General features: G+C 38.1%; 2 protein-coding genes and 1 pseudogene across 3 annotated transcripts; all 3 read left to right on the forward strand.

Annotated features, from left to right (window-relative positions):
• The first annotated feature begins 14,285 nt into the window (after positions 1–14,285).
• On the forward strand, positions 14,286–26,131 carry LOC147873374 (uncharacterized). The gene is made up of 2 exons (XM_087351541.1): positions 14,286–14,640; positions 19,084–26,131. Exons 1-2 carry the CDS (start codon positions 14,443–14,445, stop codon positions 26,113–26,115), a joined length of 7,230 nt encoding a protein of 2,409 aa, XP_087207667.1. The 5' UTR covers positions 14,286–14,442; the 3' UTR covers positions 26,116–26,131.
• LOC147873375 (uncharacterized) lies at positions 26,131–27,279 on the forward strand (the record flags this gene model as incomplete). The annotated part of the gene is made up of 1 exon (XM_087351585.1): positions 26,131–27,279. A coding segment is annotated over one exon (1,149 nt), but the record flags the coding sequence as incomplete, so codon positions are not given.
• Positions 27,280–42,839: 15,560 nt separating this feature from the next.
• Positions 42,840–59,621, forward strand: LOC147873376 (uncharacterized; annotated as a pseudogene). The gene is made up of 2 exons (XR_015535869.1): positions 42,840–43,892; positions 49,974–59,621. The product of XR_015535869.1 is annotated as an uncharacterized LOC147873376 (transcript).
• The last annotated feature ends 7,337 nt before the right edge of the window (positions 59,622–66,958 follow it).

Here is a 66,958-nt window from a genome sequence, read left to right on the forward strand (position 1 = left end):
TTATAAAAATTTGTGATTCCTCGTTGTCGTCAATAAATTACGTCATCAACAATGCTGAGTATAAACAAACTCGGCATTGTTGTGGAACACGACAATGCCGAGTACAACACAACAATGCCGAAAAAACTAATAACGCTTAGTACCAAGCCAGTCGCATTATCACTGCTCTACAAGCAGCACGTCTCATTCTTGAATATTGATTGACAGTTGGCATAAAACATCAGGAAAATGAAAGAAGACGTTATCAACTATATGAAGTATCAACTCTAACAACTCCAAGAAGGTAAACTGATACTCATTCGATATATTACGATTAAGAAAGTATTATGAAAACTGACTTTATGATTACGAAAGTATTATGAAAACTGACTTTTGATCGATATTAAAACGAAGATTTGCTAGGGTGGGGCTGGACGTAAAAAGTTGACTGAACAAGAACTGTTGGCCTCTAAACAGCGACGTAAAGAACTACTACATCAGACCTATTAATGCGAAAGAAGACTTACATTGATAAACGAGACCATATTAAGAACACATGTAGAAAACTTATTCAACAAATCAGAAGAGCAAAAAACAAACAAACTAAGATTTTCAAGAGTAGGGTTATATGCAGAAAGGTGACTGATCAAAAATTGTTGGCCTCTTATCAGCGAGGTAAAGAACTAAAACATCAGACCTATTTAATAAATAAATAAAAGCGAAGAGAGACTTACATTTATAAACGCAGAAAAACTTATTCAACAAAACAGAAGAGCAAAAAACAAACAAACGAAGTTTTGCAAGTGTGGGGTTGTACGTAGAAAGTTGACTGATCAAGAACAGTTGGCCTCTGATTAGCGACGTAAAGAACTAAAACATCAGAGCTATTTAACAAATAAAGAAAAGCGAATGGAGACTTACATTGATAAACGCAGAAAATCTTATTCAACAAGAACAGAAGTGCAAAAAACAAATAACGAAGATTTGCAAGTGTGGGGTTGGACGTAAAAAGTTGACTGATCAAGAACAGTTGTCCTCTGATTAGCGACGTAAAGAACTAAAACATCAGACCTATTTAACAAATAAAGAAAAGCGAAGGGAGACTTATATTGATAAACGAAAAAGAACGTATTCAACAAGAACAGAAGAGCAGAAGAAAACAAACGAAAACTTGCAAGGGTGGGTTTGGAAGTAGTTAGTTGACTAACCAAGAACAGTTGGCCTCTGAACAGCGACGTAAAGAACTAAAACATAAGACCTACTTAACAAATAAAGAAAAGCGAAGGGGGAATTACTTGCAAGGTTAAGGTTGGGGTTGGACGTAGTTAGTTGACTAACCAAGAACAGTTGGCCTCTGAACAGCGACGTAAAGAACTAAAACATAAGACCTACTTAACAAATAAAGAAAAGCGAAGGGGGAATTACTTGCAAGGTTAAGGTTGGGGTTGGACGTAGATAGTTGACTAACGAAGAACAGTTGGACTCTGAACAGCGACGTAAAGAACTAAAACATAAGACCTACTTAACAAATAAAGAAAAGCGAAGGGGGAATTACTTGCAAGGTTAAGGTTGGGGTTGGACGTAGATAGTTGACTAACCAAGAACAGTTGGCCTCTGAACAGCGACGTAAAGAACTAAAACATAAGACCTACTTAACAAATAAAGAAAAGCGAAAGGGGAATTACTTGCAAGGTTAAGGTTGGGGTTGGACGTAGATAGTTGACTAACCAAGAACAGTTGGCCTCTGAACAGCGACGTAAAGAACTAAAACATAAGACCTACTTAACAAATAAAGAAAAGCGAAGGGGGAATTACTTGCAAGGTTACGGTTGGGGTTGGACGTAGTTAGTTGACTAACCAAGAACAGTTGGCCTCTGAACAGCGACGTAAAGAACTAAAACATAAGACCTACTTAACAAATAAAGAAAAGCGAAGGGGGAATTACTTGCAAGGTTAAGGTTGGGGTTGGACGTAGTTAGTTGACTAACCAAGAACAGTTGGCCTCTGAACAGCGACGTAAAGAACTAAAACATAAGACCTACTTAACAAATAAAGAAAAGCGAAGGGGGAATTACTTGCAAGGTTAAGGTTGGGGTTGGACGTAGATAGTTGACTAACCAAGAACAGTTGGCCTCTGAACAGCGACGTAAAGAACTAAAACATAAGACCTACTTAACAAATAAAGAAAAGCGAAAGGGGAATTACTTGCAAGGTTAAGGTTGGGGTTGGACGTAGATAGTTGACTAACCAAGAACAGTTGGCCTCTGAACAGCGACGTAAAGAACTAAAACATCAGACCTACTTAACAAATAAAGAAAAGCGAAGGGGGAATTACTTGCAAGGTTAAGGTTCTGGTTGGACGTAGATATTTGACTAACCAAGAACTGTTGGCCTCTGTTCAGCGACGTAAAGAAGTAAAATATCAGATTACAAGAAGCGCTCCGAAAGGATTAGTCGTCGTTTTCGTCAAAAAATGACGTCATCAACATAATCACCTTATATTTGTTTATACACGGAATTGTTGTGGAACAACAATGCAGAATAAACAAATAACGCTTAGTACCAAGCCAGTCGCATTATCACTGCTCTATATCGTCTCCGAACAGCGACATTAGACTATTTAAGAAATGAAGAAAAGTGAAAGAAGACGTTACCAACACCAAAAAGGTAATCTGATAATAATAATAATATTCATCCAAGTCATACTATTCTTCAAGGGTTAAAACACTTGAATAAGACACTAAATTAACACCCCGAAGGGGGTTAGTTTAGTGTCTTATTCAAGATTTTAAAACGCAACCAATGGGGAGTTAGTCAATTGTTTAAAACCCCCATTCGCGGGTGAGGGTTAGTTTAGTTTCTTAATCAAGGGTTGAAACACTTGAATGAGACATAAACTAACCCTTCCGAAGGGGGGATATTTTAGTGTCTTACTCAAGAATTTAAAACGAAACCAACCCCCAGGAGGGAGGTTCGTCAAGTATTTTAATCAAAATTCGGGGGAGGGGTTAGTTTAGTTTCTTACTCAAGTGATAAAACACTTGAATGAGGCACTTAAATAACCCCCCGAAGGCCAGTTAATTTAGCATGTTACTTAAGATTTCATTACGCAACGTAACCCCTAATGTTTTAATCGTCAATTCGAGGCGGTTAGTTTAGTTTCTTACACAAGGTTGGTTGCGTTTTACAAACATGACCAAACCCCCCGTAGGAGCTCCGAAAGGAGCGCCCTGCCCTAGTATAACAAATTCTTTGTTTCAGAAATTCCCATGCATAAATATCTGGAAGGGTAAGGTATGACCACGTCCAGTTCCAACAATGTGCTCAAAGATTTTTTTACAATAAACAAGTTGTTTACGCTGTTTGAGCCATGGCTCCATTATGTTGAAACCAGCAGTTCTTTTCATTTTGTTACAACAGAGAAATGAAATGAAGAAAATGATTCTGCTATCGTTAATTGTCTCTCTAAACCCACGAGAATCTCCCGAAGCATTGTTATCAGTAGGTGCATTGTTGTTTTATTTCCTTGTGAGTATAAGCATTGTAAAATATTTCACGAAGATGAGAAAAAGAGAAAGGGCACACTTTCTCCTCGTGAATACGCCATGTTTGCACCTGCACAACTTTCGCGCAACTGGTGTGAGCAGCGTCCTAGTAACCAGTAACCACTGGAGACACTGGAAATTTCTCTTATACTTGGTTAGATCATATTTTGGTATAATTTCTTATTCCGGAGCACGGCAATTTTGTTGGGTTACATTTAATTTGGTACACAATATAATTCACTATTTCATGCTAATGTGAACGGTATCATTATTATTATTATAATTTCCGACATTTTATTTTCACACAATTTCTCCATTAAATGAAAGTTATTCACCTTGACAAGAAACCGCTTACATCCCCACAAGAAACTATAATATCGACAGCTGAATCTCCAGTTAGTCTACTTTGTGTTAATTTTAACGTCGCAAAGTCACTTACTATGTAAATGGCTTATATTGCTTGAATCCCCATTACATTCAATTTGTAACGTTCCCTATGAAACTTAAACATGAGCATAAATGAGAGTTTAAAGAATTGATGATCTTACCTCTACTCCGTTTGGGCCCGGATTCAGTTCAACACAGCCGATAACAAGGAGCGAAGCCAATAGAAAACAGCTGAACCACCTGAAACTGTCATTGTCGCGTTTTCTACCAGCGAAACTTTCCATAATCACGCACTTCCCTGGTCTTCCGCCACTCCACCGGCCAATTGCGGCCCTCCATTGTTCGGTAGTTTCCCCCATGGCGCAGGCGGTTAATTAGTTTTACTCAGACACCATCTTTGATGTTTAAAACAAATTTCGATTTACTACAGTTTGTATCGTCGCCTGTTTCGTAGTGTTTTATTTTATTTTGATGGAAACTTAAGGCATCTCGCAAAAATATAATTCAATTATGCAAATGAATTGTAATTATACTAATAATTGCCACGTCTTTTAGAAATATGTACAATTAAGAAGTTTGTCTAAATAACATTGAACTATTTTTGGGGGTGTAAATTATACTTGAGTGTATGAAGATTCAGTTGATGACTGCAAATGTAACAATGACGTATTTGATTTTAAAATAATTTCAGACATGTAATAAAGACTGTAAAGAATTTGTGTTCAGTAACGGTAAACGCCATTTTAATGAAAAAAAACTATCGATTTTCAAGTCTTGGCTGTGTAACTTCCAGAACGCGTACATTTTCCCTTCTAGCGCAGTAATAAGGGCACGAACAAGAAACATATGGAATGATGATAATGAAATTGTTAATATTCACAAACACAATTATCCTCTTTTCTGTATCGATAGGCTAATTTCATTCCCTTTTTACCCCCAAAGAGCTGTTATATGTTTACACCACAACACCACCAGTCGTTCAGATCAATATTTTAAATAACGACGTTAATAACATTCGACAAGAGGAATTGTCTCTTTAAGTGAAACAAACGCAGTCCCTTCATCTAAATCTGGTAAAGTGATCGGTTCTGGTATTTGCGACTGGGGCGCAGTTACAAATAACCTTATCCTCATCTTCATAGAGATATGATAAAGCTGTCATTTTATATTGAGCGTCTTACGATATGAAGTTGTTTGTTACAGATAACTTCAGTATCTCTTACCACTTACCTAGTCGAGTGGGATACCCGGGTACAAATAAACTTATGATTTGGTATTCCACTTTGAATGTGAAATAGACGTTAAAATTCCCGTAATGATCTTATCAAAGTGGTTTATATTCCTACGTCTAACGTTTATTTCTAATGAAAATGGACACCACTTATCGACATTCTGTATTCATATGGGCACGTTTTGTACAGAGTTTTAGATTCTATGCGTATCATCTGCATGCCATTCCTTGATACGCATGAAGGACGGAGATAAAAATATTTGAAATTTGGCCGCGTATAGGATCTTGATGCTCGTCATGATACTGAAATAAACACGCGGATAGGGAAAGAGCGTATAACGAGAGTCACCTCTACTCGTCGTCCCGTTCGCCTTCTTTCTTATAATAACTGTTCACACAAAAATCAAAGGCAGAGACAAAACAGCAGGGTAACATAGGCCTATTTTTTTAGAAATTTAAATAAAGAAATAGATTTCCTGCATCCATCAGCATGACCTCTGAAACGTTGGTGGACATCTACCAGACTACACGGCGCAACAACCCAGAAGACGGAAATCTTCAGACTCACGGCTGTAAAAACCTCAAATTTTACAACTGCAATTATTTTATGAACCATGTCCAACGCACGACGTGGCTAAATGTCGAAAGCGAATGTTATAAACAACAAAGTAACAATATTATCATTGTAAGTTCTTTGTGCATTTAAATTTTCGAAAAATAATCGTAATTATGAAATAAGAGTGGAATCAGATTTGAACAATATTTACATATTTAATGCTATTTAAGAAAGTATAGGAAAGTAGGTGTATGACCAACCGACTAACAAATTAAGTACTTTAGTACAAAGTTACATACACAGTTTCCGATTTGTGATCTTTTATTCTTTGCTCAATGTACTTTAAATTTTCTTCGGCCGTTGTAGCCTATGGCGCCAACCATGTGAGGTTCACAGACCAGCAACTGCTGTTTAACAATTGCTGTCGACTATAGATCTTTTAGCAACGACTTTTGGCTTAGCAAAAACATCTCTCCACTGCAGAACTCAAAAATATAAAATTCGGCTATTTGGCAGTCGTACATTTCGTGACCTGTTTGCCAGAATATGGATGAGAGTCCTTGACATCCTATAGGACTTAAGCCCCTCAAAAGCAGCTCATTTATAAATTGAATAATGTGACTGAAGAAGACAGCGATAAGACTAGTCAGACCATGAGTTTTACGTCGGATTCCTTGAGAAAACAAGCCATGAACTTTGTCCTATAAATTAATTACGAGGAATAAAAGTGTTGCTTCTGGGGGATAGAAACATCTCTGCACTTTAAAGTTGGCCACTGAAAGGTAAATGCATTTACAGGAATCACACAGATGACGACAAAGTATTCAACCAGAAATAAGTATCCGAAACATCAAGCAAAATAATCAATTTACTTATAGTAAGAAGAAAAAGAAAGATTTTATTTCACGGCTAACTGAATCCTATAGAGATTTAGAAACACGGAATATTACTTACTTCTATCCGCACAACAGTAAAGGAGCTGACTCTGTCTATAATTTGTCCGTTCCTGCGTAAAAAAGAAATTTATTTTTTCCATCAATACTTAAGATGGCGGTCGTTTTTAAACACTCTGAATAGGTAGTACAGGTTTTAAAACTAGTCTTTTCAGGCGCACAATATTTGGTATTTGAAAACTCAAGAAAAGAGAGGCAACAGATATTTCCCAACACATTCTTTGGTTAATAGCAGATAAATGTTGCAACAATTAACTCTGACTTTTAAACAAAACGTTCTGTGTATGTTGCAGAGCTGCTAATTTATTGCAAATATCCGAGACTTTCCATGCTTCACAAAATTAGATGTTTATATCGTCAGTAATTTTATACTTTTATATTACCTAAATTATACTTTATACATCCTTAATATATACTTAAAGCCACTTATATTCTCTCTCAATGTTATATTCTCGATATTTAGGTACGACAATATGTTAATTAATATGAATTTTTGAAGGGAATATTTGTTATTATTGTTAGGTAAATTTGTCTCACACTTTGTGACGAAACATGAACGGAAGAATTCATTCGTATTTTTAGAATTAAAGTTGGCTCTATAAAAAAGAATTATACATGTCTGTGTTATGCTGTCATCCTAATGAGAATATTCTGTGATGATGACTGCTATGATTCGCACATTATCCTCAGTTTAAAAATAATTTAAAACAAAATACGCGCACACGAACACCAACTGCGTAATTCCTTTTCAGAAATTAGTAAAGAATGAACAACAAATGTCCTGAGACGCTTAGTTTTCCAGATACAAGTCATCGTCAAATGGGGCAACACACTTCTCAGTAGCGTTATTTATCGAGACAACACATAAAGCGCGTTGCTTGGTCTACTTATGTCACATAGTGCAGAGCAGGGCTTGGTTGTGACTCACTGACCATGGAATACGCACGACGAATACTGTGACATGCCCATGACCATCGGTGCCTGCGAGAGTCGAACTGGTACTGATGCACGGGGATACGTGTCATCCAGACGCCATTTTGTTTCGATGACTGGAGCAGCGTCCGCGTGAGTCAGGACGTGTGTAACGACTACGGGACATGTGGAAGCAGGTAACCCACAGACTGTGAAAGCAACGCCAATGAAGACGCCATATTTGCAGTTGTGGAGAATCTCAGGAAACATCGCACGAGAACTGAAAGCAACCGAACCCAGGGCCCTCTATGTATTTCCCAGATTTTAAATAGAATAATAGACAATCAGAATTACGGAAAATAAATCATATAAGAAATAAAAAGTAACGAGAATTTGAACTGGGGATAAAGAATCATCGCAGTAAGAAAAATTGGCCTTGATTTCATTCATTTTATGCAGAGAGTATTTCAGAGGTAATCTGATTATTTTATACTGAGGCATTCTGTTGTGTAATGTAAAATAATGGAATACATTTATCGTCCATGCAACCAGATTTTAAGTGAATTCAGATGATTTATTTAAGTGTTTGCTAACAGTAACAAGCCAATCACAACCAAAGACTTGTAATTCAATTCAATTCTTTTATTAAAGTGCTTGACAACAGCCAAAAAGTCCAATAACAGCCAAGCACTAATGCATACAATGATAATGAAGTAATAACAAAACATATTACACAAACTAATTAAGTAAACATATACAAGTACAGTATTTAATATCACAGTATAATATAGGAAAACCCAAAATGGAACAATATTATACACAAAGAAGAATAAATGAAGAAATATTAATATAAGCAAATAATCCACCTAGGGAACACTAATATAAATGTAAAACGTTAAAGAAATACAAAAAACAGATAATCAAGCTACTTGTTTCCGTACTTTGAATTGCCATCATCAAGAGGAACATAGTGCTTGATTATTCTTTTTAGTGTTCTGTCTGACGACAGGTCCATATGAACAGGATCCTTCCATCCTTTTCTCGGACTGGGACCTGTTCATATATGTTATTGGCAGATGATCCAGAAGTTGTTTGCCTTTGCCTTCTTGTGTGTGTGAATGGAGTAATTGTTGGGATGCCACGGAGGAAAACTCCGTGTTGCCTAGACCACGGCCTTGCCCAACACAAGTTATAAATCTGAGCAATTATAAAATTGAACAGTGTGTCGTTTAGAAGAATCTATCTATCTATCTATTATCTATTATAAAAATTCGTGATTTGTCGTCGTCGCCATCCAATCTGTCGTCAAAAAATTACGTCATCAAACAATGTTACGTCATATTTGTTTACTCGGCATTGTTATACCAACACAATAATGCCGAGTAAACAAATGACGTTTCCTAGGTAACCATTGTTGTCGATTTGATGATATTGATCTTACACATCTTTGTGACCCGTCTTCGTTACACTTTTTCGCCGAATGACCTTGATAGACGAAAGGAGCGTTTTGCTCTAGTACTTTAATATTAAGGCTATCCGATATTCCTAGGACTTTCAAGAAACGGAATTCGTCTTTCGGAATCGTTTTAGACTAAGTGGGTTAAATCTTTCTATTACGAACATCAATGTTGTACACGCCAATTGATCGATTGTCATGAACCTTGGTTTGTCTTTGAAGATCCCCTGCCGTGCACTCGTAGAACTAAAGTTAAAACAAATAGGTCTAATAAGATACGCTTATACCCCATCTTTTAGCAGTATTTCAAACATGACAGCTGAAAATGATGGGATATAGGCCTACCTTTATAACGACGTTCAAAACCTCTAGATTTAACATTCTATGACGGATATACATGCTGAGTCTACTGAGACCTCTTCGAATGCTGTATGATTCGTATGCAAGCAACAAAAATACATTTTTCTTTCCTTGTCGACCATTTTGTAGGCAAGTAAAACAGTAATCCAGCAGATACGAAGAACTAAATTTTGCATTAATCTTTCCTTAAGACTGTAGTCATCCAAAGAACGTACGTAGCGCTGTTCTCGCTAACATACGACCTAGACTTATCCGACACGTGAGCGATATTTTAAATTTGGGAAGAGTAAATTTGTACCATTATTCAGGCCTATTGGGTTTCTATTGCTTCGATAAAATGCTGGGGATGAACCGCTTTCCCCTTCTGCATCATCCGAATCCTCGCTTCACAAATGTCGTCAGTAGAAAGATTTCTTGGATATTGTCTCAGAGACCTCAAAGGAATTATCCACTGATGTTTCCCTCTGTATCGCTCTCCTTAAGACGCAGAAACGCCTCTGTCCAAACGTTTCTCATTACATGAATAGTTACAGACATGAAAATGATTTAGTATTTACGTTGTTGGAAGGTATCATAGGCCTATAAAACGCAGTAAACAATATGCTCCATAGTCTGCGAGGCCCTGTCATAAATTTGAAAGATTGGAAATCTAAACATCGCTGCCACGCAACAGCAGTCAGAGAGCATAAAGTGTCATTTATTCTTTATAAATTGATGCCGAAAACGCATTACAGAGAATCTGACCTCCCGTGTTTGTAAGTTGAAAATCAATTTCGGAAGCAACAGTATTTTTATTTAGGTGAGTCTTTGTTTTGAAAACCTTCACAAAAAAACATTATCTCATTCGCATTTATGCAATTTGATATTGGGGAAAATACCGTGTTTGCCCCTTGTGTCAAATCAGCTTCTCTTTATAACTTGTGTTCAAATCTGTGGTGCAAATACCTATCATATTTGGTTATGTAGCAAGTTCTTTATTCAAGATTTCTGTCTTCTGGGTTGTTGCGCTGTGTAGTCTAGTAGATGTTAACGTTTCAGAGGTCATACTGCCTCCGTCATTAGGACGATTCATCGGAAACTTTGGTTAGCATCGACCAGACTACACGGCGCAACAACCTAGAAGAGAGAAATCTTCAGACTCACCGCTGTCAAAAACCTAAAATCATACAAGTTCTTTATTACAGTTGTTTTTTGAGTAACTTGTAGGTTTGTCTTGAACTTCGTGTACCGTAGGATTACGCGTGTATCCGAACAACACAGACCAAGATCGAACTCGCTCGAGACTTCTTGAAATCAGGCACTAAAACAAAACATCACTACGTAGGCACGCGCTTCTCGATGAAACATTTAGAATGAACTCCGTATTGTGCGTTCACTTTAGGCACGTCGTGTGCCCTATGTTGGAGGATTTCATATGTCGATGACCGGAAGCGGGTATATTAGGTCTGCACGTCTTGACTACGACTATTAGAACGCAAATCAAGAAACATATTCAGCGATTATTCCTACTTAAATTATATTTGTGTAGTGACCAGACCATGATTTCAGTCGAAACGAATATTAACTAAGTCCATGGGCAGAGCCCTTCTTGAAAGGATAATGGTAGCAGCTCAGCTAGTCAAAAATTCTCCACCTTTATTACGGCGAAGATGGCTGCCTCATTGAATATCGTACATTGTGGTCCAATAACTGCTGCCTTCAAATGAACCATACATTGCCATCTACCGGTGAAGAGATAAACTACTTGAACAAGCTCCGAGAGTTCGATCAACTTCTACCTTCTGGGTCTTTGAGGTTGTATTGGAGCTGCTGTGTTTGTCCCGGATTGCCCGAAATAATTGAATGGCTTCTCACGGCAAGTTGGCACGACAGATCGGTAAAAGGAGCACGTAATGATCATATCAGGACCAGCCAATGAGAGAACACGGTGGAGATTGCAGGAAAATGTTTTTGTGTGCAGCAGAGGGGGAAACAAGCAGGCATTCATCCGAGCTCATTAGTGCGAGCCATTACTTAGGCGGATTTCCTACTGGACTGGACCACACACATTGAAATCGCCTCAGGAGAAGTCACAGCTGAACGGCATTAGCCCTGCTCACCTTTCATGTACACTTTTCGGGGTTTCTTATTTCTTCTTCTCCTTCTTACCATAAGTAAATTGATTCTTTTGCTTGATGTTTCATATATTTATTTCTGGTTGAATTCTTTGTCGTCATCTGTGTGATTCCTATAAATGCATTTGCCTTTCAGTGGCCCACGTTAAAGTGCAGAGATCTTTCTATCCCCCAGAAGCAACACTTTTATTCCTCATGATTAGTTCATAGGAGAACGTTCAGGGCTTGTTTTCTCAAGGAATCCGACGTAAAACTCATGGTCTGAATCGTCTCATCGCTGTCTTTTTCAGTCACATTATTCGATTATAAATGAGCTGCTTTGGCGGGGCTTAAGTCCTATAGGAAGTCAAGGACTCACATCCATATTCTGGCAGACAGGTCTCGAAAGGACCGCCTGCGAAATAGACGAATTTTATATTTGTCAGGTCTGCAGTGGTGAGAGGTATTTGCTAAGCCAAAGGTCGTTGCTACGCGATCTATAGTCGACAGCAATTGTTAAACAGCAGTTACTAGTCTGTGAACTTCGCATGGATGGAGCCATAGGCTACAACGGCCGAAGAAAATCTAAAGTACATTGAGCAAAGAATAAAAGATCACAAATCGGAAACTGTGCATGTAACTTTGTACTAAAGTACTTAATTTGTTAGTCGGTTAGTCATACATCTACTTTCCTATACTTTCTTAAATAACATTAAATATGTAAATTTTGATCAAATTTGACTCCACTGTTATTTCATAATTAATATTATTTCTCTAATATTTAAATGTACGTATTTACTTAAAATGATAATATTCTTACTTTGTAGTTTATAACATTCGCTTTCGACATTTAGCCACGTCGTGCGATGGACATGGTTCATAAAATTATTTCAGTTGTAAAATTTGAGGTTTTTACAGCCGTGAGTCTGAAGATTTCCGTCTTCTGGGCTGTTGAACTGTGTAGTCTGTTAGATGTTTACCAACATTTCAGAGGTCATGCAGCCTCTGTAATCAGGGCGATGAATAATTGATGGACATCTACCAGACTACACTACGCAACAACCCAGAAAACAGAAATCTTCATAATTGCAGTTGCCACTTTACCTGTTGTCTAGCTTGAGTGTGGCTTGGCCTCTCACACGCAGGAGGGAACATTTTCTTTTAGTGTGTTGGAGACAATAAAGCTGAGGAGAATATTTACACTTACGAGAGAAGAAAATAGCAGGAAGATGGAGAAAATTGCTTAGGTCTATCGAGGAGTTTTATAATTTGTATTATTAACCAAGCGTTTGCTGTTATCGCCGTCAAATCGAAAAAACATTGATGGAAAGTTTCACGTAGCTCTTCCTAACGTGGCACTAAATTATCAGGTTCCACAAATGACGTGGAATTTCATAACCATCAAAGAAGCCTGAAAATTAATTTTCCAAGGATTTTAAAGCACGAATTAAAATGAAGTTTTGCTTTCATTTCCATCGTTTGTGTTTTTCATTTATAAGAATTAATATCGCACTTCGCAAGTCTTTTATTTGTTTCATAGATTCTTTCAATTTCGAGGTTTGTAAGTTCTATGGTGAATCGAAAGGAACTGGGAAGAATTTGTTGTTTTATTTAGTATTTGTGGAGAGTCTAAGGAAACGCACGGATGATGCAAACAGGAAAGTTATTTTTTTATTTATATTTCTAAAAAAGGCAAGTATTCATATATCATCCAGCTGTTTTGTCTCTGCCTATGATTATGGTGTGAAAAGTTATTCTAAGTAAGAAGGTGAATGAGACGACGAGTACGGAAGACTCTCATTATACGCGCTTTCGCTATCCACGTTATCGTATATCCGCGGGTTTATTTCAGTATCATGACAAGCATCAATATCCCAAATTTAAATCCTTTTATCTGCGTCGAACTTCCTTCATGCATATCAAGGAATGTAATTCAGAAGATATGCTTAGAATGTGTAACACTTTATGAAACGTGCCCATGTGAACACAGAATGTCGATAAGTGATGTCCATTTTCATTAGGAACAAACGTTACAAAGAATATGAACCACTTCGAAAAGATCATTACGGGAATTTTAACGTCTATTTCACATTCAAAGTGCAATACCAAATCTTAAGTTAACTTGTACCTGGGAGCCAACTCGACTAGATAAGTGTGAAGAGATACTGAGTTTATCTGTAACAAACAACTTCATATCGCACGAAGTTCAATATAAAATGACAGCTTTATCATATCTCTATGAAGATAAGTGTAAGCCTATTTGTAACTGCGCCCCAGTCGCAAATACCATAACCGATCACTCCAGAAGATTTAGGTGAAGGGACTGCGTTTGTTTTACTTAAAGAGACAATTCCTCTTTCCGATTGTTATTAACGTCGTTATTTAAAATACTGAACTGAACGACTGGTGGTGAGATCATTTAACAGCTCTTTGGAAAAAGGGAATGAAATTAGCCTATCGCTACAGACAAGAAAACAATTGTGTTTGTGAATATTAAAAATTTCATTATTATCATTCCACAAGGTTGCTGTTCGTGCCCTTATTACTGCGCTGGAAGTTACATAGACAAGACATCAAAATTGATAGTTTTTTATTAAAATGGCGGTTACCGTTACTGAACACAAATTCCTTACAGCCTTTATTATAATTCTGAAATGATTTTGAAATCAAATACGTCTTTGTTACTTATGTCAGAAATCAAATGAATTTTCATGCACTTAAGTAATTTGCACCCTCATAAATATTTCAATGTTACTTAGACAAAATTGTTAATTGTACATATTTCTAAGAGACAAGGCAATTATTTGTTTAATTACAATTCATTTGCATAATTGAATTTTATTTTTGTGAGTTGACTGTTGTTTCCATCAAAATAAAATAAAACACTACAAGGCACTCGATTGTAGTGAACGAAATTTGTATTGAACATCAAAGTTGGTGTCTGAGTAAAACTAAGTAACCGCTTGCGCCATGGGGGAAACTACCGAACAATGGAGGGCCGCAATTGGCCGGTGGAGTGGCGGAAGACCAGGGAAGTGCGTGATTATGGAAAGTTTCGCTGGTAGAAAACGCGACAATGACAGTTTCAGGTGGTTCAGCTGTTTTCTATTGGCTTCGCTCCTTGTTATCGGCTGTGTTGAACTGAATCCGGGCCCAAACGGAGTAGAGGTAAGATCAGCAATTCTTCAAACTCTCATTTATGCTCATGTTTAAGTTTCATAGGGAACGTTACAAATTGAATATAATGGGATACAAGAAATATAAGCCATTTTCATAGGAAGTGACTTGGCGACGTTAAAATTGACACAAAGCAGATTAACAGGAGATTCAGCTGCTGATTTTATAGTTTCTTGTGGGGATGTAAGCGGTTTCTTGTCAAGGTGAATAACTTTCATTTAATGGAGAAATTGTGTGAAAATAGAATGTCGGAAGGAATAATGACGAAAATAATAATGAAACCTATCATATTAGCATGAAATAGTGAATTATATTGTGCACCAAATTAAATGTAATCCAACAAAATTTCCGTGCTCCGGAATAAGAAATTATACCAAAATATGATCTAACCAAGTATAACAGAAATTTCCAGTGTCTCCAGTGGTTACTGGTTACTAGGACGCTGCTCACACCAGTTGCGCGAAAGTTGTGCAGATGCAAACATGGCTTATTCACGAGAACAACGTGTGTCCTTTCTCTTTTTCTCAACTTCGTGAAATATTTTGCAATGCTTATACTCACAAACAAATAAGACATCAATGCACCGACTTGTAACAATGCTTCGGAAGTTTTTCGAGGGTTTAGAGAGACAATTAACGGTACCAGAAACATTTTCTTCATTTCATTTCTCTGTTGGAACAAAATGAAAAGTACTGCTCCGTAATGGGGCCTTAGCCCAAACTGCGAAATCAACTGTTTTATTGCAAAAATTATTCTGCAGGCACATTGTTAGAACTGGACGTGGCCTTCCAGTTATTTATGCATAGGAATTTCTGAAACAAAGAATTTGTTATAATAACTCGGGAAGTTTGGAGGAACTGAGAAAAAAGACTTGCCAACATTGACCAGGAAACACTTCGAAAAGTCCCGTAAAACCCTATACATATTTGAATGTCCATTTTCTAGAAGGCTCTGGATGTTCTCAGCATTTGCTATAAAGCTGTTCTACAAATTCTCGCTAACAATCAAGATATAAGTGAAAAAGTTGACAGTGGAACCACGGATCACGAGAATTTGACGTAAATACGTCTCTGCATTTAATTATATTTATGTCTCTGTTGCTTGCGTTTTAAAATCTTGTGTAAGACATTAAACTAACCCCCTCTTAACTGACCCCTCTTACTCAAGTGCTTTAACCCCTTCTATTCATTGTATTAATTGCCTAAATATAATTTAAATACAGAGACGTCAATTTTCGTAATAGTTCTCGTAATCGTAATATATTGATTGAGTAGTATGACTTGAATGTTTAGTATTATCAGTATCAGTTTACTTTGTCGGTGCTGGTACTTCAAATAGTTGATGACGTCTCCTTTCACATTTCTTCATTTCTTAAGTAGGTCTGATGTTTTAGTTCTTTACGTCGCTGTTCGGAGGCCAACTGTCAGTCAAATTTTCCTTTTCAGGAATGCGATGTGCTGCTTCTGGAGCACTGATTACGCGACCGTCTTGGTAGTTGGTGATCTTGTCGTTGTGAAGCGTCATTTGTTTGATGACGTCATTTTTTAATAGAGACGACAAATCACAAATTTTTAACAAGAACTAAAAAAAGGAAACGCGTCTGTCTTGTTGTTATACATGCCACCAATTCATGCAAATACTTTGTTAATTCGTATTGCGTCCTAAGCGTACTTTCCTATATATATATATATATATATATATATATATATATATATATATATGAAATTTGTAATATTTGCGAACTGGCAAGTCACTACCCAGCTGTATCTACGTATCTCGAATATTTGTAACATAAATGGCATCATTTCATCTTACGTAACAACTAAAGGCCTACCAGTGTAAGACATTTATTTCATTGCAATTCCGAGATTGGCAAACACTTCTTTCTAGATTATTCTACATGCAGAACGTGATCACTGGACACTTTGGCTGTGCCAGTCATAGATCATGATTCACCCAAAGATTCCTTGCGTCACAACTCCTCGATTCCAAAAAGGATATCTTGTGACAAGTTCATAAATTTCTCACACAAATTTATTGTTTACTTATCTGGATGTGAAGTGTTAAACAATTGGATTGATAATAAGCTTTACCTATAATCTTTTATGATAATAAATATTATCTTACATTCGTAGAGACAGTTTAAATAGGTTTCTTTAATATATCGTGTATCTTGATACAGTTTTAGTAATTTAGTAATTCAGAATAATTTTACGTCCGTCTACTTCAGTTATATTTTATGTTAATAAAGTAATGAGTAACCGCACATAATAATTCCTTCGTATTGCAAGATTGAAATGAGTGCTGTTTGGAGTACACTGAAATTCCAAAGGTGTTCCTTATGCTACATCAGCGCGATGATATCAGCTAGGCAACTAAGGGAATACCTACAATAATGGTATAGAAAAGTAAAGTTTGTCCCACTATACGCCATATAGGCGCTTGGGGGAGTGGGGTATAGCTCCTCTTTTCCTTGACCTCGGCACTAGATGGGGGTGATTGGGCAGCATCACGCCCCGGCCGGCTTTACCCCTGGGAAAGGACCCCGGTACCCATTTTAGAGGAGGCTGGGTGGGCCCCAGAGCCGGTCTGGACGCAGAGGCTTGAGGAAAAATCCTCAGACCTCGCATGGGATCGAACCCCAGTCGCCTAGCTCGTAGCCAGTCACTACACTGACAGCTACGCCGGCTCATACAATAATGATATATATGTAGCAAAAAGATTTGTGATTTGTCGTCTATCAAAAAATAACGTCATCAAACAAATGACGCTTCACAACGACAAGATCACCAACTACCAATACAGTCGCATAATCACTGCTGCAGAAGCAGCACATCGCATTCCTGAAAATTAAGATTTGACTGACAGTTGGCCTCCGAACAGCGACGTAAAGAACTAAAACATCAGAAATATTTAAGAAATGAAGAAAATTGAAAGAAGACGTTATCAACTATTTAAAATATTAAACACATGAGCAAACCCCTTACTCTTACTGAAGATTTTAAAACGCAACCAAGTGTTCTAACCCCCTTCCTTTCATTATATGCCGAGTAAACAGATGGCATTTCCTAGGTAACCATTGTTGTCGATTTGTTGGTATTGATCTTACATATTTTTGTGATCCGTCTTCGTTACACTTTTTTGTCGAATGACCTTGATAGACGAAATGAGCTCCGAAAGGAGCACTTTGCCCTAGTATGGGGCAAAATTCTACCCAGGGTTCTTGTTGATACAATGATGTTCATGTAATTACTGCAACAATGTAAATTCAGTTATTTTTCATGACAGTGGCTCAACAATGATAAAGAAACATGACACGACAAATAAATATGGACAAGCCTATATGTTGTTTCTATCAAACCAAAGGGTTAAGAACTCGTACAAACTACCATTTCATTGGTCACTTTATGTAGAATAAGTTTTTTCCTTCGTCACCAGCCATGGAGATGAAGGCAGTATGTTCCTCCTTAATGTTGGTTTCTTCCCAGAAGTTCACACGTCGTCATAACGGAGAACACTAACATCGATATGTGGATTATCTATTCCGAATCCACGATTAATTCTTTCGTAAGATAACATTGGCCTCTCACTTATCACATATCTTATATAAGGACGGTCCTTTCCGTCCGTTTCCATGGTTTATTTTCGCTAAGACTGAACGGGTTTTTATGATACGAAACTTTGTACTTATGTCTGGTCGGAAACTACTTCGGAAACTGATCTCTAAATTTTTAGTTTATACGTCGTGCCTGCCTCATTTGGAGGAGAGTACGCGTCATTAAACAATGTTAGTGTATTAGGGCCAAAGTTCATTTTCAAGTATCTCTGTGTTCAGATACATTATCATTTCTGGACCGCAGTTAAATACATTATGCAAATATCTAGTCTATTTCTAAAGCTTACTGTCTCTAAATAGAGAACACGTTTTACATATGTTATCAAACCCATGTCTGAGAATATGCAATTGCCATTTGTTGTAACTGCCTAATAACTTTAGATAAGTGTAAGCTAATAATCCTACAGTATCTGAAATCCAAATAGGCATAGTATTAGTATACAAATTTATACTACTTGTTAATGTACTTGTACTAGTATCCGTATTATGAAACACAAAGAGAATAAATTTGAAGAAAGATAAGTAAGTATAAACAATGTAAGCAGTATGGATGCTTGGGGATAATAATTTTACTATAAAGGTAAATTAACATGACGACATACGAGCATAATAATTCATGTGTCACAGTATACAATTCAATGACGGACTTATGTGGACAGTATAATAGATCCATATAATAAGTCGGAGGATGTCTTAATTAACTCTGTAAGAACGTCAAGAATAAATATAATGTAATGGGTCGGTTTTATAAAACAGGCAGGTATTAAAGTGCACGTCGTTCCGAAATGAAGTCACTTAATTGCGTTTTCTTCAACCAGGAGACCTCGGCCACGACCCAGAACGACGGAGTTCTTCCCAAGTACAGGAAGAGACCTGGTACAGTTTCAATAGAAGGAGAGTTGTACGGCATCAGACTTGCTTCGTTCCTCTTCGCGCGAGGTCTCAACAAGACAGAGGAATTCCATCTGGCTTCAAACGTCGCATTCGCTGGGGCCTTTGATGACGTGGTCTTTAAGTACAGATTGAAAGGACAAGATATTTGTAAGACGTGTTTCATACAACTTAAACATACGAAAAGCAAAAGGACAATACCGCGCACCAGTCTCATACAAATGTCTGGAGATTTCAGTTTGTTAAAATATTTTGAATCGTACTGTGAAATTAAACGGAACGTTTCTGAAGACAGTAATCTGAAAATTTATGGTTCGTTTGTTGACTTCGAGTTTATAATTTACACTAATGCCACGCTGAATAGCAAACGTGTACGTGGAGACGACGAAGATTCAGTGAGCATATTGAGATCAGGGCCAAAAGATGGGAAATATGTAACTTTCAATGAGAGAACTGATAAAGATGTTTTCGACTTTTTTAAAGAATTGCCACTTTATTATGAATTTCTTCTGGAACTGGAAGAACTAATGAAGTTGGGATCACGTGTAGATAAAGACATTAAGCTAAAAATAGAGAATATTAAAAGCAACTTCACAAGCGTCGGCATATTAGTTAGTCTGAGAACACTAAGTCCTAAGCCGAGGAGTATTGCCGTAAAAAAACTGATCAAGGAACTGGAGAAATGTGATTTTTCATTATACGCAGAATTCTTGCAGAAAGTGAAAATATTTCAATGTCAGGCAAATGAAAGTTCCATTGAGATATTAATTAAAGAAGAACTGCAGGAAGCTTGTCATACATCACCTTCAGGCACAAATTCCATCTACAAAGAGCTCAAAGAAAGTTTGGAGAAGTGGTGGAAAGAACTCGGCGAAGTAGATAGGCTCAGCGAATTTTCGCGTTTCTGGCAAAATATAAAACAGAATCGGATTGAGAAGATAAATGAATTTTCGGGAATAGACGTTCAAGAATCCATTGAATATGGTATACGTTTCACTGAACAACATATGCAACCACTGACTGAAGCCTTGCAACGCTGGAAATTATTAAACGTCATTACCAAAAACAATTGTGGCACTTTATCCAAATTGAAAATATATCAGGCTCTCAATTCTTTAGGTCTACAAAATTCATTATTTATTAGTTTAAAAACTTTAATGGATCCATGTGTAGAGATTCTTGAATTCTGGCCATGCAAGTGGAGTTCTGTCTTAGTCATTGACTGTAAGGAAGTTTCTGATAATGTTGAAAAAATTTTGAACGAAATTTTTACTGGCATATTGCATCTTCCTCAGAAAAAGTGTGTTGTAATTTCACAACATAAACACCCACATTTGGCTTCCCAACTTCAACAGAAACTGGAAAATGAATACGCGGAGTATGAAGATGACTGCAATTTTGTTGACTTGGATTATAAATCACAGGAAATTTTACTGGAAAAAACTGTTGATTTTCAAGGAACGGAGGTCCCTTTAGAGAAACTGATAGGTAAAGACCCTCTTGAAGATATAAAGCAGAGTATAAACTCACAAGCTTTGTCCTTATTGTTGGGAAGGAAACAGAAACTATGTATTGGTAGAAAGTTGTCTGATCCTCCTAGTTGCTATGTCTCACGCATATTGGAGCATCATGTGTATTTGTATGATTATATTCTGAAGTCAGCAGACACCACTGATGTGTTTGCAATTACTGGGTTAGAACCGAGCAAACTGAAAGAGTACTTACATACCAGCGAGAAAGTGTATGAATTTATATTTGATGAAATTTCAAGAAACTATGGTTTTAAGATTGTAGACCCTTCCAAGAACCCCATAGGACAACATGATGTTTTTCAATCAATCAAACCAGAGGAAATTAGATTCGTTATTCTTGGAAACAAACACCCTGAAAGTAACTATGAGAGACTGAAAATGTTTTGCAAAAATGTGCATTGGGTTCATAGGGAAGACCGTTACTTTGTATGGAGAGAATCGAGTAGTGACATTGATGTCATCCGCAAATATATTTACAGAACTAAATGTGAGTCGTATGACGTCAATAGTTTAATGGAACACAATGGCTCCACCATGTTGCTTGCTGCTGAACCAGGAATGGGAAAATCTACGGTCCTCTCCCACATGGAACATGAAATAAAGAACTGGAAACCTTCGATGTGGGTGCTAAGACTGAATCTAAATAAACATACGAGTACACTGGAAAGTACTGAATTTGAAGGAGAATGCATCGACAAATGCAAGGAATTCCTGTGGGAAGCCGCTCATTCGAAGGAACAAAAAGATTTAGAACTAGAAAAGAAAATATTCCTACATGCGTTGGAAAAGACAGGGAACGTAGTTTTAATGTTAGATGGATTCGATGAAATAAGTCCAGATTACAGTAGTAAGGTAGAGAAGTTAATAAGAGAAATAAGGAATAAAATTGATTCGAAGATTTGGGTTTCATCACGTTCCACCTACCAGAAGAACTTAGAGAAGACATTGATGAAAATTGCTTTTACGTTACGGCCATATACGAGTCAGGATCAGATTACTTTTTTGGAACAGTTCTGGAATAAAACAAATGGAACACTGAACCAAGGAAGTCTGCGAAATTTCGCTAAAAGGTTGCTCAGGGCGACTTCAAAGAACTTCAGCGACAAAGATGGAAACTTTACGGGCATTCCATTACAAACAATGATGTTAGGTGAAGCCTTTGTGAAGGAAGTTGAAAATTACTGCTTAAGTGGGAAGGTTGATTTACCAGAAAACTTTAATTTACTCGATCTGTTTAGAAAATTTACGGAGACGAAATGTAATATTTACTTGGAAGGGAAGAACGATATGGATTGCTCAAAACCTAAGGCAAAAAGGGATAGACAGAAGTACGTAGAAAAACACATGATTCCAGCGTTAATGACGTTGTTCTCACGCGACGAACTCAGTCGGCTCCTTAATACAGAAGTTCCCAACTACTTGCAAAAAGCCACGAAATTCTTTCAAAGTGGAGAAGCAGATCAATGTGGAATGATAACTGACTTTACGGAAAGCAGGCCGAGTTTTATCCATCGATGTTTTGCTGAATATTTTTCTGCCAAATGGTTTACAAAGAACTTTTCTAAGTGTGGCAGTTTCATTTCAGACACTCTTTTCAACCGAAGGTACGAGGTAATACGGAATATTTTCGACAGGGTGCTTGCAGAACAATCCAGACTCCATGATGCTGTTTTGAATAATGACCCGGAAGCTGTGAATAATTTGCTGTTGGTGAAAACAGATGTGAACAGTTTAGACAACGGTGGTAGAACTGCTTTGCATTTGGCAGCTTTGTATAATAGCATAATTATAAAAACATTGTTGTCAGTCACAGGTGTTGATACCAACATATCAGATGGAGTCCTTAAGTGGACACCGCTGAGGTACGCTGCCACAACGAGATCATGGATGGCTGTGGACAGCTTGTTACAGGGTGGCGCTGACGATAATATGCTTCCTGAATTTTACCAGGACCAGAAGTGGAGACATGCAGCACTGTGGGAATGTGCACAGAAGGGACACAGAAACTTGTTGGAGTTCTTATTGAATTCCGGTTTTGATGTTAATGCCGTTGTATCGGATCTTGAAAATAAACATTCTAAATTACCTCTTCTTCACATAGCTTTATTGTACAGCCAAGAGAAAGTTGTAAGACTTCTTATTGAAAGGGGCGCTGATATTAATGTTCGTGGCTTCGACAATGAAACTGCTCTTCACTGCGCTGCTGAAGGTGGTAATGTAGAGATTATGACGTTATTAGTAGATAAAGGAATGTCTGTCAACGAGACGAGTGAATACGGCGATACTCCGCTACACGTCGCAGCTTTCTTTGGTAAACTGAGAGCAACAGAATTTATAGCCGAAAGAGGCGCTCATTTAGAGGTAGCTAACACAAATGGCCGCACTCCGCTGATGGAGGCTGCATCTCGTGGCCATCTAGAAATAGTTCGTTATTTTACAATGAAGGGAGCAGACGTAAATCCTTTCAACAATGGTGAAACTGCTCTCCACTTCGCTGCTCAAGATGATAATGTAGAGCTTATGAAGTTTTTAGTAGGTAAAGGAATCTCTGTCAACGAGTCGGATAGAAACGGCGATACACCGCTACACTACGCAGCTCTCCGTGGTAATCTGAGAGCAACAAATTTTCTAGTCAAAAGAGGCGCTCATTTAGAGATAACTAATGCAGAAGGTCAGACTCCGCTGATGGAGGCTGCATCTGGTGGCTCTTTAGAAGTAGTTCGTTATCTTACAATGAAGGGAGCAGACGTAAATGCTTGCAACAATGAAGGCACTGCTTTCCACTTGGCAACTGAAAGGAAAGATTTGGTCATGATGGATTTCTTACTGGAAAAGGGCGCGGATATTAATGGCAGCAATGTTGAACGAGGCATAAGTCCGTTAGAAGTTGCAATTGCGGATTACAACTTAAAGACAGTGAAGTTCTTAATTGAAAGAGGAGCTGATATTAATGTTCGCAGCTTAAAAAATGAAACTGCTCTTCACTTCGCTGCTGAACGTGATAAAGTAGACATTATGACGTTATTAGTAGATAAAGGAATGTCTGTCAACGAGACGAGTAAATACGGCGATACTCCGCTACACTACGCAGCTTTCTGTGGTAATCTGAGAGCAACGGAATTTCTAGTCGAAAGAGGCGCTGATATTAATGTTCGCAGCTTCAATAATGAAACTGCTCTTCACTTCGCTGCTCAAGCTCATAATGTAGACCTTATGACGTTATTAGTAGATAAAGGAATGTCTATCAACGAGACGAGTACAAGTGGCGAAACTCCGCTACACAAAGCAGCTCGCCGTGGTAATCTGAGAGCAACGGAATTTCTAGTCGAAAGAGGCGCTGATATTAATGTTCGCAGCTTCGACAATAGAACTGCTATTCACTTCGCTGCTGAACGTGATAAAGTAGACATTATGACGTTATTAGTAGATAAAGGAATGTCTGTCAACGAGACGAGTAAATACGGCGTTACTCCGCTACACTACGCAGCTTTCTGTGGTAATCTGAGAGCAACGGAATTTCTAGTCGAAAGAGGCGCTGATATTAATGTTCGCAGCTTCAATAATGAAACTGCTCTTCACTTCGCTGCTCAAGCTCATAATGTAGACCTTATGACGTTATTAGTAGATAAAGGAATGTCTGTCAACGAGACGAGTACAAGTGGCGAAACTCCGCTACACAAAGCAGCAGGCCATGGTAGTCTGAGAGCAACAGAATTTCTAGTCGAAAGAGGCGCTGATATTAATTTTCGCAGTTTCAATAATGAAACTGCTCTTCACTTCGCTGCTCAAGGTGGTGATGTACGCATTGTGACGTTATTAGTAGATAAAGGAATGTCTGTCAACGAGACGAGTAAAAGTGGCGAAACTCCGCTACACAAAGCAGCTAACCGTAGTAGTCTGAGACCAATAGAATTTCTAGCCGAAAGAGGCGCTGAATTTGAATTTCTCAACCTCATTCATGAAACTGCTCTTCTTATGGACATACAGACAGTGAAGTTCTTAATTGAAAGAGGCGCTGATATTAATGTTCGCAACATCGACAATAGAACTGCTCTTCACTTCGCTGCTGAACGTAATAAAGTAGACATTATGACGTTATTAGTAGATAAAGGAATGTCTGTCAACGAGACGAGTACAAGTGGCGAAACTCCGCTACACAAAGCAGCAGGCCATGGTAGTCTGAGAGCAACAGAATTTCTAGTGGAAAGAGGCGCTGATATTAAAGTTCGCAGCTTCAAAAATGAAACTGCTCTCCACTTCGCTGCTAAAGCTGATAATGTAGACCTTATGACGTTTTTAGTAGATAAAGGAATGTCTGTCAACGAAACGAATAAATACGGCGTTACTCCGCTACACTTCGCAGCTTTCTTTGGTAATCTGAGAGCAACAGAATTTCTAGTGGAAAAAGGCGCTGATATTAAAGTTCGCAGCTTCAATAATGAAACTGCTCTTCACTTCGCTGTTGAAGCTGATAATGTAGATATTATGACGTTATTAGTAGATAAAGGAATGTCTGTCAACGAAACGACTAAACTCGGCAAAACTCCGCTACACTACGCAGCTCGCCTTGGTAATCTGAGAGCAACAGAATTTCTAGTGGAAAGAGGCGCTGATATTAAAGTTCGCAGCTTCAATAATGAAACTGCTCTTCACTTCGCTGCTGAAGCTGATAATGTAGATATTATGACGTTATTAGTAGATAAAGTAATGTCTGTCAACGAGACGAGTACAAGTGGCGAAACTCCGCTACACAAAGCAGCTCGCCATGGTAATCTGAGAGCAACGGAATTTCTAGTCGAAAGAGGCGCTGATATTAAAGTTCGCAGCTTCAATAATGAAACTGCTCTTCACTTCGCTGCTGAACGTAATAAAGTAGACATTATGACGTTATTAGTAGATAAAGGAATGTCTGTCAACGAAACGACTAAACGCGGCAAAACTCCGCTACACTACGCAGCTCGCCATGGTAATCTGAGAGCAACGGAATTTCTAGTGGAAAGAGGCGCTGATATTAAAGTTCGCAGCTTCAATAATAAAACTGCTCTTCACTTCGCTGCTCAAGGTGGTATTGTAGGCATTATGACGTTATTAGTAGATAAAGGAATGTCTGTCAACGTGACGAATAAAAAAGGCGAAACTCCGCTACACTACGCAGCTCGCTATGGTAATCTGAGAGCAACGGAATTTCTAGTCGAAAGAGGCGCTCATTTAGAGACAGCTGACACATATGGCTGGACTCCGCTGATGGAGGCTGCATCCGGTGGCACTCTGGAAGTAGTTCGTTATCTTACAATGAAGGGAGCAGACGTAAATGCTTGCAAGAATGATAAAACTGCTTTGCACTTTGCAACTGAAGGGGCACATTTGGACGTGATGGGTTTCTTAAAGGAAAAGGGCGCGGATATTAATGGCAGCAATGTTGAATGAGGCAAAATTAAATTAAAATTTCCAATTGAGAATAACGACTTACAGACAGTGAAGTACTTCATTGAAAGAGGCGCTGATATTAATGTTCGCAGCTTGGACAATGAAACTGCTCTCCACTTCGTTGCTAAAGCTGATAATGTAGACCTTATGACGTTTTTAGTAGGTAAAGGAATCTCTGTCAACGAGACGAATAGAGAAGACGAAATTCCGCTACACAAAGCAGCTCGCCATGGTAATCTGAGAGCAACGGAATTTCTAGTCGAAAGAGGCGCTCATTTAGAGGTAGCTAACGCAAATGGCCGGACTCCGCTAATGGAGGCTGCAGATTATGGCCATCTAGAAGTAGTTCGTTATCTTGCAATGAATGGAGCAGACGTAAATGCTTGCACCAATTATGTAACTGCTTTGCACTTGGCAACTAACGGGACACATTGGAAAATGATAGGTTTCTTACTGGAACAGGGCGCGGATATTAATGGCAGCAATGTTGAACGAGGCACAAGTCCGTTACAACTTGCAATTGCGAAGCACAACTTACAGACAGTGAAGTATTTAATTGAAAGAGGCGCTGATGTCAATTTCTGTAGTCATGAATGGAGCGTACCGCCACCTTTACATCTCGCAGTGCATTGTGGTAACTTGGATGCCATGAACTGCTTAATAGAGGCAGGTGCTAATCTGAACATGCGCGATGGAAATTGCTCCACTCCACTTCATTACGCACTTTCACGGAACTATACTGAATTAGCAATGCATTTGGTGGAGAAAGGTGCAGATGTAAATATTCCGAATTCTGGCGGAAGATCCCCTTTACAACTTTCTGTGATTAAGGACAACGTAAAATGTGTGAAACTCTTTGTGAAGTTTAATGCTAACGTAAATTACCAAGGGCCCAAAAAATTGACCGCGCTCTCAATGGCCATCAGACTGGGAAGGATGAACATAGTTAATGTTTTAGTGGAAAATGGCGTCGATACTAATCTTCGTGATGACCGCAGACAAACTGCACTGCATGCCGCGGTTTGGAAAGGGGAGTCCGGTCTTGTTAAATACTTAATAGCCCGAGGAGCAGATGTTAATATTCCAAATATCAGATTGGAAACTCCAGTAGATTTGATTCGTTCACGTCAATGGGAAATTCCAGCCGAACACTTTGAACATTAAGAGCTTAAGTGAATACCAGATTTACTTTTGCAAATGGACCTGTTTGCAACTGAATTGTTTTGATCACAAACAGTTCTTCTGATGCAGCCCCCACCGACAGAAAAACACAAAAGACTATATACATATAACGCATGTTCTTGTATACACTGCTAATAGCAAACTAATTATAACTTGTGTTGGGCAAGGCCGTGGTCTAGGCAACACGGAGTTTTCCTCCGGGGGCTTCCCCGGTTTCTCCGTGGCATCCCAACAATTACTCCATTCACACACAGAAGAAGGCAATGGCAAACCACTTCTGGATCATCTGCCAAGAACGTATATGAACAGGTCCCAGTCCGAGAAAAGGATGGAAGGATTCTGTTCATATGGACCTGTCGTCAGACAGAACACTAAAAAAATAATAACAAATAACGGTTTAAGAAGGTATTATACACACACAAATAATATTATATATTGTTACCATGTATTATTTGCATGTTTTATGTCTTTTAAGGAGGAATTATGGCATAATGTAAAAAGTTGTTTTGTTTTATTACAAGCCTATTACAACAGAAAGCATAATTCTGTACGTTCCTGAGCCGATATTACAGCTCGTCAAAATTTCAGTGATGCTGATTTGCTTCATACAACTGATAAGCAATGCTAGTAATAGAACATCGACATTACAGCTCCTCCGCAAAGCAGTTTCAGAGTTTGTTGGATCTTTGTTCACATCATTGCTAAAGTAAACAATATATTCTGCAGGTAAAACATCACTTATCATCCCAGAATCAATGGTCCTAGTAAGTGTTACGCAAAAAGTCACAATTAGCCAATTGCACACTATTGAAGCTAGGAAATTCATATTGTTTTAGAAGTGGGATATTACTATACCACTGAAATGAAATTCTTATTATTCTACAAAAACATATCGTCTCATACTTCAGGTATTCATGATGATGATGTTAATGATATATGGAATCATTATTGTCTAACAGCAAATATTGTCCATTACCGACAAATAATACGCTTAATAAAATATCTAATAATAAGTGAAAAACAAAATATGATAAAAAAAATAAAAATGGACTACCCCCACCAGTCCTTTATTTCCAATGTACTTGTAAATAAAGGAAATGTTACAAAATTCAATTATACTTTCTCTAGATTTTAATAACTTAAACTCTCTAACACTCCTTTTGTATTATAACTTTTAAACATTTGATTGTCAGATGTTTATATATTTTCTGCTGTATTTTATGGTGGTTTTAGTACAAATTGATTCAACGGCATACCTTCACTTTAAATTGCAGTAATTTCCTCTTCGTAAGAATAAGAATCGGACTTTCAGAATATCAACTGAAAAAATCTAGAATTATATTATGATCGAAATCTTATTTTACCTTAGAACTAATTAGTTTTGCAAACTAAACATAACGACATCGTCTCAGTTGCAGTACACATATAATTGTATTGTGTTATTTTGATTCATTACTTTTAAAACAAAAACCCTGTAGCAGGAAAGTGGACTGTTTGCATTATCCGTAAGCAACCTTCCGTGGCATTCCCATTGCGAGTATAATTTGGTGTTACGTTGTGTTTATTTTGCAGTTAATCTGTCTTCAGTGGCCTATAGACCGAGAATTCAGTTACAGGAATTCTGCAGAACTTTTTACGAAGAGATATGCAGTCTCTTAACCTAACGTATAAAGGAACTAAAAGAATTTGTAAGTAAATAAATAAATAAATAAAATGTGAATGCTTATTTGACTAAACCTTCACAGATCCTACATTCGGAGCTTATTCAGAACATCAGACGCGAGGAGAATTAATATTTTGTCATGAATGTGAGCGACGTGATGAGAATAAGAACGGCATAACAGATGAGGCGGAAAGTCATAAAGTAAAACGTTTCGCAATTAGAACTCTTCACAAAGTATTATTAGAACAATGAAACTGAGGAGGATGGGATGGCCGGGAGACATGTAGCACGCATCGGAGTTAACAAAAATAAACACAATTTTTAATATGACGATAGGAGACCTAACCGTAGATGGAGGATAATATTAAAACAAATCTTAAAAATAGAATACGAGTGAGTACTGGAGCCATTCGAGTCAGAATTCAGACTAGTGACAGGCTGTTATGAAGACGGTTTTGAACATCAGATTCCATGAGGTGCCGGACATTTTAAACCAGCCTAGAGGCCATTAGCTATAGGAGAAGGACAAGAAAGTCTCTACTCCTTTGAGTTTGTTATTTGTGTAAGTGCGAGCACCAGGCTTCATTAAAATTATCAGGATTTTTGTAGTCTTATTTGAAGAGACGTAGACCGTTCTTTTCTTTAAGGAATGTCCCCACTTTGCAATGCCTCTTAAGAGCAGAGTATCTGGAGGCCATATAAAAAGGCAAAGGAGAGAAGACAGATTGGGAACAGACGAAACGGAGTTATTACAAGTTGGGGATGAAATTGTACTTTCCTAATGAACGTTCTTCCTACCCCTCGTTCTTGCCCCATTCTTTCCGTCTTTGAACTCTTCCCTCATAGACGAAGGCCTACTCTCGTCCCCGTGTCTTTGTTCTAATAAAAAAAAGGTTGCTAATTTGAGCCGTCGCTCAACATACGCGGAGAATTGCTCGTGTTTACAGCGGAGGTAGGGCCGAAGTTCGAAATAATTAGCACTTTAAATTATTTTCACAGCAAGTCTTCTTCTGTATTTGGATGCTGTGCCTCGGAGATGCAACACCGTCAAAGTACGGGACGTAAATGTTATCCTGACAACAGCTGAGAGGAGACAAACCTAGGGATTAAGAAATATTTACTTAATTAGCAGTAGCATTATGTTAGCAGTCGTATTGACAACATTGTTTATTAGATTAGCAATTCAAAAGGCATCTCTTTCATATCCCAACATTCTTCAATATCGCAATTAAAGTGATTTCAGTGTCATAAAAAATATGTAAAAAACAAAATTTAAAAAAATTAAAGGCGTTGAACTAGATATCATCATGGTTCAATTACGATAAGTGGTGACATCTACACTCACCCCTCCCCTGCAATAAACGAACTAGACATAAAATGCAAGTAGATGAGGAGAACGAGGCTGTGGCATAATCTAAATTCCAAGTAAACTAGTTTGGTCTGCGAATAAAAACTTCCGGTGATAGAAAAATTCTGTATTTATTTACGTACTCAGCATAAAAAATACGTTACAGAAATCTTGTTGAACAGCGCAAGAGGGCAAGGTTTGTATAAATTAATTTAAATTTGTTTATCGCATCAGACCTACCAACTTTTCCGACTGACAGTTGACAATGACGTACAGAAAATAACAAACCTTATTTCGTATTTACAAATTAAAAAAGTAAATTAATAAAAAAGAGTAACACGTGGAGACAAAATTTTAGGCTTAATATTACTTGGGCTAATGTTGTTATTAATTTCACAAGCTGATATATTGCAACTGGTTTCCAATAATAAAAAAAATATATAGTGTATATATAGTGATATATATATCTGCATCTAGGGCAAAGCAACAAGGTTTGTTTTGCCCGTTGTTTTTCACTGATGTGAAATTTGGACTCACACTTACAGGGACGAGACAAAATTTTCTACGAATAAAGTTCAAAGAAGAATATTTGAACTTGACAAACAAAAAGTAAGTGGATGATTTCAAAATAGGCACTTTCATAATTTTCACTCTGCACCAAGTTTCTTATGAGGATCACAAAATGCGTAATGCGAGCGGACTTATGAAATGGTGACATCGAACGTCATTGCGCATGTGCCAGTTAGGGATTTCCCGTCTCTGCAGTTGCAAATTTTTACTCTGTTCCGGGCGAGGACTATCTCGGGAGAGGGTATCAGGCAGGATAATTCTTTTAGGAAATTCAACATAGGAACGTGGAACGTCAGGACACTACAACAGGGAGGAAAACTGGAAAATCTGAATATCGAAATGAATAAAAATAATGTGTGCATTGTGGGTGTCAGTGAAGTTCGATGGAAGGATCATGGTGATTTCGAGTCTGGAAACTATCATATGTAGTACTCGGGAGGTGAGAGTGCTGAAAGAGGTGTTGCAATAGTGATGCAGAAATGGATCAAGAAAAGTATAATCAAAGTGCAAGCGTTTAGTGACAGACTGTTGTATATCAAGTTGAATGCAGAACCAGTGGATATTCTGATAATGCAGGTGTACATGCCAACATCGGATCATGACGTTGAAGAAGTGGAAATAATATATGAGTAGATAGAAGAAATCATCAGGACAGAAGGAAGAGGGAAAGTGCAAACCATAATAATGGGAGACTGGAACAGTGTCGTGGGGAAAGGAGCAGAAAACAACATTGTCGGCCCTCACGGACTGGGAATAAGGAAGAGAAGAGGGGACATGATGGTTGACTTCTGCCGAAGAAATGGACTGGTAATCACCAACACCTGGTTCAAGAAGCATCACAGGAGATTGTATACGTGGAAAAGCCAAGGAGACACGAGCAGATACCAGATAGACTATATCTCAGTGAAGCAACGATTTAGAAATAGCGTAAAGAATGTGACAACAGTGCCATCAGCGGACATCGACTCAGATCATAATATGTTAGTTGCAAACGTCAGCACCAGAATAAAGAAAATCAGGAAGAAGAGATGGCACCTGGAGAACCTGAAGAGAGTGCGAGACAAAGTAAGAGCAGAATTGGAAGGAAAATTAAGTGAAAGTGAAGGCGAAAGCGTTGAAGAGGAATGGACGAATGTCAAGAAGTGCCTAACAGTGGCATTAGAAGAAAAGGTTGGTAGGATGAAGTGGATACGAAGAAAGACATGGATTACACAGGCTATGCTCGATAAGATGGATGAGAGGAGGAGATGGAAGAATATCAACAGTGAAGAGGGAAGACAGAAATATCGAAGACTGAACAACGAACTGAGAAGAGAAACAGACAATGCGAGAGAAGATTACATCAACGAAGTATGTGATGAGATAATGACACTCCAGAGAATTGGAAGATACGATTTGATGTATGCAAAGGCGAAAAAACTAGGATGGAAAGAGAACAACGTAATTCGGACACAGGAAATAGAAGACCCATCAGGAAAGATAGTCAGTGACCAGAATGAAGTTAAAGCTGTGTGGGAAAATTATATTGAAGAGCTCTATGACAAGGCCAATCGACCGGATGAGATGGAGATGGAATTGGAGCCAGAAGAAGACGTAGAGGAGGTCGACAAAGGTCCAGAGATACTGAAGAGCGAGGTAGAGAGGGCCATAAAGGATATGAGAAGAAGAAAAGCTATGGGAGATGATGAAATCCCATCTGACTTATTGAAAGAACTTGGAGGGAAAGGAGTGAAGGTTCTTACTAGACTCGCTAAGAAGATATACACCTTCGATGAGTGGCCCAAGGACTTTCTGGAAGTAACAATGATTCCATTACAGAAGAAAAAGAATTCCAAGAAGTGCGGCGATTACAGGACCATCAGCCTAATCTCACATGGGGCGAAGATAATGACTAGAATACTGACTAAAAGACTAGAAAAGAAGATAGAGGAAGTGATGAGAGACGACCAATTTAAATTCAGGAGAGGAAGAGGAACCAGAGATGCCATCGGAATTATGAGAATAATTTCAGAGAGAGTTCTCGATGTCAAGGAAGAAGTATGTGCCTGCTTCATCGACTGGAAGAAGGCTTTCGATCGAGTAAAATGGAAGAAATTAATAAGGATCCTACAGATAATTGGAATTGATTAGAGGGATAGAAGGCTAATCGGAAATCTGTACATGCAGCAAAAAGTCGAAGTGAGACTGGACTCAGGAGACACCAACAGCGTTGAGATAGGTAGAGGTGTAAGACAGGGATGCTGCTTATCACCAATTCTTTTTAACCTGTACGGGGAATGGCTTGCCAAGGAAGCTCTGGAGGGAACAGGAGACTTCAAAATTGGAGGAAGAGTGATAACGACTGTAAAGTATTAAAAATATATATTAACAATTACAGTCAATCACAATTATAATAATATTAAAAGATTTAAAACATCATTTAAATACACTACTAGTTTCGGCTACAATTTAGCCATCGACGGGTGTACGTAGTATAAACCCTTCACTAATTACTGATTTTTAATGTTCTCCATGTTTCACTGTCTTCATTTTTGATGGTGTTCTTGTCCTTTACTATTTCTTGGTTCGTTGCACCATCACTAGTCATTACTAGGCTTACATTTTGTACTTTGTGTTGACGTCATTTTTGCGTAGGACTGTGAAGTAAAGTTTTAATTCCATCAATGACAATTGAAAATAGAAAATAGAATATAGAAAACAAAATAATTGGTAAAAATAAATAGTAAAAATAATAAAAATAAATATGTAAACTCACCCAAGAAGCAATATCACACTCGTATGTAAGAGAACGGAGAACATTGGACTACACAGGATTGTGGCTGGTAACTGACTGTGGGGCTAGTGGGTGAAAGGTGGTTTGTCCGGGTTGAGGTCAAGGTACTGAAGTGTTTTAAAGATAGGGTTGTTAAGTTCAATACCATTATCATTGAGGCATAATTTTTTTTTTGTTCTCCGTTCTCTTACATACGAGTGTGATATTGCTTCTTGGGTGAGTTTACATATTTTTTTTATTATTTTTACTATTTATTTTTACCAATTATTTTTACCAATTATTTTGTTTTCTATATTCTATTTTCTATTTTCAATTGTCATTGATGGAATTAAAACTTTACTTCACAATCCTACGCAAAAATGACGTCAACACAAAGTACAAAATGTAAGCCTAGTAATGACTAGTGATGGTGCAACGAACCAAGAAATAGTAAAGGACAAGAACACCATCAAAAATGAAGACAGTGAAACATGGAGAACATTAAAAATCAGTAATTAGTGAAGGGTTTATACTACGTACACCCGTCGATGGCTAAATTGTAGCCGAAACTAGTAGTGTATTTAAATGATGTTTTAAATCTTTTAATATTATTATAATTGTGATTGACTGTAATTGTTAATATATATTTTTAATATTATGAATCACAATATGACGCATTTACAATATCTTATAAATGACTGTAAAGTATGCAGACGACTTAGTAGTATTGGCGAAGGAAGAAGAGGAATTACAGAACATGATGGACAAGATAGTGGAAACAGGTAGAGAGTATTGAATGGAAATCAACATTGAAAAATCAAAGGTAATGAGGATAGCACCGAGAGTAGAACCATTGAACGTTGTAGTTGGAAACCAACAGCTGGAGAATATGGAGCACTTCAAGTACTTGGGAAGCATAATCACGACGGACGCCCTATGCACCAAGGAAGTAAAAGCAAGGATAGCCATGGCCAAGGCAGCTTTCGTCAAGAAGAGGATACTTCTCACTAGCAAGTTGGGCTTGGAGATGAAGAAGAAACTAGTGAAGTGTTACGTATGGAGCAGAGACTTGGACACTCAGGAAGAAGGAACAGAAATACCTGGAGAGTTTTGAAATGTGGTGTTGGAGAAGAATAGAGAAGATCAGGTGGACGCATCGAGTGACCAACGAAGAAGTATTGAGGAGAGTCAACGAGCAAAGAAACATTCTGCAGGCGATTACACGAAGGAAAGCTAACTGGCTGGGACATATTTTGAGAAGGAATGGATTAATGAGTGATATCACCGAAGGCCAGGTTGAAGGAAAGAGAGGACTAGGAAGAAGATTGATACAGCTAACCGACGATGTGAAACAAGGAAAGAAGATGAAGTTTCAGGAGTTAAAACGAGAAGCTGAGAATAAGGAAAACTGGCGAACTCTTTTGGGGCAGAAGAATGGACCCGTCGTCAGACAGAACACTAAATAATAATAATAATCATTACAACTTATGAAAGCCTTTTGTCTGTTGTTCCTTTAGTGGTTGTGGAACGAATACTTTTAGGTTGGCTAGTAGCAGCTCGTCACTCACCGCGACATATTGCGCATGCGCGTATATCGCATTCCTATCAGGACTTTTCTCGTGATCTGTGGACAGTAATATAGATTTTCTTCGGCCGTTGAAGCCTATGGCACCATCCATGCGAAGTTCACAGACTAGTAACTGCTGTTTAACAATGGCTGTCGACTGTAGATCTCTTAGCAAAAACATCTCTCCACTGCAGACGTGAAAAATATAAAAAAGGCTATTTGCCAGGCGTACTTTTCGTGACCTGTTTGCCAGAATATGGATGTGAGTCCTTGACTTCCTATAGGACTTATACCCTGCCAAAGCAGCTCATTTATAATTTGAAAAATGTGGCTGAAGAAGACAGTGATAAGACGACTCAGACCATGAGTTTTACGTCGGATTCCTTGAGAAAATAAGCCCTGAACGTCGTCCTTTAAATTAATTACGAGGAATAAAAGTTTTGCTTCTGGGGAATAGAAAGATCTCTACACTTTAACGCGGGCCACTGAATGGCAAATGCATTTCTTGGACTCACACAGATGACGACAAAGTTATTCAACCAGAAATAAACATCCGAAACATCAAGCAAAAGAATCAATTTACTTATGGTTAGAAGAAAAAGAAAGATTTCATTTCACGGCTGACTGAATCCCATAGAGATTAAAAAACACGAAATATTACTCTCTTCTATCCCCACAACAGTAAATGTGCTCATTCTGTCTAGAATTTGTCTTTCCCTGCGTAAAAAAGAAATTTATTGTTTTGAGCAATAATTAAGATGGCGGTTGTTTTTAAACAGTCTGAATACGTAGTTCAGGTTTTAAAACTAATCTTTTGATGCGCACTATTTATTTTATCCACACAATGTTTGGTATTTGAGAACTCAAGAAAAAAGAGGTAACAGGCATTTTGCACCACATTCTTTGGGTTATAACAGATAAATGTTCAAACAATAAAATCTGACTTTTAAATAAAACATTTTGCGTAGGTGCAGAGCTGCTAATTTATTGCAATTATCCGAGACTTTTCATGCATTTTGCCATGTTTTACAAAATTAGATGCTTTTATCGTCAGTAAGTTTATACGTTTAAATACACAAAAACATACTTTATACATATATTATATATAGTTAAAGCCACTTATATTATCTCACAATGATACATTCTCGATATTTAGGTACGACAATACCTTAACTAATATGAAGTATTGCAGGATATATTTGTTATTATTGTTAGGTAAATTTATCTTAAACTTTGTGATGAACATGAACGGAAGAATGCATCCGTGTTATGAGAATTAAAGGGAGCTCTATAAAAAAGAATTATACATGTCTGGGATATGCTGTAATCTTAATGAGAATATACTGTGATGATGACTGCTATGATTCGCACATTATCCTTAGTTTAAAAATAAGTTAAAACAAAATCCGCGCACACGAACACCAACTGCGTAATTCCTTTTCAGAAATTAATAAAAAATGAACAACATATGTCCTAAGACGCTTAGTTTTCCAGATATACGTCATCATCAAATGGGGCAACACACTTCTCAGCGGCGTTATATATCGAGACAACACATAAACCGCGTTGCTCGGTCTGCTCATGTCACACAGTGCAGAGCAGGGCTTGGTTGTGACCCATTGACCATGGAAGACACACGACGAATACTGTGACATGCCAATGACCCTCGGTGCCTGCCAGAGTCGAACTGCTATTGATGCACGGGGATACGTGTCATCCAGACGCCATTTTGTTTCGAAGACTGGAGCAGCGTCCGCGTGAGTCAGGACGTGTGTAACGACTACGGGACATGTGGAAGCAGGTAACCCACAGACTGTGAAAGCAACGCCAATGAAGACGCCATATTTGCAGTTGTGGAGAATCTCAGGAGACATCGCACGAGAACTGAGAGCAACCCAGCCGAGGGTCCTCGATGTATTTACCCGATTAAAATAGAATAAGAGACAATCAGAATTACGGAAAATAAATCATATAAGAAATAAAAAGTAACGAGAATTTCAACTGGGGATACAGAATCATCGCAGTAAGAAAAATTGGACCCGATTTCATTCATTTTATGCAGAGAGTATTTCAGAGGTAATCTGATTATTTTATACTGAGGCATTCTGTTGTGTACTGTAAAATAATGAAATACATTTATCGTCCATGCAACCAGCTTTTAATTATATTCAGATGATTTATTTAAGTGTTTGCTAACAGTTACAAGCCAATAACAACCAAAGACTTGTAATTTAATTCAATTCATTTATTAAAGTGCTTGACAACAGCCAAAAAGGCCAATAACAGCCAATCACTAATGCATACAATAATAATGAAGTAATAACAAAACATATTACACAAAGAAATTGAGTAAACATATGCAAGTACAGTATTTAATATCACAGTAAAATACAGGAAAACCCAAAATGGAACAATATTATACACAAAGAAGAATAAATGTAGAAATATTAATATAAGCAAATAATCCACCTAGGGAACACTAATATAAATGTAAAATGTTAAAGAAATACAAAAAACAGATAATCAAGCTACTTGTTTCCGTACTTTGAATTGCCATCTTCAAGAGGAACATAGTGCTTGATTATTTTTTAGTGCTCTGTCTGACGACAGGTCCATATGAACAGGATCCTTATATCCTTTTCTCGGACTGGGACCTGTCCATATACGTTATTGGCAGATGATCCAGAAGTGGTTTGCCATTGCCTTCTTCTGTGTGTGAATGGAGTAATTGTTGGGATGCAACGGAGGAAAACTCCGTGTTGCCTAGACCACGGCCTTGCCCAACACAAGTTATAAATCTGAGCAATTATAAAATTGAACAGTGTGTCGTTTAGAAGAATCTATCTGTCTATTATAAAAATTCGTGATTTGTCGTCGTCGTCAACCTATTTGTCGCCATTCATTTGACGTCAAAAAATTACGTCATCAAACAATGTTACGTCATATTTGTTTACTCGGCATTGTTATACCAACACAATAATGCCGAGTAAACAAATGACGTTTCCTAGGTAACCATTGTTGTCGATTTGTTGATATTGATCTTAACACATCTTTGTGACCCGTCTTCGTTACACTTTTTCGCCGAATGACCTTGATAGACGAAAGGAATATTTTGCTCTAGTACTTTAATATTAAGGCTATCCGATATTCCTAGGACTTTCAAGGAACGGAATTCGTCTTTCGGAATCGTTTTAGACTAAGTGGGTTAAATCTTTCTATTACGAACATCAATGTTGTACACGCCAATTGATCGATTGTCATGAACCTTGGTTTGTCTTTGAAGATCCCCTGGCGTGCACTCGTAGACTTAAATTAAAACATTTACGTCTAATAAGTGGCATTTATACCCCATCTTTTAGCACTCTTTCAAACATGACAGCTGAAAATGATGGGATTTAGGCCTACGTTTATAACGACGTTCAAAACCTCTAGATTTAGCATTCTATGACGGATATACATGCTGAGTCTACTGAGACCTCTTCGAATGCTGTATGATTCGTATGCAAGCAACAGAAATACATTTTTCTTTCCTTGTCGACCATTTTGTAGGCAAGTAAAAGAGTAATCCAGCAGATGCGAAGAACTAAATTGTGTATTAATCATTCCTTAAGACTGTAGTCATCCAAAGAACGCACGGAGGGCTGTTCCCGCTAACATGCGACCTAGACTTATCCGACACGTGAGTGATATTTTAAATTTGGGGAGAGTAAATTTGTACCATTATTCAGGCCTATTGGGTTTCTATTGCTTCGATAAAATGGTGGGGATGGACCGCTTTCCCCTTCGGAATCATCCGAGGCCTCGCTTCAGAAATGCCGTCAGCAGAAAGATTTCTTGGATATTGTCTCAGAGACCTCATAGGAATTATCCACTGATGTTTCCCTCTGTATCGGTCTCCTTAAGACGCAGTAACGCCTCTGTCCAAACGTTTCTTATTGCGTGAATAGTTACAGACATGAAAATGATTTAGTATTTACGTTGTTGGAAGATATCATAGGCCTGTAAAACGCAGTAAACAATATGGTCTATAGTCTGTGAGGCCCTGTCATAAATTTGAAAGATTCGAAGTCTGAACATCACTACCAAGCAACAGCAATCAGAGAGCATAAAGTGTCATTTATTCTTTCTAAATTGATACCGAAAACGCATTACAGAGAATCTGACCTCCCATGTTTGTAAGTTAGAAATCAATTTCGGAAGCAATTGTATTTTTTTGTAGGAAAGTGTTTGTTTTGCATACCTTCACAAAAAATTATTACCTCTTTCGAATATATGCAGTTTGATATCGGGGAAAATACCGTGTTTGCCCCTTGTGTCAAGTCAGCTTCTCTTTATAACTTGTGTTCAAATCTGTGGTGCAAATACCTTTCATATTTGGTTATATAGCAAGTTCTTTATTCAAGATTTCTGTCTTCTGGGTTGTTGCGCTGTGTAGTCTGGTCGATGTTAACGTTTCAGAGGATATACTGCCTCCGTCATCAGGGCGATTCATCGGAAACTTTGGTTAGCATCGACCAGACTACACGGCGCAACAACCTAGAAGACAGAAATCTTCAGACTCACCGCTGTGAAAACCTCAAATCATACAAGTTCTTTATTACAGTTCTTTTTTGAGTAAGTTGTAAGTTTGTCTTGGACTTCGTGTACCGTAGGATTAAGCGTGTATCGGAACATCACACACCAAGATCGAACTCGCTCGAGACTTCTTGAAAACATGCACTAAAAAAAACATCACTACGTAGGCATACGCTTCTCGACGAAACATTTAAAATGGACTCCGTATTGTGCGTTCACTTTAGGCACGTCGTGTGCCCGATGTTGGAGGATTTCATATGTCGATGACCGGAAGCGGGTATATTAGGTTTGCACGTCTGGACTACGACTATTAGATCGCAAATCGAGGAAAATATTCAGCGATTATTCCTACTTAAATTATATTTGTGTAGTGACCAGACCATGATTTCAGTCGAAACGAATATTAACTAAGTCCATGGGCAGAGCCCTTCTTGAAAGGATAATAGTAGCTCAGCTAGTCAAAAATTCTCCACTTTATTACGGTGAAGATGGCTGCCACATTGAATATCGTACATTGTGGTCCGATAACTGCTGCCTTCAAATGAACTATACATTACCATCTACCGGTGGAAACGTAAACTACTGGAACAAGCTCCGAGAGTTCGGTCAACTTCTACCTTCTGTGCCTTTAAGGATTGTATTGGGGCCGTTGTGTTTGTCCTGGATTGCCCGAAATAATTGAATGGCTTCTCACGGCAAGTTGGTACGACATCGGTAAAAGGAGCACGTAATGATCATATCAGGACCAGCCAATGACAGAACACGGTGGAGATTGCAGGAAAATGTTTTTGTGTGCAGCAGAGGGGGAAACAAGCAGGCATTCATCCGAGCTCATTAGTGCGAGCCATTACTCAGGCGGATTTGCTACTGGACTGGACCACACAGATTGAAATCGCCTCAGGAGAAGTCACAGCTGAACAGCATTAGCCCTGCTCACCTTTCATGTACACTTTTCGGGGTTTCTTATTTCTTCTTCTCCTTCTTACCATAAGTAAATTGATTCTTTTGTTTGATTTTTCGGATATTTATTTCTGGTTGAATAACTTTGTCGTCATCTGTGTGATTCCTATAAATACATTTGCCTTTCAGTGGCCCACTTTAAAGTGCAGAGATGTTTCTATCCCCCAGAAGCAACACTTTTATTCCTCATGATTAGTTCATAGGACAAAGTTCAGGGCTTGTTTTCTCAAGGAATCCGACGTAAAACTCAGGTCTGACTCGTCTTATCGCTGTCTTTTTCAGCCACATTATTCGAATTATAAATGGGCTGCTTTGGCGGGGCTTAAGTCCTATAGGAAGTCAAGGACTCACATCCATATTCTGGCAAAAAGGCCACGAAATGTACGACTGCCAAATAGCAGAATCTTATATTTTTGAGGTCTGCAGTGGAGAGAGGATTTTGCTAAGCCAAAAGTCGTTGCTATAGTCGACAGCAATTGTTAAACAGCAGTTGCTAGTCTGTGAACTTCGCATGGATGGCGCCATAGGGTACATCGGCCGAAGAAAATATATAGTTCATTGAGCAAAGAATAAAAGATCACAATTCGGAAACTGTGTACGTAAGTTTGTACTAAAGTACTTAATTTGTTAGTCGATTAGTCATACACATACATACATTTCCTATACTTTCTTAAATAACATTAAATATGTAAATATTGTTCAAATTTGACTCCACTGTTATTTCATAATTAAGATTATTTCTCTAATATTTAAATGTACGTATTTACTTAAAATGATATTATTCTTACTTTGTAGTTTATAACATTCGCTTTCGACATTTAGCCACGTCGTGCGATGGACGTGGTTCATAAAATAATTTCAGTTGTAAAATTTGAGGTTTTTACAGCCGTGAGTCTGAAGATTTCCGTCTTCTGGGTTGTTGCGCCGTGTAGTCTGTTAGATGTTTACCAACATTTCAGAGGTCATGCAGCCTCTGTAATCAGGGCGATGATTCATTGATGGACATCTACCAGACTACACTACGCAACAACCCAGAAAACAGAAATCTTCATAATTGCAGTTGCCACTATACCTGTTGTCTATCTTGAGTGTGACTTGGCCTCTCACACGCAGGAGGGAACATTTTTTTAGTGTGTTGGAGACAATAACGCTGAGAATATTTACACTTACGAGAGAAGAAAATAGCAGGAAGATGGAGAAAATTGCTTAGGTCTATCGAGGAGTTTTATAATTTGTATTATTAACCAAGCGTTTGCTGTTATCGCCGTCAAATCAAAAAAACATTGATGGGAAGTTTCACGTAGCTCTTCCTAACGTGGCACTAAATTATTCGGTTCCGCAAATGACGTGGAATTTCATAACCAGCAAAGAAGCCTGAAAATTAATTTTCCAAGGATTCTAATGCACGAATTTAAATGAAATTTTGCTTTAATTTCCATCGTTTGTGTTTTTCATTTATAAGAATTAATATCGCAGTTTGCAAGTCTTTTATTTGTTTCATAGATTCTATCAATTTCGAGGTTTGTAAGTTCTATGGTGAATCGAAAGGAACTGGGAAGAATTTGTTGTTTTATTTAGTACTTGTGGAGAGTCTAGGGAAACGCACGGATGATGCAAACAGGAAAGTTATTTTTATATCTATTTCTAAAAAAGGCAAGTATTCATATATCATCCAGCTGTTTTGTCTCTGCCTATGATTATGGTGTGAAAAGTTATTCTAAGTAAGAAGGTGAATGAGACGACGAGTACGGAAGACTCTCATTATACGCGCTTTGGCTATCCGCGGGTTTATTTCAGTATCATGACGAGCATCAATATCCCATACGCGATCAAACTTTAAATCCTTTTACCAGCGTCGAACCTCCTTCATGCGTATCGAGGAATGTAATTCAGAAGATACGCATAGAATCTAAAACTCTTTACAAAACGTGCCCATGTGAATACAGAATGTCAATAAGTGATGTCCATTTTCATTAGAAACAAACGTCACAAAGAATATGAACCACATCGACAAGATCATTACGGGAATTTTAACGTCTATTTCACATTCAAAGTGGAATTCCAAATCTTAAGTTAACTTGTACCTGGAAGCCCACTCGTCTAGATAAGTGGTAAGAGATACAGAAGTTATCTGTAACAAACAACTTCATATCGCAAGACGCTCAACATAAAATGACAGCTTTATCATATCTCTATGAAGATAAGTGTAAGCCTATTTGTAACTGCGCCCCAGTCGCAAATACCATAACCGATCACTCCAGAAGATTTAGGTGAAGGGACTGCGTTTGTTTTACTTAAAGAGACAATTCCTCTTGTCGATTGTCGTTATTTAAAATACTGAACTGAACAACTGGTTTTGTTATGGTGTGAACATATAACAGCTCTTTTGAAAAAAGGGAATAAAATTTGCTTTTCGCTACAGAAAAGAGGATAATTGTGTTAGTGAATATTGACAATTTCATTATTATCATACCAATAAGGTTTCTGTTCGTGCTCTTATTACTGCGCTAGAATAGAAAATGTACGCGTTCTGGAAGTTACACAACCAAGACTTGAAAATCGATAGTTTTTTATTAAAATGGCATTTACCGTTACTGAACACAAATTCCTTACAGCGTTTATTACATGTCTGAAATTATTTTAAAATCAAATACGTCTTTGATACATATGTCAGATATCAACTGAATCTTCATAAACTTAAGTATTAATTACACCCTCAAAAATAGTTCAATGTTACTTAGACAAACTTCTTAATTGTACATATTTCTAAAAGACGTGGCAATTATTTGTTTAATTACATCTCATTTTCATAAATGAATTATATTTTTGTGAGATGCCTTAAGTTTCCATCAAAATAAAATAAAACACTACGAAACAGGCGACGATACAAACTGTAGTAAATCGAAATTTGTTTTAAACATCAAAGTTGGTGTCTGAGTAAAACTAAGTAACCGCTTGCGCCATGGGGGAAACTACCGAACAATGGAGGGCCGCAATTGGCCGGTGGAGTGGCGGAAGACCAGGGAAGTGCGTGATTATGGAAAGTTTCGCTGGTAGAAAACGCGACAATGACAGTTTCAGGTGGTTCAGCTGTTTTCTATTGGCTTCGCTCCTTGTTATCGGCTGTGTTGAACTGAATCCGGGCCCAAACGGAGGAGAGGTAAGATCTGCAATTCTTTAAACTCTCATTTATGCCCATGTTTAAGTTTCATAGGGAACGTTACAGATTGAATGTCATGGGGATTCAAGAAATATAAGCCATTTTCATAGGAAGTGACTTTGCGACGTTAAAATTAACACAAAGTAGACTAACTGGAGATTCAGCTGTCGATATTATAGTTTCTTGTGGGGATGTAAAGGGTTTCTTGTCAAGGTTATAACTTTCAGTTAATGGAGAAATTGTGTGAAAATAAAATGTCGGAAATTATAATAATAATAATGAAACCGTTCACATTAACATGAAATAGTGAATTATATTGTGCACCAAATTAAATGTAACCCAACAAAATTGCCGTGCTCCGGAATAAGAAATTATACCAAAATATGATCTAACCAAGTATAACAGACATTTCCAGTGTCTCCAGTGGTTACTGGTCACTAGGACGCTGCTCACAAAAGTTGCGCGAAAGTTGTGCAGATGCAAACATGGCGTATTCACGAGAAGAACGTGTGTCCTTTCTCTTTTTCTCATCTTCCTGAAACATTTTGCAATGCGTATACTCACAAACAAATAAGACAACAATGCACCGACTTGTAACAATGCTTCGGAAGATTTTCGAGGGTTTAGAGAGACAATTAACGGTACCAGAATATTTTTCGTCATTTCATTTCTCTGTTGGAACAAAATGAAAAGTACCGCTCCGTAATGGGGCCTTAGCCCAAACTGCGAAATAAACTGTTTTATTGCAAAAATTATTCTGCAGGCACATTGTTGGAACTGGACGTGGTCATACATTACCATTCCAGTTATTTATGCATGGGAATTTCTGAAACAAAGAATTTGTTATAATAACTCGGGAAGTTTGGAGGAACTGAGAAAAGAGACTTGCCAACATTGACCAGGAAACACTTCGAAAAGTCCCGTAATACATACTACATATTTGAATGTTTATTTTCTAGAAGGCTCTGGATGTTCTCAGTATTTGCTATAAAGCTGTTCTACAAATTCTCGCTAACAATCAAGATCTAAGTGAAAAAGTTGGCAGTGGAACCACGGATCACGAGAATTTGACGTAAATACGTCTCTGTATTTAAATTAAATTTATGTCTCTCTTGCTTGCGTTTTAAAATCTTGAGTAAGACATTAAACTAACCCCCTCTTAACTGACCCCTCATACTCAAGTGTTTTAATCCCTTCTATTCATTGTATTAATTTCCTAAATATAATTTAAATACAGAGACGTCAATTTTCGTAATAGTTCTCGTAATCGTAATATATCGATTGAGTAGTATGACTTGAATGTTTAGTATTATTAGTATCAGTTCACTTTGTCGGTGCTGGTACTTCAAACAGTTGATAACGTCTCCTTTCACATTTCTTCATTTCTTAAATAGTTCTGATGTTTTAGTTCTTTACGTCGCTGTTCGGAGGCCAACTGTCAGTCAAATCTTAATTTTCAGGAATGCGATGTGCTGTTTCTGGAGCAGTGATTATGCGACCGTCTTCGTAGTTGATGATCTCGTCGTTGAGAAGCGTCATTTGTTTGATGACGTCATTTTTTAATAGAGACGACAAATCACAAATTTTTAACAACAAGAACTAAGAAAAGAAAACGTGTCTGTCTTGTTGTTATACATGCCACCAATTCATGCAAATACTTTGTTAATTCGTATTGCGTCCTAAGCGTACTTTCCAATATATATATGAAATGTGTAATATTTGTGAACTGGCAAGTCACTACCCAGCTGTATCTACGTATCTCGTATATTTGTAACATAAATCTTATCTTTCGTAACAACTAAAGGCCTACCAGTGTAAGACATTTATTTCATTGGAATTCCAAGAATGGCAAACACTTCTTTCTAGATTATTCTACATGCAGAACGTGACCACAGGACACTTTGGCTGTGCCAGTCATAGATCATGATTCACCCAAAGATTCCTTGCGTCACAATTCCTCGATTCCAAAGGATATCTTGTGATAAGTTCATAAGTTTCAAAGTTATTGTTTACTTATCTCGATGTGAAGTGTTAAACAATTGGATTGATAATAAGCTTTACCTATAATCTTTTATGATTATAAATATGATCTTACATTCATATAGACATAGACTTTAAAATGGGTTTTTAATATACCGTTCATCTTTTGTTAAACAATTGAATAGATATAAGCATTATCTGTAATACTTTATGATAATAAATATTATCTTACATTCGTACAGACAGTTTAAATGGGTTTCTTTAATATGTCGTGTATCCCTTAGTGGCGATAGACAAGTGCTTAGCCAGAATACCACATATGAGAATAAATATTTTAGAAAATGAATACGAGATGGTATGATGTATGGGGCGGAAATATGGGGATTGGAGGAGGGATGGAAAGAAGTTGATGTAATCCACGGGAGATTTTGTAAGAAGGTCCTAGGGATACCAAGGGTCGGAGCAAATGGGGTAGCCGAGGTGGAACTGGGGAGAGACAGCAGGAGGAGCAAGGTTTTATGGTTGGTCACAAAATTTTGGTTAAGGATTTTGCAAATGGACAGGGAGGATTTAGTAAAGAGATGCTACGACTGGCAGGTAATGAACTTGAAAATTGGTGGATGGGCTAAGGGAGTAAAAGAGGAATTAGATAAATTAGGGTTGGGGTATATTTGGCAGGATCCGCAAGGAAGAAGCGTGGGCAGGACGTGGGAAATTTCAAAGGAGAGACGCAACGCCATAGAACGACAGAACGTTTTTGCTAAAATTAGAGAAAAGAGATCTTTGGCGTTGTACGGGGAGATGAAATCAGGGTGGGGTAGACAGGGTTACACTGTTTGTTATACGAGGGTGGAGAAGGAGGGATGGGCATGGTTCAGAGCGGGTATTTGGAAGCTGAGAGGGATGAGGGGGGGCATGGATAGAAAAATATGCCCTTTATGTGGGGCGACAGAAAGCGAGATTCACATACTATTAAAGTGTACGGAAACCGGGAGGTGGAGGGAACAGCTCCTGAGGAACAAATGGTTCACCGTTGGTGAAGAGTTGGCCTTCAAGAAAACTTTAAGCACTACGAATGACACGGAGGTCAGGGATGTAGGGAAATTTCTGTACAAAGTAAGATATAAAAGACAGGTCAAAATTAGGAATTTAGAACTGCCACTGGGGTAAAAGGCACGAGAACAATACGAAAGAGTTATGTAAATAGTATTAGGGATTAAGGAATAGTCATGTAGAGTAGCATTAGTGAATAGTTGTAGTAAGCAGTAGTGCTAATAGTCCTACGTATGTAAGGACTGTGGCCGTGAAAACCTGGTGTTAGGCGGCCACAGATCTCTGTATATAGTTCTAAACCAAATATATTATATTATTATTATTATTATTATATCGTGTATCTTGATACAGTTTTAGTAATTTAGTAATTCAGAATAATTTTACGTCCGTCTACTTCAGTTATATTTCATGTTAATAAAGTAATGAGTAACCGCACATAATAATTCATTCGTATTGTAAGATTGAAAGAAGTGCTGTTTAGAGTACACTGAAATTCCAAAGGTGTTCCTTATGCCACATCAGCGCGATGATATCAGCTAGGCAACTAAGGAATAACTACAATAATGATATAAAAAAGTAAAGTTATCCCGGTACGTGCCATAGAGGCGCTTGGGGGAGTGGGGTATAGCTCCTCTCTTTCTTGACATTTCGGCACTAGATGGGGGTGAGTGGTCAGCATCACGCCCCGGCCGCACTTTACTCCCCGGGGAAAGGACCTCGGTACCCATCGGACAGCAGGCTGGGTGGGGCCCATAGCCAGTCTGCACGCAGAGGCTTGAGGAAAAATCCTCAGCCCTCGCCTGGGATCGAACCCCAGTCGCCAAGCTCGTAGCTAGTCACTACACTGACAGCTACGCCGGCTCATACAATAATGATATATGTAGCAAAAAGATTTGTGATTTGTCGTCTATCAAAAAGTAACGTCATCAAACATATGACGCTTCTCAACGACGAGATCACCAACTACCAATACAGTCGCATGATCACTGCTCCAGAAGCAGCATATCGCATTCTTGAAAATGAAGATTTGACTGACAGTTGGCCTCCGAACAGCGACGTAAAGAACTAAAACATCAGAACTATTTAAGAAATGAAGAAAATTGAAAGAAGACGTTATCAACTATTTAAATTATTAAACACATGACCACTGGTAGCATTTTAAACACTTGAGCAATCCCATACTCTTACTGAAGATTTTAAAACGCAACCCCTTGGGGGGTGTTGTTCAAGTGTTTTAACCCCCTTCCTTTCATTGTATGTCGAGTAAACAGAGGACGTTTCCTAGGTAACCATTGTTGTCGATTTGTTGATATTGATCTTACACATTTTTGTGACCCGTCTTCGTTACACTTTTTTGCCGAATGACCTTGATAGGCGAAAGGAGCTCATTTGATATATTACGATTACGAAAAATGACGTCTCTGTTTTAAATTATATTTAGGCAATAAGTACAATGACAGGAAGGGGTTTAAACACTTCGGGGGGTTAGTTTAGTGTCTTACTCAAGATTTTAAAACGCAATGAACCCCCCCGAAAGGGGGTTCGTCAAGTGTTTGAACCCCCCATTCGGGTTGGTTACTTTAGTTTATTACTCAATATTTTAAAAAGTGTTTTACCACCCTTCCTTTCATTGTATGCCGAGTAAACAGATGGCGTTTCCTAGGTAACCATTTTTGTCGATTTGTTGATATTGATCTTACATATTTTTGTGATCCGTCTTCGTTACACTTTTTTGCCGAATGACGTTGATAGACGAAATGAGCTCCGAAAGGAGCACTTTGTTCTAGTATGGGGCAAAATTCTACCCAGGGTTATTGTTCATACAATGATGTTCATGTAATTACTGCAACAATGTAAATTCAGTTATTTTTCATTCCAGTGGCTCAACAATGACAAATAAATATGGACAAGCCTATATGTTGTTTCTATCACACCAAAGGGTTAAGAACTCGTACAAACTACCATTTCATTGGTCACTTTATGTAGAATAAGTTTTTTCCTTCGTCACCATCCATGGAGATGAAGGCAGTATGTTCCTCCTAAATGTTGGTATCTTCCCAGAAGTTCACACTTCGTCATAATGGAGAACACTAACATCGATATGTGGATTATCTATTCCGAACCCAAGCTTAATTCTTTCGTAAGATAACATTGGCCTCTCACTTATCACATATCTTATATCAAGACGGTCCTGTCCGTCCGTTTCCATGGTTTATTTTCACTAAGACTGAACGGGTTTTTATGACGCGAAACTTTGAAGTTATATCTGGTCGGAAACTACTCCAGAAACTGATCTCTAAGGTTTTTAATTTACACGTCTCGCCAGCCTCATAAGAAGGAAAGTACTCGTCATTCAAGAATGTTAGTGTATTGGGGCCAAAGTTAATTTTCAAGTATTTTTGTCTTTAGATACGTTATCAATTCTGGACTGCAGGCCAGACAAATGCAAAGTAAATAAATTAAACAACGATATAGCCTATATCAAAAGTTAACTGTCTCTTAAATAGAGAACAGGTTTTATATTTGTTATCTAAACTATGTCTGAGAATATGCAATTGCCATTTGATGTGACTACCTATTAATTTTAGATAAGTGTAAGCTAATAATCCTACAGTATCTGAAATCCAAATAGGCTTGTAATAGAATAGAAATTTATACTACTTGTTAATGTACTTGTACTAGTATCCGTATTATGAAACACAATGAGAATAAATTTGAAGAAAGATAAGTAAGTATAAGCACTGTAAGCAATAAAAGATACCCTAAATCTTGGGGATAATAATTTTACTCCAAAGATAAGTTAACTTTTTACGAAATTCGGCAAACAGCCTTGATCATAACGATTCATGTGTCACAGTATGCAATTCAATGACGGACTCATGTGGACAGTGAAATAGATCCATATATTAAGTCGGAGGATGACTTGACTAACACTGTAAGAACGTCAAGAATAAATATAATGTACTGAGTCGGTTTCATGAACCAGACAGTTATTAAAGTGCACGTTGTTCTCAAGTGAAGTCACTTATTTGCGTTTTCTTCAACCAGGAGAACTCGGCCACGACCCTGCACGACGGAGTTCTTCTCAAGTACAAAAAGAGATCTGGTTCAGTTGGACTGCACGGACAGATGTACGGCATCAGAATGGCTTCGTTCCTCTTCGCGCGGGGCCTCAACAAGATGGAGGAATTCCATCTGGCTTCAAACGTCGACTTCGCTGGGGCCTTTGACGACGTGGTCTTCAAGTACAGATTGAAAGGACAAGATATTTATAAGACGTGTTTCATACAACTTAAGCATAAGGAAAACAAACTTACAATTACGCGCAACAGCCTCATACATCTGTCTGGAGATTTCAGTTTGGTCAAATATTTCGAATCGTACTGTCAAATTAAAAAGGGTGTTTCTAAAGACAGTAATCTCAAACTGTGTGGTTCGTTTGATGACTTCGAGTTTATAATTTACACTAATGCCAGGCTGGATACCGACTGTGAAGTTGGAGACGACAAAGACCCAGTGAGCATATTGAGTTCAGGGTCAAATGAAGGGAAATATGTAACTTTCGATGAGGAATCTGATAAAGAAATTTTCGACTTTTTTGAAGAACTCTCAAATTATTATAATTTTCTTCTGAAACTGAAATTTCTGGTGAATATGGGAGTATATGTAGATAATGAAATTAAGCAAGAAAAGGAGAATATTGATAGAAACTACAAAAACAAAGCCATAAAAGAGAAGCTGAAAAATTTAAATTCTAAGCCGAGCAGAGATGACTTAGGACAACTGATCAAGCAGAGGGGGAATTGTAATTTTTTATTTTACAAAGAATTCTTGCAGAAAGTGAAAATATTTCAATGCCAGTCAAATGAAAGTACCTTCGAAAATTTAATTAAGAAAGAATTTCAAGAAGCTTGTCATACATCACCTTCAGGCACAGATTCCATCTACAAAGAGCTCGAGGAATGTGTGACTCAGTGGTGGAAGAAAAGTGGCAATGTACCTTGGCTCAGTGAATGTTCGCGTTTCTGGCAAAATATAAAACAGAATCGGATTGAGAAGATAAATGAATTTTCGGATAAAGACGTTCAAGAATCCATTGAATATGGTATACGTTTCACTGAACAACATATGCAACCGCTGTCTGAAGCCTTGCAACGCAGCAAATTATTAAACGTCATTTCCAAAAAAAATTGTGGAACTTTATCCAAATTGAAAATATATCAGGCTCTCAATTCTTTAGGTCAAGAAAATTCATTATTTATTAGTTTAAAATCGTTATTGGATCGACGTGAAGAAATTCTTAAACTCTGGCCTTACAAGTGGAGTTCTGTCTTGGTCATTGATTGTGAGGAAGGCTCTGACAATGATGATAAGAATTTGACCGATATTCTTACGGACATATTGCAACTTCATCAGAAAAAGTGTGTTGTAATTTCACAACATAAACATCCACATTTGGCTTCCCAAATTCAACAGAAACTGGAAAATTTATACGCGGAGTATGAAGATGACTGCAATTTGTTTGACTTGGATAACAAATCACAGGAACTTGTACTGGAAAAAACTGTTGATTTTCAAGGAACGGAGGTCCCTTTAGAGGCACTGATAGGTAAAGACCCTCTTGAAGATATAAAGCAGAGTATAAACTCACAAGCTTTGTCCTTATTGTTGAGCAGGAAACGGAAAATGTGTATTGGCAGAAAGTTGTCTGATCCTCCCAGTTGCTATGTCTCACGCATATTGGAGCATCATGTGTATTTGTATGATTATATTCTGAAGTCAGCAGACACCACTATTACGTTTGCAATTACTGGGTTAGAACCGAGCAAACTGAAAGAGTACTTACATACCAGCGAGAAAGTGTATGAATTTATATTTGATGAAATTTCAAGAAACTATGGTTTTAAGATTGTAGACCCTTCCAACAAACCTATAGGGCATCATAATATTTCTCAAACAGTCAACCCAGAGGAAGTTAGATACGTTATTCTTGGAAACAAACACCCAGAAAGTAACTTTAAGGAACTGAAAATATTTTGCAAAAATGTGCATTGGGTTCATAGGGAAGACCGTTACTTTGTATGGAGAGACTCGAGTAGTGACATTGATGTCATCCGCAAATATATTTACAGAACTAAATGTGAGTCGTATGACGTCAAGAGTTTAATGGAACACAATGGCTCCACCATGTTGCTTGCAGCTGAACCAGGAATGGGAAAATCTACGTTTCTCTCCCATATGGAACATGAAATAAGGAAGTGGAAACATTCGATGTGGGTGCTAAGACTGAATCTAAATAAACACACGAGTAGACTGGAAAGTACTAAATTTGAAGAAGAATGCATGGACAAATGCAAGGAATTCCTGTGGGAAGCCGCTCATTCGAAGGAACAAAAAGATTTAGAACTAGAAAAGAAAATATTCCTACATGCGTTGGAGCAGACAGGGAACTTAGTTGTAATATTGGATGGATTCGATGAAATAAGTCCAGATTACAGTAGTAAGGTAGAGAAGTTAATAAGAGAAATAAGGAATAAAATTGATTCGAAGATTTGGGTTTCATCACGTTCCACCTACCAGAAAAATTTGGAGAAGACCTTGATGAAATTTGCTTTTACGTTACGGCCATTTACGAGGCAGGATCAGATTACTTTTTTGGAACAGTTCTGGAATAAAACAAATGGAAAACTGAACCAAAGAAGTCTGCGAAATTTCGCCGAAAAGCTGCTCAGGTCGACTTCAAAGAACTTTAGCGACGAAGATGGAAAATTTACGGGCATTCCATTACATACAATGATGTTAGCTGAAGCTTTTGTGAAGGAAGTTGAAAATTACTGCTTAAGTGGGAAGGTTAATTTACCAGAAAACTTTAATTTACTCGATCTCTTTAGGAAATTTACGGAGACGAAATGTAATATTTACTTGAAAGAGAAGAACGATATGGATTGCTCAAAACGTATTCCAAAACAGTTGAGACAGAAGTACGTAAAGAAACACATGATTCCAGGGTTAATGTCGCTGTTCTCCCGCGACGAACTCAGTCGGCTCCGTGATACAGAAGTTCCCAACTACTTGCAAAAAGCAACGAAATTCTTTCAAAGTGGAGAAGCAGATCAATGTGGAATGATAACTGACTTTACGGAAAGCAGGCCGAGTTTTATCCATCGATGTTTTGCTGAATATTTTTCTGCCAAATGGTTTACAGAGAACTTTTCTAAGTGTGACAGTTTCATTTCAGACACTCTTTTCAACCGAAGGTACGAGGTAATACGGAATATTTTCGACAGGATGCTTGCAGATAAAATCGGACTCCATGATGCTGTTTTGAACAATGACCCGGAAGCTGTCAATAAGTTGCTGGGGGAGGAAACAGATGTGAACAGCGTAGACAACGGTGGTAGAACTGCGTTGCATTTGGCAGCTTCGTATAATAGCTTAATTATAAAAACATTATTGTCAGTCACAGGTGTTGACACCAACATATCAGATGGAGTCCTTAAGTGGACACCGCTGAGGTACGCTGCCAAAACGAGATCATGGATGGCTGTGGACAGCTTGTTACAGGGTGGCGCTGACGATAATGTGCTTCCTGAATTTTACCAGGACCAGAAGTGGAGACATGCAGCACTGTACAAATGTGCTGAGAAGGGACACAGAAACTTGTTGGTCTTCATAATGAACTCCGGTTTTGATATTAATGCCGTTGTATCGGATCCTGAAAGTAAATATCATAAATTACCTCTTCTTCACATAGCTTTATTGTACAGCCAAGAGAAAGTTGTAAGACTTCTTATTGAAAGGGGCGCTGATATTAATGTTCGTGGCTTCAACAATGACACTGCTCTTCACTGCGCTGTTGAAGCTGATAATGTAGACATTATGACGTTATTAGTAGATAAAGGAATGTCTGTGAACGAAACGAGTACAAGCGGCGAAACTCCGCTACACTACGCAGCCTACCGTGGTAGGCTGAGAGCAACAGAATTTCTAGTCAAAAGAGGCGCTGATTTAGAGGTAGCTAACACAAATGGCCGGACTCCGCTGATGGAGGCTGCATCTGGTGGCCATCTAGAAGTAGTTCGTTATCTTACAATGAAGGGAGCAAACGTAAATGCTTGCAACAATGGTGAAACTGCTCTCCACTTCGCTGCTGACGATGATAATGTAGAGCTTATGACGTTTTTAGTAGGTAAAGGAATCTCTGTCAACGAGTCGGATAGAAACGGCGATACTCCGCTACACTACGCAGCTCTCCGTGGTAATCTGAGAGCAACGGAATTTCTAGTCGAAAGAGGCGCTCATTTAGAGATAACTAATGCAGAAGGCCAGACTCCGCTGATGGAGGCTGCATCTGGTGAGTCTTTAGAAGTAGTTCGTTATCTTACAATGAAGGGAGCAGACGTAAATGCTTGCAACAATGAAGGCACTGCTTTCCACTTGGCAACTGAAAAGGCAGATTTGGACATGATGGATTTCTTACTGGAAAAGGGCGCGGATATTAATGGCAGCAATGTTGAACTAGGCATAAGTCCGTTAGAAGTTGCAATTGCGTATTACAACTTAAAGACAGTGAAGTTCTTAATTGAAAGAGGAGCTGATATTAATGTTCGCAGCTTAAAAAATGAAACTGCTCTTCACTTCGCTGCTGAACGTAATAAAGTAGACATTATGACGTTATTAGTAGATAAAGGAATGTCTGTCAACGAAACGACTAAACGCGGCAAAACTCCGCTACACAAAGCAGCTCGCCATGGTAATCTGAGAGCAACGGAATTTCTAGTGGAAAGAGGCGCTGATATTAATGTTCGCAGCTTCGACAATAGAACTGCTCTTCACTTCGCTGCTCAAGCTCATAATGTAGACCTTATGACGTTATTAATAGATAAAGGAATGTCTGTCAACGAGACGAGTACAGGCGGCGAAACTCCGCTACACTACGCAGCTCGCCGTGGTAATCTGAGAGCAACAGAATTTCTAGTGGAAAGAGGCGCTGATATTAATGTTCGCAACCTCTTTAATGAAACTGCTCTTCACTTCGCTGCTGAACGTAATAAAGTAGACATTATGACGTTATTAGTAGATAAAGGAATGTCTGTCAACGAAACGACTAAACGCGGCAAAACTCCGCTACACTACGCAGCTCGCCGTGGTAATCTGAGAGCAACGGAATTTCTAGTGGAAAGAGGCGCTGATATTAAAGTTCGCAGCTTCGACAATAGAAGTGCTCTTCACTTCGCTGCTCAAGCTTATAATGTAGACCTTATGACGTTATTAGTAGATGCAGGAATGTCTGTCAACGAGACGAGTACAGGCGGCGAAACTCCGCTACACAAAGCAGCTCGCCATGGTAATCTGAGAGCAACGGAATTTCTAGTCGAAAGAGGCGCTGATATTAATTTTCGCAGTTTCAATAATGAAACTGGTCTTCAGTGCGCTGCCCAAGGTGGTATTGTAGACCTTATGACGTTATTAGTAGATGCAGGAATGTCTGTCAACGAGACGAGTACAGGCGGCGAAACTCCGCTACACAAAGCAGCTCGCCATGGTCATCTGAGAGCAACGGAATTTCTAGTCGAAAGAGGCGCTGATATTAATTTTCGCAGTTTCAATAATGAAACTGCTCTTCACTGCGCTGCCCAAGGTGGTATTGTAGACCTTATGACGTTATTAGTAGATAAAGGAATGTCTGTCAACGAGACGACTACAAGTGGCAAAACTCCGCTACACTACGCAGCTTTCTTTGGTAATCTGAGAGCAACGGAATTTCTAGTCGAAAGAGGCGCTGATATTAATGTTCGCAGCTTCGACAATAGAACTGCTCTTCACTTCGCTGCTGAACGTAATAAAGTAGACATTATGACGTTATTAGTAGATAAAGGAATGTCTGTCAACGAAACGAGTAGAGGCGGCGAAACTCCGCTACACGTCGCAGCTCGCCTTGGTAATCTGAGAGCAACGGAATTTCTAGGGGAAAGAGGCGCTGATACTAAAGTTCGCAGCTTCAAAAATGAAACTGCTCTCCACTTCGCTGCTAAAGCTGATAATGTAGACCTTATGACGTTTTTAGTAGATGCAGGAATGTCTGTCAACGAAACGAATAAATACGGCGTTACTCCGCTACACTTCGCAGCTTTCTTTGGTAATCTGAGAGCAACAAAATTTCTAGTGGAAAAAGGCGCTGATATTAAAGTTCGCAGCTTCAATAATGAAACTGCTCTTCACTTCGCTGCTGAAGCTGATAATGTAGATATTATGACGTTATTAGTAGATAAAGGAATGTCTGTCAACGAAACGAGTACAGGCGGCGAAACTCCGCTACACAAAGCAGCTCGCTATGGTAATCTGAGAGCAACGGAATTTCTAGTCGAAAGAGGCGCTGATATTAATGTTCGCAGCTTCGACAATAGAACTGCTCTTCACTTCGCTGCTGTACGTAATAAAGTAGACATTATGACGTTATTAGTAGATGCAGGAATGTCTGTCAACGAAACGACTAAACGCGGCAAAACTCCGCTACACTACGCAGCTCGCCATGGTAATCTGAGAGCAACGGAATTTCTAGTGGAAAGAGGCGCTGATATTAAAGTTCGCAGCTTCAAAGATAAAACTGCTCTTCACTTCGCTGCTCAAGGTGGTATTGTAGGCATTATGACGTTATTAGTAGATAAAGGAATGTCTGTCAACGTGACGAATAAATACGGCGATACTCCGCTACACAACGCAGCTTTCTGTGGTAATCTGAGAGCAACGGAATTTCTAGTCGAAAGAGGCGCTCGTTTAGAGACAGCTGACGCATTTGGCCATACTCCACTGATGGAGGCTGCATCCGGTGGCTCTTTAGAAGTAGTTCGTTATCTTACAATGAAGGGAGCAGACGTAAATGCTTGCAAGAATGATGAAACTGCTTTGCACTTGGCAACTGAAGGGGCACATTTTAAAGTGATGAATTTCTTAAAGGAACAGGGCGCGGATATTAATGGCAGCAATGTTGAATGAGGCAAAATTAAATTAAAATTTCCAATTGAGAATAACGACTTACAGACAGTGAAGTACTTCATTGAAAGAGGCGCTGATATTAAAGTTCGCAGCTTGGACAATGAAACTGCTCTCCACTTCGTTGCTGAAGCTGATAATGTAGACCTTATGACGTTTTTAGTAGGTAAAGGAATCTCTGTCAACGAGACGAATAGAGAAGACGAAATTCCGCTACACAAAGCAGCTCGCCATGGTAATCTGAGAGCAACGGAATTTCTAGTCGAAAGAGGCGATGATTTAGAGATAGCTAACGCAAATGGCCGGACTCCGCTAATGGAGGCTGCAGATTATGGCCATCTAGAAGTAGTTCGTTATCTTGTAATGAATGGAGCAGACGTAAATGCTTGCACCAATTATGTAACTGCTTTGCACTTCGCAACTAACGGGGCACATTTGAAAATGATAGGTTTCTTACTGGAACAGGACGCGGATATTAATGGCAGCAATGTTGAACGAGGCACAAGTCCGTTACAACTTGCAATTGCGAAGCACAACTTACAGACAGTGAAGTATTTAATTGAAAGAGGCGCTGATGTCAATTTCTGTAGTAGTGAAGGCAGCGAACCGCCACCTTTACATGTCGCAGTGCATTTTGGTAACTTGGATGCCTTGAACTGCTTAATAGAGGCAGGTGCTAATCTGAACCCGCGCGATGCAAACGGCTTCACTCCACTTCATTACGCACTTTCACGCAACTATACTGAATTAGCAATGCATTTGGTGGAGAAAGGTGCAGACGTAAATATTCCGAATTCTGGCGGAAGATCACCTTTACAACTTTCTGTAATTAAGGACAACGTAAAATGTGCAAAACTCTTTGTGAAGTTTAATGCTAACGTCAATTACCAAGGGCCCACAAAATTGACCGCGCTCTCAATGGCCATCAGACTGCGAAGGATAAACTATAATTATAACGTCATGAGCACAGGTGAAAACGTGATTTACTATTGCAAATGGACCTGTTTGCAACTGAAGTGTTTTGATTACAAACAGTTCTTCTGATGCAGCCCCCACTGTCACAAAAACACAAAAGACTATATACAAATAACACATGTTCTTGTATACACTGCTAATAGCAAACAAATTACAACTTGTGTTGGGCAAGGCCGTGGTCTAGGCAATACGGAGTTTTCCTCCGTGGCATCCCAACAATTACTCCATTCACACAGAGAAGAAGGCAATGGCAAACCACTTCTGGATCATCTGCCAAGAACGTATATGAACAGGTCCCAGTCCGAGAAAAGAGTGGAAGGATCCTGTTCATATGGACCTGTCGTCAGACAGAACAATAAATAATAATAATAATAAAAAATAACGGTTTAAGAAGGTATTATACACACAAATAATATTATATATTGTTACCATGTATTATTTGCATGTTTTATGTCTTATAAGGAGGAATTATGGCGTAATGTAAAAAGTTGTTTTGTTTTATTATAAGCCTATTATAACAGAAAGCATAATAATGCACGTTCCTGAGCCGATATTACAGCTCGTCAAAAACTTCAGTGATGCTGATTTGCTTCATACAAATGATAATCATTGCTAGTAATACAACATCGAATTTACAGCTCCTCCGCAAAGCAGTTTCAGAGTTTGTTGGAACTTTGTTCACATCATTGCTAAAGTAAACTTTATATTCTGCAGGTACAACATCACTTATCATCCCAGAATCAATGGCCCTAGTAAGTGTTACGCAAAAAGTCACAATTAGCCAATTTCACTCTATTGAAGCTAGGAAATTCATAATGTATTAGAAGTGGGATATTACTATACCACTGAAATGAAATGCTTATTATTCTACAAAAATATATCGTCTCATATTTCAGGTATTCATGATGATGATGTTAATGATATATGGAATCATTATTGTCTAACAGCAAGTATTGTCCTTTAACGACAAATAATACGCTTAATCAAATATCTAATAATAAGTGGAAAAAAAAATATAACAAAAAAATAAAAATGGACTGTCCCCAGTTGTTCTTGATTTCCAATGTACTTGTAATTAAAGGAAATGTTACAAAATTCAATTATACTTTCTCTAGATTTTAATAACTTAAACTCTCTAACACTCCTTTTGTTTTATAACTTTTAAAACATTTGATTGTCAGATGTTTATATATATTCTGCTGTATTTTCTGGTGGTTTTAGTACAAATTGATTCAACGGCATACCTTCACTTTAAATTACAGTAATTGCCTCTTCGTAAGAATAAGAAACTTGGCTTTCGCAGTTTCGAACATTCAGAATATCAACTGAAAAAATCTAAAATTTTATTATGATCTAAATCTTATTTAACCTTAGAACTAATTAGTTTTGCAAACTAAACACAACGGCATCTTTTTAGGTGCAGTAAATATAAAATAATTTTATGGTGTTATTTTGTTTCATTATTTTTAAAACAAAAACCCGGTAGCAGGAAAGTGGACTGTTTGCATTATCCGTAAGCGACCTTCCGTGGCATTCCCATTGCGAGTATAATTTGGTGTTACGTTGTGGTTATTTTGCAGTTAATCTGTCTTCAATGGCCTATAGATCGAGAATTCAGTTACAGGAATTCTGCAGAACGTTTTACGAGCAGATATGCAGTCTCTTAACCTAACGTATAAAGGAACTAAAAGAATTTGTAAGTAAATAAATAAATAAATAAAATGTGAATGCTTATTTGACTAAACCTTCACAGATCCTACATTCGGAACTTATTCAGATCATCAGACGCGAGGAGCAATAATATTTCGTCATGAATGTGAGCGATGTGATGAGAACAAGAACGGCATAACAGATGAGGCGATAAGTCATAAAGTAAGACGTTTCGCAATTAGAAATCTTCACCAAGTATTATTAGAACAATGAAACTGAGGAGGATTGGATGGCCGGGAGACATGTAGCACGCATCGACATTAAGAGAAATATACACAATTTTTAATATGACGATAGGAGACCTAAGCGTAGATGGAGGATAATTTTAAAACAAATCTTAAAAATAGAATACGAGTGAGTACTGGAGCCATTCGAGTCAGAATAGAGGCTAGTGACAGGCTGTTATGAAGACGGTTTTGAACATCAGATTCCATGAGATGCCGGACATTTTAAACCAGCCTAGATGCCATTAGCTATACGAGCAGGACAAGAAAGTCTCTACTCCTTTGAGTTTGTTATTTGTGTAAGTGCGAGCAACAGGCTTCATTAAAATTATCAGGACTTTTGCAGTCTTATTTGAAGAGACGTAGACTGTTCTTTTCTTTAAGGAATGTCCCCGCTTTGCAATGCCTCTTAAGAGCAGAGTATCTGGAGGCCATATAAAAAGGCAAAGGAGAGAAGACAGATTGGGAACAGACGAAACGGAGTTATTACAAGTTGGGGATGAAATTGTACTTTCCTAATGAACGTTCTGACTACCCCTCGTTCTTGCCCCATTCTTTCCGTCTTTGAACTCTTCCCTCATAGACGAAGGCCTACTCTCGTCCCCGTGTCTTTGTTCTAATAAAAAAAAGGTTGCTAATTTGAGCCGTCGCTCAACATACGCGGAGAATTGCTCGTGTTTACAGCGGAGGTAGGGCCGAAGTTCGAAATAATTACCACTTTAAATTATTTTCACAGCAAGTCTTCTTCTGTATTTGGATGCTGCGCTTCGGAGATGCAACACCGTCAAAGTACGGGACGTAAATGTTATCCTGACGACAGCTGAGAGGAGACAAACCTAAAGATTAAGAAACTTTACTTAATTGGCAGTAGGATTATGTTAGCAGGCGTATCGACAACATTGTTTATTACATTAGCAATTCAAAAGGCGTCTCCTTCATATCCCAACATTCTTCAATATCGTAATTAAAGTGACCTCAGTGTCATAAAAATATGTGTAAAACAAAAATTTAAAAAAAATTAAAGGCGTTGAACTAGATATCATCATGGTTCAATTACGATAAGTGGTGACATCTACACTCACCCCTCCCCTGCAATAAACAAACTAGACATAAAATTCAAGTAGATGAGGAGAACGAGACTGTAGCATAATCTAAATTCCAAGTAAACTAGTTTGGTCTGCGAATAAAAACTTCCGGTGATAGAAAAATTCTGTATTTATTTACGTACTCAGCATAAAAAATACGTTACAGAAATCTTGTTGAACAGTGCAAGAGGGCAAGGTTTGATTAAATTAATTTAAATTTGTTTAAAGCATCAGGCCTACCAACTTTTCCGGCTGACAGTTGACAATGACGTACAGAAAATAACAAACCTTATTTCGTATTTACAAATTAAAAAAGTAAATTAATAAAAAAGAGTAACACGTGGAGACAAAATTTTAGGCTTAATATTACTTGGGCTAATGTTCTTATTAATTTCACAAGCTGATATATTGCAACTGGTTTCCAATAATATATATATATATATATATATATATATGGACCTGTCGTCAGACAGAACACTTAATAAATAAATAAATAAATATATATATATATATATATATATAGAGAGAGAGAGAGAGAGAGAGAGAGAGAGAGAGAGAGAGAGAGAGAGATCTGCATCTAGGGCAAAGCAACAAGGTTTGTTTTGCCCGTTGTTTTCCACTGGTGTGAAATTTGGACTCACACTTACAGGGACGAGACAAAATTTTCTACGAATAAAGTTCAAAGAAGAATATTTGAACTTGACAAACAAAAAGTAAGTGGATGATTTCAAAATATGCACTTTCATGATTTTCACTCTGCACCAAATTTGTTATGAGAATCACAAAATGCGTAATGCGAGCGGACTTACGAAATGGTGACATTGAACGTCATTGCGCATGTGCCAGTTAGGGGTTTCCCGTCACTGCAGGTATACATTTTTACTCCGTAGGATCAGTTACTGTCATAGTTTCATTGTTCCCCAACAGATGGCAGAAGCAGCTCTGTTTGAGCAACAGGTAAGAGCCTAATGTATTTGGGTACAAGAATCATTTGGACTGTGTTTCCAATCAGTAAAAACAAAATCACTTGAAGGCGGCAGATGAACACTAGTCCTGGGATCATTTTTCAATGATTTTGTTGGCTGAATGATAATTGGTACAATTTCTTCTCTCCGTTTTGCACTGTCGACGAAAACATTTTCTGCCTTTCTGTCATTAAGTGGTCTTTGCTCTCAGAATTCTCAAATAATTGTAGCCAAAAACAACACGATCTGAAGAGAAGTCTGTTTTAACTGAAAGAAAATCCCCGAGTGGGACACGAACCTGGGTCAATTCCATCCTCCTACAATCTTTGCAACGTATCTCCATGAGATGGGCCCAGACTAAATCACAATTCTGATTATTTCCATGCCAAAATTATGAATGCATTTATGTGTTCCTCTAAGCCACATTCTCTGACCTTAAACCAACGATTCTCATTTGTATCATTAGCCTGACAATTGCATAGATAAATAGATTTTGACATAAATAAGACATTTTCTCGTCAAAATTTGTTTTCAAGATTTAAGTTAGACTAAATCTATTGATTGTAAAAACTTCTCTCTTATCGAAATGGTGATTAGATAAAAAGTGGAAGATTTTAAGTCGTAGGAAGATTATAGTTGTTGATAATCGACCTCTTAAAATAAAAGTTTCTTTATGCGCGCCTAATTACCTGTAACAATCACTTAGACCTACGCCTTCTGAATTATTTTGGATTTAATTATTTATTTCAAAACAATTCTCTGAAATTTATGTTCTTTTATCAAAATAAGAAGACTTTCGCTTCATCAGGAAAGAAATGCCAAGACAGGCTATTTCTTTTATTTTTACGATAGAGCAGAGGAACTGTAGCAGCCGTCAGGCCCCTTTGTCTAACCCCCTCATGATATTGAGTAGCTAAATTTGGAACTGCGGTAAAATAATATTGACAGGGGAAAATCGAATAACTCGGAGAAAAACATTTCCTTGTGACGACTGTGATAGGTCCTACTGCCTAGAACCGTCATTTGCTCCTTGTATGAGTACAGTTTTAAAGGTGTCGAAGTTAAATCGAATAAGAATTGCGATTTGACGACAGCGTAGGCTCACGGTGTATTAGGTACCTCGTCCGTCCCTTCTCTTAAAAAAAGCTCTTTTGCTGGCTCAAGAATCCACTCACCCGTCACTTACCCTTTCCAGTAGATTTTTAATTACCGTTTCCCTTCCGTCATCTTGAATTTCGTATCCACGTACAGCCTAATTGCAAAGGGTTCTCCGCCTACGCTCTGAGACTTGTTAAAATGAGACCTGCACAGAGCGGACTGAAATGCAGTAGGTACTATTACATTATTTAGTGTTCTGTCTGACGACAGGTCCATATGAACAGGATCCTTCCATCCTTTTCTCGGACTGGGACCTGTTCATATACGTTCTTGGCAGATGATCCAGAAGTGGTTTGCCATTGCCTTCTTCTGTGTGTGAATGGAGTAATTGTTGGGATGCCACGGAGAAACCGGGGAAGCCCCCGGAGGAAAACTCCGTGCTTCCTAGACCACGGCCTTGCCCAACACAAGTTATAAATTCGGGCACCGCCGGGAATCGAACCCGAGACCCCAGGATTACAAGGCCAGCGTTCTAACCGCTAGACCATGTAAGTCTATTTAAGATAACTGGCCTCTGTTTCTTTGGCCTAAAATGATATGATTTTCGAAATAATTCATAAACATCCTTTCTTCAACACGATTGCAGGCCTATTATTTGTGTTATTTACCATATATTTATGGTTCCTAGTATCCTAAATGTTAAATGCCTAGCTGGACGTCTGATAATTTCATTTTGTCACGTTCTAATTAAGTCTAACTGATGTTCTAAGCTACTGAGGTCAGAAGGAATGTAGGCCTAGAAATCCACCCCGACTGAAAAGATAAAAAAGGCTATGAACCTGCCGATAATTCTGTTATAACCATGTAACGCCATAATTAAGAATTGTAATGTTAGGCCTGTCCGTTGGTTTTTATGGGTATGAAATTTGGTGGGCCTATTTTACATAAATGGAAGAACATAGATTCTGGGTTAGACTGACAGTCCGTCTACACGATAATTTTTTATTATAGTCTTAATATATTTTTAAGTAACCACTACATGTTTCGATCTTAACTGGTCATCTTCAGGTGGTTCTCTTTAAGTGTTCGAAGGAAACAGATATTACTGCTAATACACACATTTTCTGTTGCTGATTTCATGACGTAATGAACTGTGTTTTAAGCAGATTACTTATTTAAGTAGAGTGGAATACTGGAGGAAAGCTGTAGTTGAACTGAAGGGGCTGGTTGTTGATGAGTGGTAGATCCAGGTTGATGAAGGGGAAGGGAGGTGGATGGAGAGAACAGTCTTTAGATATTATTGGAGTTTATCAGTATTTAAAAAGTTGGGTTCTTGCTGTCTGGGTTCACTTCGCTTAAACAAACTCCTAAAACAACTCAATTTTATTTGTGGAATTTTTCTGTTGTGCTCATGTAACTGCCCTTTTTGGCTTCTTCGAGAATTTTCATTGTGTAATCCGAAGTGCCATAATCCTGTGTTACGCAACAAACACATCTTTTCACGAAGCCTCCACTGCACAGAATTTGTTAATCTAGGTCCCGAGTTCTACAACCAACAGGTTAATAAATTGATGCTCTATTATTATTTTGGTTTGTAAAATATAATATATAGGCCTGCCTGCTGTCTGACGTTGAAATGGTAAATAATTAAAGTATCATATAATTAAGAGCTTACATTCACTTGAAGTGAAACTCACGAGCTCTTTCGCTGAGAGCTACAAATGCCATCATCATTTATTGGTCAAGGAGTTTCTCTTGAAACAAATCAGTCCTCCCTTCCTACTTTAGAACGTCACTTAATTTCTTATTTCCCAGTCTGATCTGCATTTATGTAACAGTACCGGACAGACCAAGTAAAACCAATGATGGAGAATCATACTTTTGTGACCCAGAGTCCATTTTTCTAATTACACCAGCCATGAAACGTCCCGAAGTAATTCCAACGAAACAGTTGAGGGCCTACGTGCGCTGTGGGCCTGGTACGTACCAGAACGCCCAAGCGTAAAACTTCCGATGAGCCACGGTACGTCTTTGTTTGTTCAGGCGAATCACGAAATCAAAACAAAAAAAGGTTATAAAAGGAATGATGAAAACGGACCACACACGTTGAGAAATATGTAACAGACGTTCTCATTGGCTGGGAAAACGTCACACATTAGTCACGCCCAATTTTAATTCGTAGGCGGAAACCAGTGTGTGGGATTGGTCAATATTAATGCAGTGCTCTCTCTGTCTTGCCCTTGGAGGGGCTCAATTCTCCCTTCCTCTACTACAAAACACTTTTCTACGGAGCTGGCATTTTCTTCTAATTTTTGCAGATACCATCCGTTTATATCTGTAAGGAAATAGAATACTTTTCCAAGGACGGAGTTGATAGTCGAATTCAGGTTATGCCTTCTCGATACACGCGCAATGTATTTTACATTCTTCAGTTACGTCACTTCCTGGCGTAGGACAGACACAAAATAGGCCAAGACCGACCATTGATTTCTAAGCAAAGTTTGGTTTTGTGCAACTCAGCAACAGGGAAATGATATCTAAATTGTAGTTCTTTGGGTTTAGACGCCGCGCGATCTGGTAGCTGGTTCATGAAATTCTTCCAAAACGTTGCACGACGTCACAATCCACATTTTCCATCGCTGAGAAAACCTGTAATCTCTCTGCCATTTTGAAGGCAATTCTTAATGTCAGAGTAATTAATCCCAGATTTATTCTGATATATTTTTTAAAGTGAGGAAATGGAAATCTCGGATCAAATCTCGATTCAAAGCCAATAAGAAGCTGCATTAGCCTATATGTGCTTGAAAATAAGATTCTAATGCCCTTTTTAATACTACAAACTTTTCAAATACACAGACTGAGCTAAAGTCGAATTACGATATTTCGGTATTAAACCATTCATGCACGTAAGCCTGTAATTGTGGAGCAAATCTTAAAAAACTCACTTACGCCTAGTGCAAAACAATTCTGAGAGGACGTTAAAGGAGAAAATTCCATTCTCTATTGGAATGATGTCCAGTGTTCTATGATGTAAGTGTTAGACGAGTGGTAGAGCGTCTATAAAACTTATTTGAATATTTACAACAAATTTGCCTGTCCTTTTTAACCGCCGTCATAAAACAGAATTTTGTGACCTGCTGTCGAATTCATTAGGTAGGTCTCGGTGATTTTACTTTTGGCATTTTAAAAACTTATAATTACAAACAATGATTATTTCATAATAGGCCTACTCTTTTCACACTAATTAGAGGTCTAATAATGTAGGATCAACACACAGGCCTACAAGATCGTGAATGTTTGTTGTTACAAATTTCAGATCATAGCCTAACGAAATAAACTAATTGTTTCGTTAAAAGAAGCCACTAACCAAGGTACATGTGTATTTTTTTAGAAATATCTTGAATTTTTTTCAGACAAAATGGCGATTTAAAACACAGACAATCAAACAGAAAATTTTAGGTTCTAATAAACCAGATATTAAACGCGGGCTATAGTGTATGCCTTTTGCTTTAAAGTAGGCGTTTTCTAAATATCAGAAGCCTACTGACGATATAAGGCTATCTGGCCTTACCCACATTCTGAATAATAATAGGTTTATGTTAAAACCCATCTCTAATATGAGAAATGTTGAAATTTCACTCAACATTGACGCGGACGACAGCCCGGGAAAATTTTATAACATTTATGAGCCATGAAATGTATGTATTTAAATTTTTCATTGCGGTGAAGTTGTAGTTGTCGGTCTTTGTTGTAACGAAATGTAGATTGTACGTTCATACCAACGTTTCGCGACAAGATATCTTCTTAGTTCATTAATGTTTAGAATTCTGGGCGGTTTCGTACCAGAATATGGCAGAAGATACAAATTAATGAGCTAGCTGGACGAACTACTACTGCTCCCCGGGACCTACCGATGTTTTGCCGGCCTTGCTTCGGAAGGCCTCTTTCGACAAATCGCCCCGCCGGACTCCACAGCGCTGAGG

Source organism: Zootermopsis nevadensis, unplaced genomic scaffold (genome assembly GCF_977971745.1).
Source record: "Zootermopsis nevadensis isolate Lab colony 2312 unplaced genomic scaffold, Znev_1.0 Znev_ptg000019l, whole genome shotgun sequence".
In the NCBI taxonomy this organism is placed as follows: Eukaryota; Metazoa; Arthropoda; class Insecta; order Blattodea; family Termopsidae; genus Zootermopsis; species Zootermopsis nevadensis.

What these genes read in the sequence shown, in the direction of transcription:
- LOC147873374 (XM_087351541.1), top strand. Translation starts at nt 14,443, where the DNA reads ATGGGGGAAACTACCGAACAATGGAGGGCCGCAATTGGCCGGTGGAGT. An exon ending in CGGGCCCAAACGGAGTAGAG is followed by an intron (nt 14,641 to 19,083) that starts GTAAGATCAGCA and finishes TTCTTCAACCAG; the next exon opens with GAGACCTCGGCCACGACCCA.